This window comes from Misgurnus anguillicaudatus, chromosome 24 (genome assembly GCF_027580225.2).
Source record: "Misgurnus anguillicaudatus chromosome 24, ASM2758022v2, whole genome shotgun sequence".
Classification (NCBI taxonomy): Eukaryota; Metazoa; Chordata; class Actinopteri; order Cypriniformes; family Cobitidae; genus Misgurnus; species Misgurnus anguillicaudatus.
The window spans coordinates 9,347,278-9,419,366 of record NC_073360.2 but is presented as its reverse complement, the minus strand read 5'-3'; the positions used below and the strand labels follow the sequence as shown (position 1 = coordinate 9,419,366).

At 39.0% G+C, this 72,089-nt stretch overlaps 2 protein-coding genes and 1 pseudogene across 2 annotated transcripts; 1 reads left to right on the top strand and 2 right to left on the bottom strand.

Annotated features, from left to right (window-relative positions):
- The first annotated feature begins 8,239 nt into the window (after nucleotides 1-8,239).
- On the top strand, nucleotides 8,240-10,078 carry LOC141361477 (E3 SUMO-protein ligase ZBED1-like). The gene is made up of 2 exons (XM_073862874.1): nucleotides 8,240-9,135; nucleotides 9,313-10,078. The coding sequence occupies exons 1-2, from the start codon at nucleotides 8,750-8,752 to the stop codon at nucleotides 9,947-9,949; spliced, it is 1,023 nt and encodes a 340-aa protein (XP_073718975.1). The 5' UTR covers nucleotides 8,240-8,749; the 3' UTR covers nucleotides 9,950-10,078.
- A 21,459-nt stretch (nucleotides 10,079-31,537) lies between these two features.
- Nucleotides 31,538-32,349, bottom strand: LOC141361690 (uncharacterized; annotated as a pseudogene).
- A 10,441-nt stretch (nucleotides 32,350-42,790) lies between these two features.
- Nucleotides 42,791-47,399, bottom strand: LOC129437646 (P2Y purinoceptor 14-like). The gene is made up of 2 exons (XM_055195910.2): nucleotides 47,009-47,399; nucleotides 42,791-44,236 (listed from the first exon to the last, which is right to left on the bottom strand). The coding sequence occupies exons 1-2, from the start codon at nucleotides 47,236-47,238 to the stop codon at nucleotides 43,624-43,626; spliced, it is 843 nt and encodes a 280-aa protein (XP_055051885.2). The 5' UTR covers nucleotides 47,239-47,399; the 3' UTR covers nucleotides 42,791-43,623.
- Nucleotides 47,400-72,089: the final 24,690 nt, after the last annotated feature.

The following is a 72,089-nucleotide window of genomic DNA, read 5'->3' as shown; positions in this document are numbered from 1 at the left end:
AAAACATAATACACGATAGCATAAGCAGTCAAATTTGCTGCGGCTATGACTCGACATTATAAGCGAGCGTATTACTAATGTAACGTCTAGAAGAGGAAGCTAAGTTAAGCCCAAGAAGGCTGCCTCCCCGGGGTAAAAAAACCCTGGGCTGTTTAGCCGAGGAAATAAAAAAAAGTCCTAGGAGGGAAAAACCCTTGGGAGATATATATGTATATACACACATATAAACGGATAAGGAGATTAAGCGGAGATTAAGCGGGTTCTGCTGGTGATCGTTGGTCAGGCATCAGCTGAGCATCACTTTGAAGGACAACCAGTAGATCAGAGGTGTGCCGACTTTCACCTCTACCGGACTGGGTCTGTTTGTCCCATTGTTCTCGGGGTCGAGGACGAGACGGGGAGAGAAAAACAAAATCATATTAGCATTGTGGCCGTTCACATGTAATGCAAGTGTCACACACTGATGTGGTTTAATCAGCTTAGTTTCAGACAGACTAACTATTGCGGCATAATTATATTATCCACAGTTGAGGATTTTGCAAATTGGGGGCCCACTGCGACGGTATATATGGTAACTAAGGGTCACCTACCGATCTTTGAGAGAAAATGAAACCTGTCGCCCATTGTCGTTGTTAATGCAGGTTCAGTGGCAAATGAGTCTATATTGCATACTATTTACAAGACCACGAGAAAACGCCAACATTGCAACCTGACCATACGTGTCAACCCATTTGACTAAGGCTGGAGGCCCCACTGTCGTCGTTAATGCAGGTTCAGTGGCAAACGGGTCTTTATGGCATACTATTCACAAGACACACGAAAACAATAAAATCGCAACCCGACCATACGTGCCAACCCGTTTGACTAAGGCCGGAAGCCCCACTGTCGTCGTTAATGCAGGTTCAGTGGCAAACGGGTCTGTATGGCATACTATTCGCAAGACAAAGAAAGCACCAAAATCACAACCCAACCATACGTGCCAACCCGTTTGACTAAGGCTGGAGGGCACACTGTCGTTGTTAATGCAGGTTCAGTGGCAAATGGGTTTGTATGGCATACTATTCACAAGACACATGAAAACGCCAAAATCGCAACCCGACCATACGTGCCAACCCGTTTGACTAAGGCCGGAAGCCCCACTGTCGTCGTTAATGCAGGTTCAGTGGCAAACGGGTCTGTATGGCATCCTATTCACAAGACACACGAAAGTTCCAAAATCGCAACCCGACCATACGTGCCAACCCGTTTGACTAAGGCCGGAAGCCCCACTGTCGTCGTTAATGCAGGTTCAGTGGCTTGCAAAGGATCTTCCACTTTTAGACACTTTTGATAGTCTAGGGATAATCAAGAGACCAGAATTTTGCGACCGTAGTGTGCGTGATGGATTGTATTCTGATAGTAATTATCTAAGATATGAGGGTGCTAGGCCATTTAAAGCTTTGTAGGTGATTAGTGATATTTTAAATTGTATGCGATATTTAACTGGTAGCCAGTGTAAAGATGCCAGAATTGGGCTTATGTGGTCATACTTCTTAGATCGAGTAAGTACCCTTGCAGAAGCGTTTTGAACTAGCTGAAGCTTGTTTACTTGATTTGCATGGCATCCCCCGAGTAGCGAGTTACAATAGTCTATTCTAGAGGTCATAAAAGCATGGATAAGCTTCTCTGCGTCAGATGTAGACAGTATATGGCGTACTTTCGAGATATTTCTAAGGTGGAAGAATGCTGTGCGGCAGACGTTGGCGATATGACTATCGAAGGATAAGTTGCTGTCGAACATCACACCTAAGTTCCTAACTGTGGAAGATGGCACCACAGTGCAGCCATCTATGTGCAACTTGTAATCTGACATATTATGTTTGTAGCGATTCGGTTCAATAATAAGTATCTCTGTCTTATTGGAGTTGAGCTTAAGAAAGTTATGTGCCATCCAGTCACTAACATCGCTAATGCAGTCTGTTAGCTTAGAAAACGTGTGTGTTTCGCTGGGATGTGAGGACATGTAAAGCTGGATATCATCCGCATAGCAGTGAAAACTTATGTTATGTTTCCTGATGATGTCTCCTAGGGGTAACATATATAACAAGAACAGGATAGGACCTAAAACTGATCCCTGCGGTACACCGTATTTAACCAGGGAGTGATATGACTCTTCCTCGTTTACATAAACAAAGTGATAGCGATTGGTTAGATACGACCTAAACCAGGCTAGCGCCTGACCACTGATACCAACATAGTTTTCTAGTCTATTGAGTAAGATTTTGTGATCTATTGTGTCAAAGGCTGCACTAAGGTCTAGCAATATAAGAATTGAGATTTCACCACGATCGGATGTTAATAGGAGGTCATTTGTAACTCTAAGCAACGCTGTCTCTGTGCTATGGTGGGGCCTGAATCCTGATTGGAACTTTTCATATGTACTATTATTTGTGAAGAATGTGCGTAACTGGCTTGCCACTACCTTTTCTAATATTTTCGAAAGAAAAGGGAGATTTGAGATTGGTCTAAAGTTATTAAGCTCTCCCTGATCAAGCTGTGGTTTTTTTAATCAGCGGTTTAATAACTGCTAGTTTGAAAGCTGTTGGAACGTATCCTATTTCTAGCGATGAGTTAAAGATATTTAGAACCAGGGTTGACACTACAGGGAATACCTCTTTAACTCATTCACCGCCAGCCTTTTTGAGAAAAGTTGCCCACCTGCATTTTTGTGATTTTAACAAAATTTTCACAAAATTCCTTGCAAGAAAAATCATTTTCTATAAATATATAAACATACAAATTATATCAAATTAAAGAACACACCCTCTGCTTTCAAACAAGCAATAAACAAACACACAAACAAACAAAATGGGGAAAAAACTTTCATTATATATTTACTTTTTCTACTTAATTTAACCACTGAAATATGGATATTTCTCTTCAAAAATATAACATTTTGAGCAAAAAGCTTAAAAAATTGCGTCTTTGTAAAGAAATTTATGTTAGAGATCAGACTCAGAATGACTATCAAACATAAAGAGAGTTAAAATAAAACGTTATATTTTTTTAACTTCCGTTTTTGATAAATTCGTTTTGGCGCCATCTGGTGGATAAAAGCGGTATTACACTTTCACTTTGAAATTCGTCCAGAAAGGCATACTTATTAGTTAAATATGAACTCATAAATGACGAGATAACTCGTCGATGGCAGTGAATGAGTTAAGTAGTTTTGTGGGAACGGGGTCTAATATACAGGACGATGATTTGGATGATGTAACTAGTCTAGAGAGCTCATCTATTGTAGTAGGTTTAAATTAATCAAGATGTTCGTGTGGTAGTCTAGTGTTAAGTGAACTAATGGGTAGAGTGGTGGCTGCCTGGGTAGCTACGATGTTTTCCCTAATAGCCCTAATTTTGTTAGAAAAGAAGTTCATGAAGTCGTTACTATTGTGTTGAAGTTTACTATTGGTTTCTGTTTGTTCTTTGTTTCTAGTCAGTTTTGCAACTGTGCTAAAGAGGAAACGAGGGTTATTATGATTCTCATTTATAAGCTTGCTAAGATAGGTAGATCTGGCGGTTTTAATAGCCTGTCTGTAGTGTTTAACACTCTCTTTCCATGCTGCACGCCATACCTCTAACTTTGTGCTTCTATAATTTCTTTCCATTTTCCTTATTGCCTTTTTAAGGGCTGCGGTGTGATGGTCATACCATGGAGCTGGCGTTTTTTCTTTGATTCTCTTTTTTCGAATGGGAGCAACGGCATCCAATGTGTTAGAACAGACATTGTTTAGGTTTTCTATTACAATATCTAGATCGTCACAGTTTTCTGCTACATGTTTAATTTGGGACAGGTCTGGAAGAGTGCTAATGAAGCTATCTTTAGTGGTGGAAATTATTGTTCTGGCTAATCTGTAGCATGTTGTGGATTGAGTGATCCTATCCAGAAGTACAGTGTATAACACAAGGTAATGGTCAGAAACTGCAGCACTCTGAGGTGATATTTTGATGTCATTAATATTGAGTCCGAGTGACAGAATTAAGTCTAATGTGTGCTTACGAGTATGCGTTGGCTCTGTCACGTTTTGTCTAATATTGAGAGAATTTAGAACATCCATAAACGCACGTCCTAATGCATCTTTTGGGTTATCCACATAAAATCACCAACGATAAGAGCTTTATCTACAGTGACTACAAGCTCAGACAGGAAATCTGCTATTTCTTTAAGGAAATCTGCATGGTGGCCCGGAGGTCTATAGATTGTAGCTAAGGCAAAAGAGAGCTGTTTGTGGTTACGATCAGTTATTTCCATATTTAACAACATTAGTTCAAATGATTTAAATTTTAGTTCAGATTTTTGGTTTACTTTAAAAATTTTGTTGTATATTGTAGCTACACTACCCCCTCTCCCCTTTAATCGAGGTTTGTGTTTATAATAATAGTCTTGTGGGGTGGATTTGTTTAAACTAATGTAATCGTCTGCTTTAAGTCAGGTTTCTGTTAAACAGAGTGCATCTAAGTTTTGGTCTGTAATTATTTCATTGACAATAGGTTCTTTATTGGTAAGCGATCTAATGTTAAGAAGGCCGAATTTTAACATTCGAGGTTCATCTGTTAATGTATTGTTTTCTAATTTTATATTAATCAGATTTGTACCAGATGTGGCAAGCGGTGTATTTATTTGTTCGGGGAACAGATACAGTTGAAATAGTAACATAGAACATAGGGCTGGGCGATTTGACCTAAAATCAAAACCTCGGTTAATCTAACATTTGACATCGGTTACGATTAATAAACGATTATTTTTTTGCCTCATAGTTCACTGACAAGGTTGGAAAGTTTAGGGCACACCTTAAATCAGCCTGCAATGCAATTATTCACATTTTTCCCAAAATAACTGCATTACTGAAAAATATTAAATAGACTTAACTCTATGCAGGTGTTGCATGTCATTATGTACAATTGATGAAACTTTCAGAATGGGAAGTTATGAACCAAAAAATCATACAACCCCCATGACTAATTATAGACATCAGATACATACATAATAAGTTGTATCCAGATAGCATGTTGTAATGAGATGAGTAGGGCAAAATACATACTTGGACTGTATCCTTTACACGTTTCTTGTATTCAATCCATTTTTTCTTAACTGGGCACTGATGTCTAAGACATTTATTCTCATCTGTAATGCTTTTGGTGTTAATGTAGACTAGAAGTTCTCCCATTCTCTCTCTCCGTCATCTCTGAAGTGTCTAATTAAACTCACGCGGGCGCGTCTTTTCGCGGTTTTGAGTGAGTGAGATGTGATGACATTACCCGGGCTGCTTAGAGACCCATCGGTAGATTAAACTGAGCGCGTGTGCGGTAAAAACCCGATCACGCATTCCGTATTTTTGTCACAGGTGCCTGCACATTCGCGAGTACTTCTTAAAAAAAAAGTACTGTGCTTCTTTTGGGCACTAGATGATCCTGCTGCTCAGTTAAACAGTGTTTGAGTTCTCCTCCATGTTTCGCTGTGCCACTGACAGGACGGGGCGGAGTTACGCAACATCACACGCAGCAGTTTGTTTTTAAAGGGAAAGTATTAACAGGATTAAAAACCGAAATAACCGACATGATAAAATAATGTCGGTTAGAGGTTCTGAATTTCGGTTTCGGTTATTTTTCGATTAATCGCCCAGCCCTAATAGAACATAGTAATCAGTTGATTGATCCTCTACAATTTACTTATAGGAGAAACAGGAGTGTGATGGATGCCACCCTGACACTTTTACATTTTTCATAAGCTTTCAACACTATTCACCCACTTCTTTTAGCTGAACTTTGCTGTCCGAATTTGATGTTCCTAAGGGTTTGGTGGCCTGGATTTGAACATTCCCGGGAACTTTATTCCTCAGTGGGCTGCCCCCAAGGCTGTATTCTTTCACATCTATTATTTATTTTATATACAGATATAGAGGTGCAAAGGCCAATTTTCAGACAGACATATTATTAAATATGCTGATGACACAGTAGTGATAAATATGTTAAAACAGGATGACACAGAGCGGGCCCATCTTAAATTATTTTTTGGATTGGTGTGAGAGTTCACATCTACAAATGAATGTCCCCAAAACAAAAGATATGATGATAGAATTTTATACTTCAGTTGCTAATCCATCTAAAGTAGTTATGGCGGGGAAAGAAGTTGAGAAGGTTAGTTCATACCAAGTATTTGGGTACAGTTATTGACGATACGCTTTGTTGAGTGGAAAACACAAATCTTGTTGTATCAAAAGCACAAAAACAATTATTTTTATTGAGGAAGCTTGAGTCTTTTGATGTGGATAAATCTATATTGATATTGTTTTATAGATTTTTCTCTAGATTTTTATTGTTTTCAGGAAGTCTTTGACTAGGTGATTAGGTGATACATCCCACACTTTGTATTTAGGCAAGGCAGTTTATTTGTATAGCACATTTCATACACAGAGGTCATTCAAAGTGCTTTACATACAGTAGAAATGAGAAAACAATATATAAAAGAGAAAAAGAAAATGTAAAAATAATAAATACACGATATAATCACAATAAAAACAAAGATACATGAGAATTTAGAATAACAATTAAAGAAAATAAATGTGATTTTAATAAAAACAGTTAAAGTAAAAAGTAAAAGTGACCAGTTATAAGATACAGAAAGATTCGTCGACGTACTTTAGATACTTCAAATATTTTTCACAGCTGTTATGTGATTTCGATCAATTTCAGGTCAAAAAATACAATTTATTTCGGAATCGTTCCTGATGCATCCCTGATTAACCAACACACCCTCCTATTTTAGGTTAGTTTTTATTTACTAATGATTTTTATATACTTCCTGCCTGCCTGATTTGCTAAATTCGGGGATCCCCTATCTGAATGGAAGAATCTGAGAATCACAGGTTTTGTGGCTTTACACTGGTCGACCTACCTATGGGTCTATAGTGCCTTTTCCTCTCTACATGGAGAGGCGAAAAACCTCATCACACTTTCTGCCACTTAATGGCATCTAGTGTGTATATACATTTGTTTTACACGCCTGTATATTTACACCCACCTTTAACACTGGACTTAATGGTGTACACCTGCCTTTAACACTGGCCTTACGGTGTCTTTCCACTCACGTCTAAGTGGAGTAACCTGCCACTCCACTCAAACTCAACAGACTCTTTCACCAGACAGCCCTAACCACAATGTAAATTAAATTAAATCTTCCTACCTTATTTTTCTGGTTAATCAGGAATGTCACCAAAAAAATTTGCCCACGCGTTCTCAAAATATGATAACAACCTCAAAAAAAATGTTTGCCCATTTAGAAGTCGAACTGCTCCCCTCAGGCAGGTGATATAGGGTCCCCAAGTAAAGGACTCTTAAAGCTTCTAGGTCTTTTGTTTCAAATGCAGTCTTGAGTGTAAATACTTATCTAAAACATAAAAATAAAGGTGTAACCATGATTTTTACATAGTATATGAAGAACTGTGTACTGTACTGTAAATGTTTGGTTGTTTATGGTTGGTTGTTTTTTTATAAATTTGTATGTTTGTGAGGTCTGATGCTGCTTAAGTTTTTTTTTTGTAATTCATGAAAAGACGACATGATGTTTTAGACAATTTTTCCATAAAGACACTTGCTAAATTCATCCCACATTTTTAGTATATAATGGTTTTGATGACTTGTAGGGCCACTATAAAAATTTTAATATTTTATATATATATATATATATACATACATACATACACATACATATATATATATACACATACATATATATACACATACATACATATATATATATATACACATACACATACATACATACACATACATACATACACACATACATACACATACATACATACATACACATACATACACACACACACACACACACACACACACACACACATACATACATACTAAGGCTGTCAAAATAAACGTGTTAATAACGCGTTGACGCAAATTCATTTTAACGCCACTAATCTTATTAACGCGCGATTTATGTTTGACCCTTGATCTAGCCCGTAGTTGAAACAATTGAGAGACGCAGGCTTAATAGACATTAAATTGTGCAGCAGCATACAGAAATGGAAAATTCATTTATAAAACGATGGCTGATGGTTCTGTCGACAAGACAAAAGTTATCTGCACTTATTGTCGATGTGAATTAAGTTATCACCGCAGCTTGTCGAGTTTAAAATATCACTTGATGGCGAAGCATACAGCTGATGCAGACAGCACCCCTCCCCCTCGCCAAACGCAGACCACACTGACTAGTTTGCAGCGGAGACCGATGGACAACTCAACAAGGAACAAAGTCACTACAGCAATAGCTAAATGGGTGGCTACAGCTTGTAGGCCAGTTAATGTAGTGGAGGACGAGGGTCTACTTGAAATTATCCACATTGCATCTAACGATTATACATATGAACTACCTTCGAGAGCCACCATTACAAGTAAGATTCACAATATCTACGAAGAGGAGAAAACTAAAATTGAAGAGGCACTGAGACAGACAAACACGGTGGCGCTTACCGGAGATTACTGGACTTCCCTTAATAACCATAGTTACCTGGGAGTCACGGCACATTATTTTGACACACACTGGAATCTTCAGTCACATGCTTTAACCGTTATGAAGACAGAAGAACGACACTATGCTGACGTTTGCGCTGAGCACTTTATGCAGGTAGCCAGACAGTGAAACATTGAACTAAAAATTACCACACTGACCACAGATAGTGCACGCAATATGATTGCAGCTGCCAGGCAACTCCCGTTCGATCATATGCCTTGCACTGCACACAGCCTCCACCGAGCTATCACAGTATCGCTCCAGAACAGCCCATTTGACAGCGCTTTGGCAAAATGTAGGAAGGTAGTGTGGCATTTTAAGCATAGCCCAGCAAACGCAGCCGAGCTCGAACAGCAGCAGGTTGCACATCATCAAAAGAAAGAGTCACTCACACAAGAGGTGTCAACTAGATGGAACAGCACACTGGAAATGATTTCGCGTGTTCACAGAAATCAAGAGCCATTGAGAGATGCACTGGCGCTACATGCAAATAACATCAACATGCCAACAACAGCTGAAATGGATAAACTGAAGAGGTTGGAGAATGTGCTGGAACACTGCAGGTAATTTATTTACACTCTCATTTATTTTGTAAGGTTGTGTCAAAAGTGGGGAAGTGTGTGTATGTGTGTGTGCGTGCGTGTGTGTGCGCGCGCATGCCCGTGCGTGTGTGTGTCAGTGAGAAATTGAAAGTGAGTAAGAGACTCATTATAAACTTAAGTGCTTCTCTATTATTGCAGGTATGTGAGTGAACTTCTAGGGGGGGAGAAGTTTGTTTCTTGCTCAGTTGTGCTGCCAGCGTTGTGTCATCTATCACGTGTGATGGAGGTCTCAGAAGATGATCCAGGATACATGATTAAGTTTAAGGAAACTTTCACAACAGACATGGACAAAAGGAAGGACAAAACCAACATCACATGGCTGAGGGTTGCAACAGCACTGGACCCTAGGTTTAAGGACCTCAAATGTCTGAGCAGGGCTGACAGAGCTGAGGTTTGGAGTTCAATCTGTGCCTTGCTCCGGGAGAGGGGGGACGGGCTTGCACAGCGAGATAAACCAGTGCTAGCTGAGCCACTTAAAAAGAGATCATGTCTCATGTCTGCGCCGGACTCTTCATCTGATGATGAAGATGACTATATTGAAAAATGTGTGGAGCACTACAAGGCAGAGCCCCCTATTGGCATAGAGGACTGTCCCCTGCAGTGGTGGTCTAAACATGAAGGGGCACACAGTGAGATGGCCTACCTTGCACGAAGATACTTAGCAACACCTGCCACATCCATACCTTGTGAAAGATTGTTTTCACTGTCAGGGCATGTTGTTCAAAAAAGCAAGCTGCCCTGTCATCTGAAAATGTTAACAGGCTTGTCTGTTTGAGCAACTGGCTTAGTGCAAAGAAAGAGAAGTAAAGGGAACCTGTGTTTTTTCTATTTTTTTCTTGTGTTAAATAGACATGAACAAGTTCTTTGAAAAACATGTCTACCATATTTAAAACATGCTATGTTCTGTAAGCTCTGTTTAGGGTGATTCAAATAATAATAAATGTACATTTTGCGTGTTCAGAAGAATTAGGGCGCAGTCACACCAAAAACGCTTTAAACGCTTGCAAACGCAAGGCGCGACGCACTGCCTTTTTTAAAAAAGAGCAGTGCGGCGCGGCTTTTCATATTGCTAAGCAACCACCGAGTCAACTGTCTTGTCAATCAAATATTGAAGCGTGAGCGCTCTTTTGCTGTTAACTGTCATATTAGCAGAAACTTTAAAAAGAGGACGCTTGCTCTGACCTTGTTTGAGGGTGAGAGGTGCACAAACACGCAGGAGAGAGTGAGCGAGTGGAGTCCGGTTCTTCAAAGCAACTGTAAACTTCCCTCGCTACAACGTAAGGCCCGCCTCTCCCCTCATTCGATTGGACAATGGAAGACGCGAATGACGTCAGGCGCTTCTCCGCTCTCAGCGCTCCTTCAAAAACGCGTGCGCGGCAGGCGGCAAAAAACCGCAAGGCGCTCGGCGCGCATAAACAGCGCGCAAACGCGCCCTGCCCATAGAATATCATTCAAAAAAGGCGCCTGCAACTGCCATAAGCGCTTTTGGTGTGACTGGCCCCTTAAGCTGCCCTGTAATCTGAAAATGTAAACTGCAACTGTAAATTGCTCAGTGCAAAGAAAAAGAAGTGTTTAAATCTGTGGTTTTTTTATCTTTTCTGTATTTTGTTCCCTATGTGTTTGATAGACATGAACAAGTTCTTTAAAAAGCATCTCTACCATCTTTGATACATGTCTATGTTGTTTATGTTGAGTATGGTTTCACTAATAAACATACATTTCCATAAAACATCTATATTTGTCCATACCCATGTTTAGTAGAGTATTAAAAACTTGAAAATTGGTAAATTTAGAACAGATAAAAGTGTGCGATTAAAATGTGATTAATCGCGAGTTAACTCATGAAATCATGCGATTAATCTAGATTAAAAAATGTAATCTATTGACAGCCCTAATATATACATACATACATACATACGTACATACATACATACATACATATATATACATACATACATGTGTGTGTGTGTGTGTGTGTGTGTGTGTGTGTGTGTGTGTGTGTGTGTGTGAATATATATATATATATATATATATATATATATATATATATATATATATATATATACATACATATATATACATACATATACATATACACACATACATATACACACATACACATACATACATACACATACATATATATACATACATACATACATACACATACATACATACATATACATACATACATACATATACATTCATACATACATAAATATATATACACACACACATATACATACATACATACATATACATACATACATACATACAAAATTTGTCAAAATGGATTTATTGCGTTTTGGAACCAAACTCTTCATATATATATATACACATATACATATACACATACACATATACATACATACATATTCATATACATATACACATACATACATATAAACATACATACATATATATATACATATACATATATATATATCATATATATCATATTTCTAAAAGTACAAGCTCAAGTACTATCTGTGTCTGCCTTTGAATTATTTTCAGCATGGTTCTCCAGCAGACTGCAGAGGACCTTGACAACGCTGATGGCATATATATTCTTTTCCGTCTCGAAGGGAGCATGTTCAACCCTGGGGCGTTTGCAGGCCCACACAAAGACAATGGAGAAATTGATCCAGGAACTGCTGTTTGCTGACAACGCCGCCCTCCTTTTGCAAAAACTGCCCAGATCTTTAGCCTTGAAGTCAATCTGAAGAAGACTAAAGTCCTGTACCAGCCCGCACCACAAGTTGTTTATCAACCACCAAGCATCTCCATCGAACAAACAGAACTGAAGGTTGTCCAACATTACAGCTATTTGGGGTGCGTAATCTCGTCCGACGCCAAGATTGACAAAGAAGTTGACAACAGGCTGGCCAAGGAAAACAGCACATTTAGCAGACTATATGGGCGTGTCTGGAACAATAACAACCTCAAAAAAGACACGAAGGTCAGTGTATACAAAGCTGTTGTGCTGACCATCCTCCTGTATAGCGCTGAGGCCTGAGTTACGTACCGATATCACTTGAGACTTCTCGAATGTTTTCATTGGCGCTGCTTCCGCACAATTCTCAACATCCACTGGAGCAATTTTGTCGCCAACGCTGAAGTCCTTGAGTTAGCACAGCTTACTGGAATCAAGGCCATGATTCTTAAGGTACAACTTCGATGGCCCGGGCATGTATCCAGGATGGAGAACCATCGCCTACCTAAGATTGTGCTGTACAAGGGGAACTTGGTAACGCTTTAGATTACAGCCCGGAAAGTACTGCATAAGTACAGCGAATTTACAGCGTATGTTTCTCTAATTATAGTTTACTTGTGAAGTACGTACGTGTAATTTTAAGGGAACAATTTATAATATTTGGGGAATAAAGGGGTAACAACCAGGAAAAATACAAATAATATATGCACTAAAGTACTGCGTAAGTACAGCGAATTTACAGCATACATTTCTGTAATTATAGTGTACTTATAAAGTACATACGTGTAAATTTAAGGAAACAATTTATAATATTTTGGGAACAAAGGGCTAACAAGTGCCACTTTAATTTACAGCCCGCAGATGTTGTATTTACTCTTTAACTACGTGAAACAAGGGGGTAACAAGTGCCACTTTAATTTACAGCCAGCAGATGTTGTATTTACTCTGTAACTACGTGAAACAAGGGGGTAACAGGTGCCACTTTAATTTACAGCCTGCAGATACTATACTTACTCTGTTACTGTGAAACAAGGGGGTAAAAAAATTGACTTAGACTGTAACAACACAAAACAATGGTATATTTACACAGTAACAGAAAATAGTTCTAGTTTTGCTTGCTTTGTTTTCACCATAGTTGCGTTGCCTATTTTTAATTTTGCTTGATGACCCAACAAATTCCTGTACTCTTTTTCTTTCTTAAGGTTAGTAACCTTTATTGAAAATTCTTAATAAATTGTATCGTACTAATAAATATCATAAACACATTAACTGAATTTCAAGTTTTGTTGTTTAGTAATCTCCATCATCATGCATCATGAAATTATAAAATCTGTACCCCCCGTGGTTAAAAAAAACTTAGCCTATGCCTAAATATATTTTAATAGCCTACCTATATTATTCCAAAAATATATGTGGTGTATGACTATGACTGAATGAAGACCCACAGTTTGCAGAATCCATGTGAAAGCAGCCATGGTATGACGCCAGTGTGATCACCATGCACCAGCTATATGTGGAGAGGAGTCTGATCAAGCCAATTCAGTGAATGTGTGTGTTCTCACTAAATTACTCTCAAACATAAGATTGTTTTGCATGTAGCCTAAGCCATATCACGTAGGACTAAAATTTGAATCGTTAGCCCGAAATTTGTAATTTCCCACGTTTTTAGCATATAAGTCATACATACCATGAAATGTTAAAATAGTTAGCCCTTAGTTATAAAATACTTACTGCATATATTATTATTTTTCTTGGTTGTTACCCCTTTGTTCCCCAAATATTATAAATTGTTCCCTTATAATTACACGTACTTCCTTTATAAGTATACTATAATCACAGAAACATACGCTGTAGTTACGCAGTACTTTCCAGGCTGTAATCTAAAGCGTTAACGAACTTTCCTCTGGCTACTGTAACATCGGGGCACCACAAAAGCGATTCGAAGACTCTCTGAAGAAGTCCCTCACCGCTTGCCGCATCGATCACCAGCTGTGGGCAACACAAGCAGCTGTTTGCGACATCCTGGCGGTGCACAGGCTACCTCCTTCTTTGAAGATGCCTTTAGGGCTTGTATGGAGAACAAAAGGAGAAGGAAAAATCGTGCTCCCTCAGCACCTATCCTGGACCAGACCTTTACCTGCAGCCGTTGTGGTAGGATATGCCTGTCTCGCATAGGCATCACCAGCCATCAGCGTGCCTGCAGATGGCGTGGATGTCCTTCTTGAATCTTCATTCGCGAATCCAAGCCAAGAAGAAGAATTGGGTAAATAAGGTTAGCTTTAACACAACTAACAAATTATGAACACTTATTTCTCCAGTATCCTGTGCCTTGTTTTTCTTTTGAGTAGCCAGCATTTGTGTACCAGAAACTGTAATGTTTTATCTGTTTGAGCTGTCATCCAAATATTTTCTTAGAGTTTACATTACTAACATTACATTTCCAAAATCTCAGTTTTTAACATATAGATTGTGTTAGCAGATCAGACTTTGGGTGTAAGGTGTAACATTGCAAAATACACTTACACCACATATTTGTGATCCACCAACAGTTTTTTCTATCTTAAAGTAATTATCTGTTTGATACAATGTTATGTTTTCCTACACAGTAATGAAGATTATTCATTTACACTCCAATAGGATAGAATGGTTATGGCGACACTGTATGTGTGGATTTCTGTGTTATCGAAGTACAACCTTCTACACTCTCTTGAAGAAGATGGTCGCTTGAACATTTCATGGATGACATTTTCTGTGTGCATTATGCATTTCTACAAAGACTCAAAGGAGACTTGGAGATATTTACTGAAGGATGGAACCACCATCCACTTCATACAGAAGGAAACCAGACTCCAACCTATATCTGAGTTGCACAGATGCTGAGTACTAATGTACCTATACGTTCTGAAAACCTTCAGGTAGGTGTAAATGCACGTTTCATAAGGAGACATGATAAAATAAATATCATGACCATTACTTTTTGATTATATGAAAAAGTATATATCTTTTCTCAAGATTTCTTGTCGTTCTAAAACATTTATAGGACCCACAAGAGCCAGACATTGACTGGGAGAGTGCTGTTGACTTTGACACCTTTACTCTGAAACTGGTATTGTAGTGCCTGAATATGAGTGCTCCCTGACTGTTGAGAAAATGAATGAACTGCAAACTTTGGTTGATCCAAATGACCCAAGCATTACTGATGAACAGCTGATACATTGTCTGCCATGAACACATAAAACGCCTGCAGACACAAATCTAACCTCCAACAATCACCTTAGTGGACAGGACTCAAAAAAATGTTTTAAATATTGCACTTTTTATTTTCTAGCCCAATTTTGATATTTACTTAACATGTACATGAAAATGCATCGGTACTGCTTAACAATAAAAACATTTGAATGCAAACAACTTGTGTTAGCTATTGTGCTGGAACTTTCAAACATCAATTTGATGAACAACTTGAACAATGAGACAGCAGTTGGGCTGGATCATTCTTAATAGCGTCCAAATTCATAACCATGGGTAATTGCCTGTAAGATTACATTTTTGAAGTCCATGTACTTAGTTGTGCAACTGGGAATGTGACTGAGTGAGAACATGCATTAACCACAGGATAACAGATACTGCGTATGCCATAGCGCACACTGCAGTCATGGTCAAATTCCATGAAATTTTGAAATTTTCTTGGTCTGCATGACTTAATGGAATATGAGACTGTCCTGTCAGCCACTGGCAAAACTTGTCAACATTAATGAGCATGTTGTGGGTATGTCCTTCTGCCTTGTCAACATAAACTTCACCCTTGGTCTCCTCTTTAGATGTGTCTTCTCTGTCATTTTTGCTCTCTTCTGGAAAAAGTAAATCATTGTGAGGTGATTGCAGTTAAAAATTACGCAGTTATGCAGGTACTGCCCCAACTAAAACATATATGTTTAAGCACAGCTACTTTAAAATTGAAAAATAACGGTTCTAAGAGCAATAAATCCTTTTTAATCCAGTTTAAGAGATGAACAAAAATCAGAAGTCATCAAAATAGTTTCAACTGTAGTATGACAGCACTGGTAATTTTACAAATTATTCATCTTCATCCTCCACGTCCTGTACATATTCCTGCGGAAAGTTGACCACTTTGGATTCTCTCTGAAGCCTCATTGTACCTTTCTCACTGAAGAGAGGTGACAACCATTTCACTAGAAAATCAGCATCCACCTTAAATTTACAGAAAAAAAATAAAGTCATACATTTATATTTGCCAGATTATATCTGAAAATAATGCAGATTACTGTATGTATTGCTTGCCTTGCAAAAAGCTCCTGGAATAGGGCTGCAGCCATCGATTCTTTTTGTGATCGATTAATCTAGCCCTGAATCGATCGATTAATCCAGTAATCGGATAAAAATTTTGTATGTGTTTTTAAACAACCAAAACTAATAATGCATAACGAAAATGACTTGGCTGTAAAATGTTCAAGCATTTGGCTTTTATTTCTAAAAAAAGCCTATTTATTTCAATTTTTACCCATTTAGTGTTTATAAGTGCCAATGCCAACAATTAAGCACTTTAATTTTTTTATATGCACAACAGGTTTCATGCTGTAATCTAGCCCTGACATCAAAGTAAATGTCTGGTTTATGTACATTTCTACACCTGCAGCATTTACCATTAGGCTACTAACAAATAATATATAATTTCTGGGGTGAGCCTATTTGCTATGGTAACAACCCGTGTTTGTATGTGTGTGTGTGCACGCGTTCTGTGCGTGAGGAAGAGTGACACCCCAGTCAGACGTTCAGTTGCTTCATTGCATTTTGGTACGGCAGAAATAAATACATTCATTTTCAATAGAACGCTGCATTTGGTTTGCATCACTTGCATTGCGGTGCATTTTAGGTTAAGAATTCGTTCGAAAAATCACAACATCTAAGTGAATGCATGCAGCTGAAATTATTGTTGCGTGGCTACATAAAAGTTTAAGCATATGTGATGCATTGCGCAATCGGTCTGACTCGGATGAGAGAGAATAACTTCCTTATGCTAAACTCCAATAAGACAGAGATTATTATTGAACAAAATATGTCAGATTACAAGTTGCCCATATATGATTGCACTGTGGTGCCGTTTTTTGGTACACACACCTGTAAAGTGCATGCGTGTGTGTGAAGGGGTTCTTTTTTAAGCTATACTCTCCTGCAATTGAACGTGAATACGTTTACTACTTAAAAACATCAAAGCTAATCATATCTAGTCAAACCGCATAACGACATCGCTACAAATACAGTATGGGATTAAAATCAGCGGAAGCTACGTTACCTTGTTTCATCGACGCTTGGTGGATGTTTTTGGTTTAGATGCTGAATGTAATGATAATGTAATGATTCCAAACTTTAGACAGTCTCTCTCTGCCGTTTATGGACATATTCGCTCCGCCATCGCGCCAACTAAATTCAAAATGTACCACGCGCTATGATGTGCTTCCTGAACATTGAACAACGGTCTGTGTGAATCAGATCTGGGCGCGTGTAGTGCGCATCATAGGATTTTAACTCTTTTCCCGCCATTGACGATATATCTCGTCAATCTGCAATACCGCTATTATCCACCAGGTGGCGCTCTTCCGCAACTTATAAAAAACGGAAGTATTGCCCTAGGGCAAACAGCTGTAAGTCCGTGTATGTTTTAAAGATCGCTCTGCATATGATCTCTATCAAAAGTCCTTCACAAAAATTTAATTATCTCAGCTTTTTGCTCAAAATTTGCTGTTTTTGATGAAACCTACACATATTTGAGAGGTGATAAAAACAGAACACATGAAGATAGGATGAAACAGTTTTTTTTGTTTGAAAGCAGAGGGTCTGTTCTTTTATTTTATATATTATATGTTTATATATTTAAAAAGGAGCATTTTCTGGAAGACATTAAACTTTTGTGAAAATCATGAAAAATGCTGGCGGTGAAAGAGTTAACGAGGCTTCGAGGCAGAATTTTTGCCTCGAGGAATTTTTTTAATTGAGTAAATCGAGTAACTCGATGAATCGTTTCAGCCCTATCCTGGAACAAACAGCTGTCTACAAATGTCTGCTGCTTGTTGGACCAAGCCGAGAAGCCCATACAGTTTCATTCCAGAGCAGATTTGTTGTAGCATGGGAAGTCACCTTAAATAAAAAATAAAATCTGATGCTGCCCAAAAACTAAAAATGCATCAAAGCCAATGTTTTAACTAATCTTTGAAAATGCTGGCTGACATTGGTCGGCAACTTGTATTTCCTCCGGAGATTGCAACCACCACCCTAAGACCAGACATGGTGCTCTGGTCTCGTTCGCTCAAGAAGGTCTTCATTATTGAGCTCACAGTACCCTGGGAGGACTCAGTAGATGAGGCTTATGAGTGAAAACATCTGTGCTACGCCGATCTAGCTGCCCAAGCACGACATCATGGCTGGAACACCATCCGACAAGTCCGACCAGTGGAGGTGGGCTGCAGGGGTTTTGTGGCAACATGTACAACCAGGCTGCTTAGAGACCTAGGAATTAAGGGCCAGAGCCAGCGTTTGGCAATCAGAGCTGTTTCGGAGGCGGCAGAAGGCAGCAGTCCGTGGCTGTGGATAAAGAGGAAAGACCCCAGATGGGCCCCAATGTAAGAGAGGGCCAGGAGGTATGCGGTCAACAATGCTTGACTCAGGGAGGAGGACGCCCCTGCCATGCATAGTCCCATGGGATGTTAGCTATCAACAAGAAGGCAACTCCTATGACTAATTGGGAATGGGACGCAAGCGTAGGATTGGGGAGGGTGTATAGTGTGAAAGGCCGAAACACCCTAGGAACCAAAGGGACACTACTGATGATGCGCTTCCCAAAATCCCTTTTTTTTATCAGGCTCACTGATCATAAACTCTTGGAAGTGCTTGCACAAAGAATTGTAACACCTCATCCTGTGTTCTTGGAATCTGACATCTTTGCCCAAGACTGTAAAAAGGTGAAAAAATACAGTCCACAATCCCTTTTTTCATATTAAAAATCGAACCCAGTCTCACCAAAAAGCGTACAAATGACACGCAGTGTGATTATCATGCAATAGATACGCCAAATTCTGCTTTTGCATGCATCTGATACGCCAGTCCTTCCCATTCACTAATATGGCGAATCGTTTCGTGTCGTTTTATTTATTGGTGTCTCATTCGTTTTCTGTTTTTTACCATTGTCGCTTGGGTTTTGGGTATAGTTAAGTGTATTCAATTATATATTAACTTCAACTTAACATCTATTTGAGTACACTAAATTGTATACTAAAATGGAACAAGTTTTTTTAAAACTTAAAGTGCACTAAAACACACTACTGAAAATCAAGATTCATGAGCAATTGCCATTCTAATGAAAATACACTTAAAAAGGAATTGCAGCGCAAATTATAGTTGTGTTTAAGTACATTTTGTGCATACACTAAAAGTATACTTTTAAAAAGTACATATTAAATAGTCTTTAAATAAACCACAACAAGTAGAAGCATACTTGTTTTATACTTCATGTACTTCAATCATATTTCCAAAACACTAAAGTATACTACTTTTTTACCTGATATGCCTAATCAGTATACAAGACTGAACCACATAGATGTGAAATATAAAGGCTATCATGATAATTTTGCCAATAAACCATGGATTTGTTAAGTTTATAATACGTCTGAAACCTCTTCAAAGACCCCACCCTTTTTTAACCTTGAGCTATCTAAATCCATAATTATTTATTAAGAAACCCATCAGAAATGATTGACACATTATGAGACGGGATGGAGCGGGACACAGGAACAGAGGGGGAATACTGGGGAGATATATCTGGAATGTTAGGCTAAACCTCTACTATCTCTTTTAATGTAATCACTTTCTTATCAACTATATTTGAGTTTTAAAAATCCACATGATTACATACCATATGAGCCTCTGGAGACGACTGACAGACAAAGAACCTTGACATTGCTCCCTCCTGTGCCCGCAGCCTCTTGCTCCTCTCTTGTGAGTTTCTCCTAATGTGTGCTGCTTAATATCACACACTTCACCGTGACAAACAGAATAAACGCGACGGAATATGGTACAATTGGCCTTGTATTCATTGTCCCCCACGCATTCTAGCCAAGGGTATTCTCCATTGAATTCTATATTTTTGTGCTCGTTTCTTTTTTGCCGGCTGCTCGGATGCAATCATTTTTACATTTCCCGCTGTTGTCACTTGTCGTCATCGTTGCTATGATATGTGACATCACAATGACTGAAACGACCAATTAAAAGGGCATTCCCCGATGATGCTGCAAGATGTTAAAAACGCTACGCTCATCATAGACAAACAGGGGGAGAAATTACCAAACCGTCAGGGTTTTCTTATGCAAATGGCGCGGTCTTCGTTCATCATCTGACATATTAGAAACTATGTGTCTGTCATGTATTTGCACTGAATTGATTTTCAAAAAATACGGAACAAAATGCGTTCTGTATCAGTTCAATACGGAAGAAGAATTTTATGTGTCAAATACGGGACGATTCCGTATTATACGGAACGGTTGGCAACCCTATGTACAGGTAAATCCAGAGCTTTAGTGGCCCATGCATCAAAAAGCAACCTAACTTTGATCGATCCTGGTAAGCCGACTGTGTCCATTTAGTATAGTTTATGAAAGAGCTGATCAAAAATACAAGGATGGTTTTACTGACTTTTTTATTCTAGTTAATACAAGTGCTGCTGAGTCTATGAGCGAGGATTGTCCAGATATATGCATCAATGCACAGTGTGCTACTGGTAAGTTATAAAAGTCTTCCATTTTGTCAATGTTTTATTTTAAACCATTCTGTGTTTTTGATAAATTATAATAGATCATGACTTGTTTTTTATATGACTTTTGGCTTTCAAGACATACAGTTACGGCAGCTCCGTGATGCTCTTGTCTCAGAGAAAAGTATGTCTGCATCTCACAACTGGACTGTAAGACAAATAGTGTCTGAAAACCGTTGGATAGAAGCAAGACAAACACTCTTGGACTGCTTGCTTGCCTCAGACAGGGTATTTTACGTATCTTGTGATCACTGCAGAGTGAAGGGAGCAGTGATAAGGTGCAAGGACTATTTACCAAAACCACATTACTGCGACAACTGTGATGTGTCAACCCACCAATACCTTGCTTTGTCAGGGTTTGGGACGGAGGACAAGAGAACCCAAGTGCAGACGATGTCAGGGGGTGAACATAGAACATCTATTAACAAAGAACAAGAAAACAAAAGCCCACAAGGGGGCAAAACAACATAAAACATGATATTACAAACACTGACTAAACATGATGAACTAGACTAAGATGAAACATTAAACTGAATGAACACTGAAGACTCATGACATGACGCATATGACAAGACAAGAGGAGATTAAATAGGGGAACTAAACGAGGGCAACACAGGTGCGAGGGATAACTAATAATGAATAATTAACAAGGAGAACAAGGGGGCGGGGACTAGGAACGAGACACCAGAGACACATGACCCAATATACAAGGCCATGAGCCTCCACATGAAACAAGAGACTGTCAGAACCCTGTCATCACGATAAAACATAAATATAAAACAAGACCTTTACGGCAGAGTCCTGACATGCTTTGCATAACAGGGAGTGTTTTTTAGAACATTTCTTTAAACCTATCCCTCCATCAAGTGTTATAAAGGATATCAATGGCCAACACACATTATGTGAGCAAGGTAAGATAAACATATTATGAATACACAAGTTTAAAAGTCAAAGTCACATGTTGGTTATTTTCTTTTTTTCTTTTTCATGTTTATTTGCCATCCAACAACCTCAAATATTTGCGATTGTGTGGCTCAAAACATGTCTGTAAGTGCTGGTCGCTTGGTACATCTCATCAACATAAATGGTATGTACTCCGTAAAGCCGAAGTTTTTACTCAATGCAATTTTTTATATTCATGCTTGTCACTGTCACTTTGGACTGTATTGTAGGTCACTATGACCTCTCTTTGCCTGTTTGGAGCTGCATTACATGCCACAAAAATGGACACCTGAGCTGCAGGACATTATCCAAAATGGTTACTGGCCAGGCTCTGTTGCGTTTCAAACTGTATATCAGACCTGTTCACAACTTTCGAGCAGTTCAAAGTCACTACAGGCCTCTCAATGCATGCATTTATGAACATGTTAGAGCATAGGTCACGAACATTTGGACGGGGGTACATTTAAAATTACATAATTTTTTTATTACTCTTTCCTTATCCCCAATTAACTATATATTTTTACATTTTTCACTGCTAGATTGATACTATTTGTGGCAAAACATTCCAAAAAGCATTTTTGGAATGGACTTATTGAGTCATGAGAAAGAGAGGCTCAGTGGAAAAGATAATTTCTTGGGTCCTGCATGTGTCCCGGATGCAGTTGCAGTGTCTGCAGTTGGAAACCGGAAACTATACTGGTTTAACAAAGCCAGAGAGTAATACGTAACTAATATATCAAAGGAATATTTCTATAAATGTTTAGTGTATATTGGCCTTATAATCCAATTTTTTCTACTGTAATTAATATAGAGTAGAGGAGCAGCCTTTCTACGAAGGAATTTTCATTGCCAAGGATGAAGATGTGGCAACATTTGTTGATTTAATTCAGCAAAAGACCACCAGCCCTGTATGTTTCCATCAGTTTATTAGTATTTTTGTTGTTTAACTGTATATATGGTATACATCTTTACTGATAATGTTGTTTATTATTATTATTATTACTGTCTTGCAAGTACAAGGAAGAGGCACATGTGGACAGTCGACATGGGCTGCTGCCAGGGAGACCTCAAAAAAAGTCCAGTAATAAATTGGATGAGGAAGGGATGGAGGTGGCAGTTTGCAGACACAACATCTTGCTTAAAGCCCTCAACATGAAGAGAGGTGAAATATTCGCCTATCCAATGTTTTTGCAAAGAGAAGTGGCTTCAAAAACAAACTGCAGATTCTTCTGCACTGACATTATGTGTCGGTATTGGCCCTACTTACAAAAAGTTGCACAGGCAGTTCCAGGTCTGCAGCCGTTAACAGCAATGAAGCCTTTTCTTTCTGTTATGCACGCAAAGGGACACTCTACTAGCTGTAAGGTAACTCTTTTTTAAATGACATAAAAATGAAAGAAATCATGCACAATATCTGTGTGGATCTGTGTGGTCCCATGACCTTCATCACAGTAATGTACCTAAACTTATACTTAAAAGATATATACGTGTGTGTGTCGCAAGTTTCAAGAATGCCGAATAGGATATCTACAACAATAATATTGTTTTACGAGTTTTCTTTTTACAATCTTTATTTGGATTGCTATGGTAGGCTATGGTATTTGCATCGTAACACAAAAAATGTCAAAAATGTGCACTAATTGCAGAGAAGCAAGCTTACGGAAAACAAAAGAACAGATCAATTGAGATTATGGGGGTCAATAAAATATATTTTTTGTACCAGGTTTATTGAAGCCGGGTGTCCACTGCACACTAACTTGCTGTACGTTTCACTGAGTACATAAAAAAATCACCTGACTGAAACGTACATATCGTAACGTTCTGGCAAAACTTTATTATTGTTTGATATTATCTATTCGGCTTACAGTTAACTCATAGCCTACTCGAGTCTCGGTAGTGAGACACCAGCTAGACACATGTAGCTACAAAATATTTTGTCTGGTTGTTCAAGAACAGTTTGCCATATAGTTTTGTACGGTTACGTAATCAACGCAATATCATTATTTTGCGATTCCCTGCCACTTAATTTCATCAAAACACAAAAAACTAAAACATACAAATGCATTTTTTATTATAACAACCCTCGTTTCCTCTTTAGCACAGTTGCGAAACTGACTAGAAACAAAGAACAAACAGAAACCAGTAGTAAACTCCAACACAATAGTAACAACTTCATGAACTTCTTTACTAACAAAATTACGGTTATTAGGGAAAATATAGAAGCTATGCAAGCAGCCACCACTCTACCTAATAGTACATTCAACACTAGACAACCATACGAACCTCTTGAGTCATTTAAAGCTACTACAATAGAAGAGCTCTCTAAATTAGTAACATCATCCAAATCATCGTCCTGTATATTAGCAGAGGTGGGACAAAGTCATTGTTATGCAAGTCACAAGTACACTCTAAAAAAATAATCCGTAAAAAAACGAATAATGTCCTGGCAGAAAATTACCGGCACTTTTTCCGTTATGTTTACAGACATTTCTGTTTATTCAAAAACTGAACATTCTGTAGATTTATAGAACACTGTCCTTAAATTTACAGAACATTTTCCGTAACCTTTAGGGGCACTTCAATCTGCCTATGAAGCAACAATGGTGACAATCAACAACATAGCTTCATGCCGCAATGCATGCTGGGTACCAGGATTGTAGAAAACTATTTCTTAACATTTACTCTCACCATTGTTGAGATTTGTATCCAAAATGTTGGTGTCTCTGAAGCAAAAACCACAGCTGACACATTTGCAGCAATCTTATTCAATACAGTGTGTTTTTAGATCATCATAGAGTGTCACTCTTTTACATTTCAGTTCATTATTCTTATTTTATCATTTCATATTTAAATGTTAGGCAGCAAAACATAAAAACAATCAAGCTTAGATGACAACATAGACAATTCTCCTTCCTCAAGCAACAAACAAGTTGTAATTGCTACAAGCAAAAACACTGTTGTAATGCTAAAAGAGCACAGTCAGTTCTAGAAGGTCAAGGGACAAAAGCCTAACTAAAGGGAACACTAATCACCATAGTGGTGACTTCAAAGGAATCTAAAACAAACACAAACTGTAGATTTAATGTGATAAATGTTGTGGTATCCATTTGACTTACACGTCACATCAGAAAGAAGATTTGTCTACTAAATCACGTGTGTCGATGCTGGAATAGTTTAACACTTGTATCTTGTTCTGACAGCATTTGTTTAGAAGTTAAACATCATCCATGTTAGAAAATAACTGCAAGCAAGTTGTAATTTTAGGTTTCAAACAGAGATGGTGATAGAGAGGCAAAAGTGAAAGATTGCAGCAGGAGTTATTGTACCCATAATGCAACATGTTATTAAAAAAACAGATAAATGCCTGTAAAACATAAATACGGAAAATTCCTTCATATTTACACAGTACTTTGTCCGTTTTTTTACGGATTTTTTTTAGAGTGTAAGTCACAAGTCTTTGCTTTCGAGTCCCGAGTCAAGTCGAGTCAAAGACGAGGCAAGTCCCGAGTCGAGTCAGAAGTCAAAGCCAACAAGTCTCAAGTCGAGTCCAAAGTCCTACCATTTTAGTTTCGAGTCATTTCAAGTCCTCTTACGACAGAAATAAAATGCGTGCTGTGGACAGGTGGAGGGAGGCCCCTATACTGCATTGCATTTGCAAAAGATCAAATTGGCCAAAAGTCTGTCAGTCATTTGTGTGCGATGGAGACGCAGAATGATGCCACCATGGCTGAAAACTCGTTCCACTGGAGCACTAGAAGCAGGCACTGCCAAGACTCGGATGGCTACTTGAAAGAGTGAAGGAAGAGTCTTACTGTTCAGTGCCCAGAACAAAAGGGCATTCTGTCCTTCTGCCATGTCAATGTAGTGACTTAGCTGCAGTGGTGTAGTCTAGATTTTTGTTTTCCCTCTCACCCTTATGCTCACTCGTGCCAGCGCGACACCCCATAAGCACCACCACACTCACAGATGCATCTTCATGTAACTGAGAGCATTCTGAAAGTGTACTCATAAACACATAAACTGAATGTGTTATCAATGTCAGTTTATTATAAGAAAAAAAAGACTTTAAAAGCCAATGGGTTTACAGCTGGGGAAACTGGACTGATTTTTAGACTGGTTTAGTGGTAATCAACACCTAGGGCCAAAAGTTACTCAACTGTTAATTAAAATAAAATAAACTGTTTACAATCTTCAATCTGTGGCTAACACATGCATTGAAGGAGAAAAAAATCCACTCTTTCAATAGCTATTATCTGACAACTATCGATAACATTACCATGTGTAATTTAATGGTGTAAATGTTTTTAATTAATACACATTTAAGATGACCATGAATTAACTCTAATTTGAATAGTCTTTGAAAAGCGTATTTTTGCATATAATTCAAGCATTGTCTAAAAATGAAAATACTTTTACTTATTATTACTTTTAACTTTTATTATTACAAGATTATCCTGTAGCCTAATATTAGACACCCAAACCACAGAAGATTATATACATCTTGAATGTAGATATATAAATAAACAAAGAGAAGGGAAGTTTAACACTGTGAAGCACAAGCAAACACGCAGCTAAAAACCATCAGGATATAATCACGGGCTTATTTTGTTGCATTTGGATTCTTACCTCCAGATAAAGTATTAAACTGGACTGATGATTTAAATGTTGTTTACTCACATGTGCGTTGTTAACTCTCCGGATTTTGTGTTGTGCACTGCTCCACTCATTCCTCCACATGGACTGTACGTTTACAATGTCGCGTGAGCAGCTACACTGCAGGTTTGACTTCATTTGGCGCTAAGCAGACCTCTTGGTGATGTCAAAGTAGCGCAAGAGTGATTCAAAGCAGATTTCTCCACGTGATAACTGGAATCGCTCTCGCGGTACTTTGCTGTCACTCGCCGGTAGGTTCTTGTGGCGCCACACCAGTCTGCTCCCCAGTCACTTTCGGGCCGCTATAGTAATTTGATTTCATACGCCGATCGGATCGCGCAGTTCGGCCTAATATGTATATGCATTTCAACCCGCTAAAGTAGCAAGTAGGATTCTAATGGTCAGTGCTTCACATCTAAATGTTGAAATGTCACAAAACCATGCTGTTACGCATCCTCACGCTACTTTTAGTTGGTATACGGAAATCCTTGACAATTCCAAGTGGGTATAAGGCGTGTACCTGAGTATCACGTAGACAAAACCACTGCTGAGCTGTACTGCTGGTACGGTCCCAACATCCAAACCAACGTGCGACTACAGTGATTGGCTGTCGTGCAGGCAGCGCGCGTGCTCTCTGCATGCAGGTTGTGCACATTTTTTTCACAGATGCAGATACACTGAGAGCAGCGCGGCCGTTTGAATTTTTTTTCCCAGGTTTTCATGTGAAGTAGCAAGTCTTCTCGAGTCAAAAGGCGCAAGTCCAAGTGAAGTCACAAGTCATTGATGTTCAAGTCCAAGTCGAGTTGCAAGTCTTTGTACATTTTGTCGAGTCGAGTCTTAAGTCATCAAATTCATGACTCGAGTCCAACTCACATGACTCGAGTCCACACCTCTGTATATTAGACCCCGTTCCCACAAAATTACTTAAAGAGGTATTCCCTGTAATGTCAGACCCAGTACTAAATCTTTAACTCATCGCTAGAAATAGGATACGATCCAACAGCTTTCAAACTAGCAGTTATTAGACCACTCATTAAAAAAACCAAACCTTGACCAGGGAGATCTTAAGCTTTAGACCAATCTCAAATCTACCTTTTCTTTCTAAAATATTAGAGAAAGCAGTGGCAAGCCAGCTACGCACATTCTTAGTGAATAATAGTACATATGAAATGTTCCAATCAGGATTAAGGCCCCATTTTCACTGCTATGTGGATGATACTCAGCTTTACATCTCGTCACATCCTAGCGAAACACACCAGTTCTCTAAGCTAACAGACTGCATTAGCGATGTTAGTGACTGGATGGAACATAACTTTCTTATGCTAAACTCCAATAAGACAGAGATACTTATTATTGAACCAAATAAAGTGGTATCGCTCCAAACATAATATGTCAGATTGCAAGTTGCCCATAAATGGCTGCATGGTGGTGCCATCTTCCACGTTTAAGAACTGAGGCGTGATGTTCGACAGCAATCTATCTTTCGATAGTCATTTTTCCAACGTCTGCCGCACAGCATTCTTCCATCTTAGAAATATCTCAAAAATACGCCATATGCTGTCTGCATCAGATGCAGAAAAGCGTATCCACTCTTTTATAACCTCTAGAATAGACTATAGTAACACGTTACTCGGGGGATGTCACGCAAATCAGGTAAACAAGTTACAGGTGGTTTAAAGTGCCGCCGCAAGAGTGCTTACTCGATCTAAAAAGTATGGCCACATAAGTCCAATTCTGGCATCTTTACACTGGCTACCAGTTAAATATCGCATACAATTTAAAATAGTACTAATCACCTACAAAGCCTTAAATGGCCTAGCACTCTTGTATATTAAAGATTTACTATCAGAATACAATCCATCACGTACACTGCGATCACAAAATTCTGGCCACTTAATTATCCCTGGAGTATCAAAAATGTCTAAAGGTGGTAGATAATTTTCTTACTTAGCCCCTAAGCTCTGGAATGATTTACCAAATAATGTTTGAGTATCAGACACAGTCGAACAATTTAAATCTAAACTTAAGACATTCTTCTTTAATAAAGCATTCACATAAAATGTCCAGTAAATTTACTTATCCCGCAATCCCACAAAGCATTCACATAACTCATCTGGGTAATATACTTATGCCGCAATACTAAGCCTGTCTGGAACTGAGCTGATTTAAACCACAATACTGTATGACGCTTGCATTACATGTGAACGGCCCCTACGCTAATAGGATTCTGTATCTCTCTCCCTGTCTCGTCCTCGACCCCGAGGACAATGAGACAAACAGACCAAGTTCCTGCTGCTCTGAAAGTCATCACACCACTGAGCTACTGACCGTCCACCCCCTTGAGGGTCTGTGAGTTGTATCCATTCAGTGGCTTTTGTATTCTTACCTGTCTGTCCCCAAAGTGAAGATCCAGTTACCTTTGAATACTTACCTGAATGCCCAAAGTGAAGATCCAGCTACTCCTCTGTACACACACCTGTACGCCCAAGCTAAAAGCTACTTACTTTTGAATACTTACCTGTATGTCCAAAGTGAAGATCCAGTTACCCTTCTGTACACGCACCTGTACGCCTAAGCTAAAAGCTACTTACCTTTGAATATTTACCTGTATGCCCAAGGAAGACCCAGTTACCCTTCTGTATATGCACCTGTATGCCCAAGCTAAAAGCTACCTACTTTTGAATACGTCCGCTCCGACCTGTCACATATGGCAGGCTGCTTTTGGCATTTTTTCAAACTCCTTTTCATAGTAGGGGAGAGGTGAGGTATCAAGGGTTCCTTGGACTGGTACCATGTACAGTGTTTACTTCCCACGTGCAATTGTATTGAGGTAACAACTTAATAACCTTCTGCCTCAGGGGGAACAATACACAGTTTTCGTTGTCCAGATCCTCCGACAGTACAAGGAAGAGATGTAATATTTAAAGCCAGTCAAATCTATCATTAGACCAGGTAAGATAGTAGACTAGGTAGCTTTAATATATAACCAAAAGCCTTGTATAACATCCATGCCCCCTTTAAATCAGCAATTTTGGAATATGTTTCCTCAAGTTTTCTAGACAACTACAGAATATTATGTAAGTATTTCAGTAAAGAAAAACGTTTGCATAATGTACATTCCTTAGTAACATAACTTTCATTAGCAGTCTAACGGTCAATAATAATCCTGCCATGCCCTCCCACATCACAAGTATGTAGGAGAGGGCACTGCAGCTCAAATTTTCATTTTTAAGTATTACAATACAATTGTTAAAAGTGTTTTGTACCTTGAATAGATAAAAGAGCAGATTACCACTGAATGGTATGAAATAACACAATTGCATGTATTAATTTGTATGTCCTTATGTAAGCACAATTTTGTAAGGGTGTAAAAGTAAACATTTGTGTACATTATTAAGGTCTGTCAAAATGTAAACTTGTAGAATTTGAGAACATCAATATATAGGAACACACAAGCCGTAGAGAAGTTATTACATTATTTAATAATTGCAAGTTATTGTGCTTATTTTAATGTGAATTAAAATATTTGAATTATGTAATGAACACCTAAGAGCATGGGTGATTTTTTTGTTATGGCTTACCCATAAATGGTCAGCATCATCTGTGATATTGATGGTTCTTCGACCCAGTCTGAAGGAGAGTTAACTCATCTAAAGCTTTTGGTGTCTTCTTCATATACATGTTTACAAGATAAAATTGAACTGGAAAAGACTTGACATTATTAAGTCTTCTTTTTAAGTCAGTAAAAGCAGAATGTGGTCCTCTTTCCCCATTCACCTTTCTACCAGAATTCTTCCCAAACAGTGGGAAGGATCTGCAAACGAGGGAAGTAAGAGACAACATAGGATAAATGCATCTAAAACAATGTAAAGCATGTGTTTCCCAATCCTTCTTTCACTAGTTCACCTGCACATTCAGATCTTAATGATTAATGGTAAACAAACTTGGCTTGCTGTCCTCGAAGGGAGCTCTGTACCTTCGAGCCCCAAGTTCAACCCCCTGCAACAGAACTGCAAAGAGAAAGAGAGCAGTGAAGGAGGAGATGGTGAGGAGGATGGATGCCGAAAAAAAATTGCAGCTGGACATGGAGGCCTGAAGGCTGCTTTATATACGCCCATGATGATGATTGACAGGCCTGAATGTTTAGACTCCTCCCGAACCTACGTTTAGAACTACATTCTTCTTCGGTAGTTTTTACTGGCAGTTTGCAAACAGTGTGCATTACCGCCATCTTCTAGACTGAGGTGTGAACCCCTTGGGATATCAATTATATTACGCTACTATGAAGGTGAGTAAAGGGGGGGAAAGGGTGGAGAAAACAACATTTTCCAATCCTGGTCCTCGAGTTTTAAATGTATACTTATTTAAAACACCTGATTTAACTAATCAGCCTCCTTCCAGAATGGTTAGCATGTCTCCCTAACAAGCTCATTAGTTGAATCAGGTGTTTTAAATAAGGAAACATATAAAACTTTCTGGGAAGGGGGTACTCGAGGACCAGGGCTGTTTCTTAATGTCAAGGAAGCATATTCGGAAGCCAGAATTCCGAGGATGCTACGTCATCGACATTCGTTGAAGGACTGTTCCAATGTACAGAATCCTCGGATTTGCAACCAAGGACTGAGTCCTTTGTTCGAAAAATATCCCATATACAGGAAAGGATGCATATGTGTATCCTTCACGCTCTTTGCGCTCTCAAATCACCCACAATCCTATGTGCGCAGCGCCGAATGTACACCTTTCATTGACGCAACGACGTGCACTTGCTACGTATTCTCCAAATTCTAAAGAGGAGCTTCGCCTAGCATCTGAAGGAAGTGACTTGGAAAAACCAAGCCTGCCAAGGAAGCATCCTTGACATTGAGAAACAGCTCATGATTGGGAAGCACTGGTGTAAAGCACTACATACATTTTTTTTATTTTGAAATTATCCTAAAAATGAATACAGCTCCCAATATAACAACCTTGCCATGTTCTGCTCCAATGACATTTTTACATTTTGTCATTTAGCAGACGTTTTTGTCCAAAGCAACTTACAAGTGAGGTAAATAATAGAAGCAATTATGGCAACACAAGAACAGCAATACATAAGTGCACTGGAAATAGTCTCATCAAGTCCAACACAATATACATAGCCAAGGGTATGTTCGTTTTTTTTTTAGATAAAGAGGAAGGTAAATAGAGAAAGAGATAAAGAGAAAGAGAAAGGTAACTAAAGAAAAATAGTAAATCTGTAATTAACGTGAGGGAGAGAGCGTGCGCAGGTTGCGCCGAAATGTGGTCAATGGGGGGTCGTATGGAGTGACAGGGGGAGTTAGGTCGAGCTCGAGAGTAACGAGGACGTGATCGGATGTGGGTAGTGGGGTGACCTGGGTGTGGTAAGTGGAACAGCAGCGTGTGTAGATAAGATCTAAAAGATTACCAGACCTGTGTGTTGGTGAAGTAGGGACTCGCTTGAGGTCAAACGACGCAGTCAGGGTGTTGAAGTCAGCTGCCTGTGGTTTCTCATGGTGGATGTTGAAGTCACCAAGTACTACTAAAGGAGTACCATCCTCTGGGAATGAAGACAGAAGTACATCCAACTCCTCCAAGAAGTGTCCAAGTTGACCTGGGGGGCGATAGATAACTAAAAATGGATTTTAGTAGGGTGGGTGATAGTAACAACGTGCGACTCGAAAGAGCTGCTGTCACATGAGGGTGTTTGCTGTTGGAATTTCCAGTCCTTTGGAATGAGCAGACCAGTTCCTCCACCCCTTCCTGTTGTGCGAGGACTGTGGGAGAAAACGTAGTTGTTGGAGAGGGCAGCCGGAGTGGCAGTGTCGTTTAATCTCTCAGTAAGTGCTAAAACAGAAAGGCCAGAATGTGAAGCATTAGCAGTAATGAAATCTGCTTTGTTGACAGCAGATTGGCAGGTCCATAAGCCAATGGGAAAAGTCAGTGAGGCGACAGTGAAAGGAGGGACAGTGCGGAGGTTATTAACATTTCGCCCACGGCGACGTGATACAACAGATTTACGAGTTGTAATGACAGTAGAGATTTAAAAACACATAGTAAAAACATAATAATAGGAAAGGTACGAGAGAGGGAAAAAAGAGTGCTAAATAGATAAATATAAAAGTTAGTACAAAAAGTGCAATACTCAAGTGCCCTGTCGGTGTCCCTGCTCGGTGGAGTCACACAGGTAGAGCAGAGGTGGGTAGTAACGAATTACATTTACTTCGTTACATTTATGTAGCCCCTATCCTCCGCCCCTTTGCACAAGACCAGAGTTTACGATAAGGACCTGGGTTCTTTTAATACTAAATGATCTTTTAATCCTGTCTTCTACTTATTAATTAGTCCTCCAGTGAATCACTTCAAACTGAAAAAACACACACACTCACAAATAAACGTTTAAACACAGATATACTGTATTAAATGTCTTTTGTAATGAATAAATTTGTACTTGAAATGAAATATGAAATGAAATATTTATCAATATGTAAATCTGACAATGTAAAGGAAATGAAAATAAAACAAATAAAATGTATTAAACAACCTTCAATGTGTCTCCCTTTCTTTTAACTGCAACTTAACACTTTTTACAGTATCACGGCAGGATTCTCAATCTTAAATCATCGTCAGAGTGTATTTAAGTCACAAAAGTTAACCACATCACCAACAAACAGACAATTTAAAGTTTCAGTCACTCAAAGTTATACTTTACAAATAAACTTGTAACTCCTTTAACTTTCTGTAAGATCAAATAACTCTTTAAATCTTTTAACGTATCCAAAACCACATTAGAATTAAAGAACAGGAAAAGACTGGTCACAGTACACACATCCCACCCCGTTGCAGGCCTGATATGGAGCTTGAGTGCGTAGTGGCCGGGAAAACCAAACTGGCCCCTTCGCTCTGAAGAGCAAACAAAAAGACTTTTGGTTGTTTACCTCAATCTGGATGCTAGTGTGCGTTGAAACACATCCGCGTTCATCACACTGAAATGGGCTTCAGTGTACGTGCGTTGTAATGTCTCTGTGTGCAACAGGTGCGATGGCCGTTTAAGAACCAGATGTTCATAAAGTTACCAGATTATGCTCACCGACATCTTCATCCCGAGAAACGAAAGTCTGCGTAATTGTCTTGAAAATCCGCTCGGTTTAAGCAGATAACAACAACAGTTTTAGTCACAATAATAAGTTATGCCGACGTGCACAGCGTTCAACTCTGACCGAGCCAAACATGCAGAGACCGCAAACTTACTTAAAGGCGCTCTAAGCGAATTGACGCGTTTTAGACCATAAAACATTTTTTGTTACATACAGCAAACATCTCCTCACTATCTGCTTGCTGCCTGTCCGCTGATCAAACTGTAAAAAAACGCGATTCTCTGTAGACAGCTCAGGCTTGACAAACGGCAATATCAACATAGTGGCCAAACCTAGCACAACAAAACACAACAGTGTTCCAGCCAATAAACGACAAGAAGGATTTGGGGGTGGGGGTTGGGCGCGTTCATGAAAGCACGGACGGGAGAGGGAGGGGGAGGCGTTAGCTACGCTCCGTTTGTTTGAAAACAGTTCAAACATCAACAGGAAGTGACGTCGCACATTATTCGCTTAGAGAGCCTTTAAAACAGTATGAAGTAAAACGATCCACCTCCTCAATGTAGAAATACGAGCAGTACTTCTGTTTACAGGCAAGATTCCCGTTTTAAACACTCACTATATATCAAACAAATCACTATATATCACGTCTTTCCTCTCGGTCACTTTCTATCGTCTCTCCTCTCTTATCTCTCAAACTCTCTCTGAGCATCTTCCAAACAAACCCTCCCTTCCGACCATCTGATCCCAAACTGATGTTAGACACGTTTTTCTCATGTACAAATCAACCAAACTATAATATAGCAAAATAAACAAAAACAATATATTTTAAACAAAACCTAGTTTTAAAATACATAGAAAATAAAACATTTTATAATACATTAACCCTCAGTAAATAAAGAAAATAACAAATTTATACATCAGGGTTACATTTACTTGAGTACATTTTTTGGGTAACTAGTACTTTTAGAGTAAATTTAAGAATGGGTACTTTTTACTCTTACTCAAGTACATTTCTAGTGAAAAAACTGTACTTTTACTTCGCTACATTTGGCGACGTTACTGCGCTACTGTCAAATGGTAATACTTAATGAATATATTTTTTTTTAAGTTTATAGGGCCTGTTTGAAAGTTTCACGAGACAGGCTGCGTCACCCTTTAGCGCACGACCGCGCGGTCACCCTTTAGCGCGCGCGACCACGTGTAGATGATAGGAGAAGCATATGAGGGCGCGTGTGTGTTGTGCGATATATCGGAGGCAGATCATGCGTGGATTCAAGTTTGGTCTATGTTTTCACTCCAAGAGGTCAAAAAGAATAGTTTCATAATGTGATGCATGCTTTGTTCAATAAACGAGCTGACATCTCAGCGTACAGGAATTCAAGATCCAACCTGAAGTGGTAAGTCACATTAATGTCTATTTGAACACTGGTCATTTCACACACTGTCCGAGTTTTTTTTGCCATATGCACTCTTGTGCAAGCGATGACAAAACCTAGCGTAAGTTAAACCAAACAAACAGCACGTTCACATCTGCACATTTCCATATCATTTCCCCACAAAACTAAACAAACTGAACAGCATAACGTAACAACGTCTTGCATTTATACACAAATCCGGACACCTCACTAATGTGTAGAAAATACATTCGAATAAAAACGGGATTGTATTTTATTTACATCCTTCCTAAAGAATAAATAAAAATAAAAGAAGAAAGTTTGATTTTAAAGAAAAATTTATTATATATTATAATAAATGTAGAGTTGATTTGCACAAACAGATAAGTTCCATATGACATTCTAAAATGATCATTTTTATTAAGCTCCTGTTTATGTTCAGCAATTGCACTTTAATGGCAATGAAAATAACCTATTCATATAAAAACTTGATAACAAACAGACACACACGTTCTTTTTTGTTTACTGTTTGCATGTTTAAAAGGCAGATGCTGACAAGTTTGTGTTGTGAACATACAGTACAGAGTTAACCGTCAGAAAAACATCTGTGTGTGTGTGTGTTTGAGATTTTTTCTCAAATGACACGTTATGTGATGTTAAGTTGCCCATTGCAGGACTGAGATAGGCTGCTTTACTTGTATATAAGCAGAACAATGAGACTTTTAAGGAGAGGTTTGTGAAAACCCTCCAAGTAGTCTGAAATTCAGTGCTTTTGCGCTACTTCTCTATCAGATTGGAAGTAACGAGTAACTAACTACTTGAGTAGTTTTTCATCTAATACTTTTTTCCTCTTACTCAAGTAAATAATTAGATTTGATACTTTTACTTTTACTTGCGTACATTTTTGTATAAGTACTTGTACTTTTACTTGAGTACAGATTTTGGGTACTCTACCCACCTCTGAGGTAGAGTCGATGGTCTTTACACTCTTCGGCCTTCACACAATGAGGACTGCACGCTACCGCTGCTGCGATGGACTGACTGCTTAATAAGTGCAATGAGGTACTTTGCTGTGGAACTTCTTGTGTAGTATGCTGCTGATTTGCAGAAACGGAGTTATAAAACAGTACTTGGGAAAGTTTGTATAACAGCAACAAACATTTTTAGAACAGCGCCTGGCGGTGTTCAACCTTTAAACCCTTCACCTGTAAAAAGTTGTCAGCTTTTTTATGATTTTTAGTTAGTGGATAATAGCGGAAATATGGATTGCCCTAAAAATAGTAATTGGCAGGGAAGCGTTTCCTCTTAATTGACGATATAACTCAAAAGAAAGAGAAACCCCTATCATGTTTTTAACTAACATTCTTGCTAGGTTATTTTAATGTAATCAATGAAAATGTTTTTATAGTACGGTAAAAATCATAGCACATGTTCCATTGTATATACTATAGACCAGTCTGGCCCCCCAGACTCCAATATTAAGATATGTCTATGCATCAACATGACAATTTTACTATTATTGTAATATTGTCAAAATTAAAATATAACAAACAGCATTAATGTAAAGGTAAAAAAATCCTCACTTTGCAGCAGTGACACCGCCCTTCGCACAGCATCCTGCAATTCTTCATATTGTAACAGTTTACACAACAATTAAGTGTATAGTTTGGTGAACAGTATCTATTTAACTCATTCACCGCCATTGAGTCAATTATGAGTTAATATTTAACTAATAAATATGCCTTTCTGGACGAATTTCAAAGTAATAGTGTAATACCGCTTTTATCCACTGGATGGCGCCAAACCGAATTTATCAAAAACGGAAGTTAAAAAGATTTAATGGTTATTTTAACTGCCTTTATGTTTGATAGTCATTCTGAGTCTGATCTCTAACATAAATTCCTTTACAAAAATTTTTGCTCAAAATGTTTTATTTTTGAAGAGAAATATCCATATTTCAGTGGTTAAATTAAGTGGAAAAAGTAAATATATAATGAAACGTTTTTTTCCCCATTTTGTTTGTTTGTTTATTTGTTTATTGTTTGTTTGAAAGCAGAGGGTGTGTTCTTTAATTTGATATAATTTGTATGTTTATATATTTATAGAAGATAATTTTTCCTGCAAGGAATTTTGTGAAATCACAAAAATGCCGGTGGGCAACTTTTCTCAAAAAGGCTGGCGGTGAATGAGTTAAATTATGAGCTGACAATGACTACTTTAGAGAACTCAATGGGAAGTAAAAACAAAACAATATCTTAGACCATCTGCACTTACTGTAAGTTACAAGCACTAACTTTACGTAACGTATATCATTGTTAACTATTGGCTGTTGTCACAAATGGGTTGTGCAAATTTGTTTTTATTCACGATTTACTGCAAATTTCCTTGTTTTACCTCTTTCTTCTCCCTCTCTGACATTTAAAATTAATGCTAAGATAGCAAGGCAGCAAACTAGGTGCCTGAGGAAAAAAAATAGGTCACTGTGTGTTAAAAACAATCCAGATGCAGAGACATTAGTCAATGTCCTGCCCCCAAAGTCCCAAAAGTCATCTTGATCGAGCGAGCACTTATCTCAGCCCTTGCTAACGTGACTGCATTTGTGTGCACTGAGCGGAGGTGCGCTCTTGCGAGGACGCTTTTCCGCACGAGAATAGTGTTCTGCGCGCTTGTGAGGACGCTTTCCCGTGCACAAATAGTGTTCTGTGCGCTTGAATCTTTCGCTCGCACATGGTTTTTGCGAGTGCGACTTTTAGGTTTGATTAAACGCCATAGGCTTGATACAAGGAATTTGACAGCTGAAACCCAGGTCTTGCATATGTCAGTGCATAATGTTTCTTGAAGCACTGACTCCAGCTGCAGTCCACTCTTTGTGAATCTCCCCCCCATTTTTGAATGGGTTTTGTTTCACAATCCTCTCCAGGGTGCGGTTATCACTATTGCTTGTACAATTTTTTCTACCACATCTTTTCCTTCCCTTCGTCTCTCTATTAATCTGCTTGGACACAGAGCTCTGTGAATAGCCAGCCTCTTTTGCAAATGACCTTTTGTGTCTTGCCCTCCTTGTGCAAGGTGTCAATGGTCGTCTTTTGGAAAACTGTCAAGTCAGCAGTCTTCTCCATGATTGTGTAGTCTACTACAGAACTAGACTGAGAGACCACTTAAAGTCCTTTGCAGGTGTTTTGAGTTAATTAGCTGATTAGTGAATGGAAAGGAATTAGTGAAATAAATCAACTTTTTGATGATATTCTAATTGTATGACCAGCACCTGTATAGAAAAATGAATTATCAATGGCGTACAAGGCTACTCTTTTGAAAATCTTTACATAGACATTATATTTTATTAAATCAGTATTAAAATAGGCTATCTCTCTAAAAATCTCTCATTAAATTTATGGGATTTATGCAAATCATGCAAATTCTTTTCTTGAGTTGAAATTTTTCAACTTGTGCGTAAGATTTGTTTGAGGAAAATAAGCCAATTTGCATTGCCCCACGCAAATTTGCATCTTTATATTAATGTTGTATGTATTTTACTGGCGCAAATACTTAATCCACAGCACAAATTTAAAAAACTGTGGTGCTGCCTCTTTTTGGTGTCTGGCTTCTCTGCTCACCATGTTATGTGTGTGCGAATGAAATCTCACAACAGCATTGCAAGCAGACTTAAATGCTAGTGTGACGGAGTTAAAAAAGGAACATTAATTCTAATCATAGATATATACACTAGATGTCGCCTTGGCTACGGCAGTTCATTGGACCGAATGCGTTAAACAGAGCCGCCATCTTGAAACAGGGGAATCCTGCATCAGCGTAATTGTAGGCAATGGTGTAACGGAAATAAAATCACCATAAATCGTCATGAATGAGATTTTCTTCATTTTCTTTTGGTTCGTTTCAACAGTCAGACATATATTTAGCATTGGGTCATACAATTAAGTTTTAAAATTTTGAAAATCGGCTTTTTCTAACTTTAATGCATAGTGCTAGTAGCCCTAACATCCATGCGCAGCACAAAAGTCCAGCATCGTCCATGAATTCGAAGTACAGCCGGAGATAGCAGCTTTACCCAGATACTTCCTATGACAAGACCCCTGTTCTAAGATGGCGGCGGTTTTGACGCATGCTCAGAACCCCAAGGCGACATCTAGTGTATATATCTATAAATTCTAATGATATTCATGGTGTTGAATTACATGAAATTAGAGGATTAACTAAATAAAATGGTGTTTTGGTGCCCCCTAGTGGTTAAAACATTGCAGACATCTATTATTTTGTCCTTTTGGCCCCACCGTAGTTCAGCAGAAAATTGCTGACACTGCTGTGGTAAGTGTGTTTCTCTTCTCTCCAGTTTAGTTTGTTTAAAAATACGATAATAGTGTGTTTTAATATGAATTTCTCAAATGTAAATGTTTGTAATGATTATACAAACAAGTGTACAATGAGCTGAATGGGTTTATGTCTGACTGAAAATTTGTTGAGTAAACTACAGCTATACTAAAGTTGTACATGTGCTGCTACTGATGTAGCATTGTATGCTAAATGGAAAACACACAGATTAGTTTGTTCATTTTATGTTTTTGTTATTTTAGTGATTGCAGTGTCTGCACCCTGTTTTGTGATACATTTTAATGTGTTTCTCAGCTATGTGTATTTTATGTGTATTTTATTTTGTTATTTTGTTAACATTTAATTGTTATATGTAGTTCAGCAGAAAATGGCTGACACTGCTGTGGTGATTTATGTCTGCAGTGTCTGCACCCTGTTTTGTGATACATTTTGACGTGTTTCTCAGATTGTTGCCGCGGAGAATTAAAAGAAAAAGAGTCTTGTGTGATTGTGTCCATCCAAAGTTTGTGACGTTTGTTAAGCTCACATCTGAAAACAACCGTTACACTAGCAGCTAGCACATGGGTGATTCTCACGAAAACTTGGTTTTAAAAATGTCAAGCATGAAAATGTAAAAATTGCTTAAATGTACTTTTTTTCCCACCAGACATTGATAAACAAAGTCTGGAGTAAATGGGAACATTCATTTAAAAACTTTTACTTAACACATTTTGTAACATAATTTTAAAAAGTTGTCCTAAAAAATCTCATTACCGCAACAGTCAGAAAACATCAACACTGACATATTTTCAAAATGACATGACAAACCTGAAAGAACATAATTTGGAGATTCTGCACATGCATTTAAAATCAAAGTACTATGCTTCTATTAATTAAATTAACATTTAATAAGCATCTGTTGCGGTAATGATAATCAAAATGTCGTGTAAGCATTCTGACAAGACAATATTTCAAATTAACTGTAAAAAAATCATCTTACCTGGTAGCCATCTTGAAGTAACTGGTCCATGTGCTTGGTCACTCAAAATCAAACTTTATTAAAATTCTGTATGTGTGCTTAAACTGTTTTCAAAAAGTGTTGCGGAGGATGAGAACATCAGGCATGGACACATCATTTTCCTAAATTTTCTTCATTATTATTATACATGAATATTCAGTAAATATTTTTTCTGTCATCTAAAGTAGTCTAGCAAAACATCCATTTATTTTTTTTCATAATATTTTTGTGTTAATTTGATTAAATTACAACATAACGCATGTTCAAACACAGCCGGACACATTGCGGTAATGAGAATTTCAGCAGAAAATGAGATAAAATTTCCAATTATAAATTCTTATGTTGAAATCACACATTGTGCAAGGTAGAACACAGTATTGTGTTAATTCTGATGCTTTTTAATGTTACTATATTACACATTTTAAAGCTAAAATCATTAGTGCCGTGGTGTTTCAGTGGTTTCGTGAGAATCACCCACATAGTGACTGGATATCAACTTGCTGGAAGGCGTTTATATATCCCAGCGTTCAGATTATGCGGACACAGTAACTGAAGTGCAGGGAATATAAAACGGACATATTTGGATTGATAAAACGAACAACCGCAATTCACATCCGCAAATTGGACTGTGGGGGTTGAACGGAATGGTTCAATATTAAATTCAGAATTGTGCCATCCCTAGTATTACTAACTTAAAACGTACTTGTATGAATAACACATTAGTATGCACATGTATTTCATAGGTATTTGTTTAAACATCCAATAGTATAGATGTATATGCGAGTGTATGCATGCTTTTATGTATTCATAAGTGAAGTATGATTTTCTAGCCGCTTGGCCCCAGAGATATCCAGCCTTCCTAGGACGCATCCTTGTGTTTGAGAAACACTTAATATATCACTTAAGAAAACATTAAATTAAACCCACTGAATTTGTTCAAACTACTTTCATGGTGGATAAATGTACTTTTTGGTGCTTTAGCATTTTGAGTTTTACTATATTTTGTAATGTATGATTTAAATAAATCCTAATATACTTTAAGGTTAAAATGAAAGTGTACTTTGACAGGGCTTATAAAACAAACCAGCTGCAAACTTACTTATAAAAGTAAACTTACAAAAATAACCACAAAACTAAAACATCATCTACAGTAGATATTTAAATCGTTTTATGTGTTGTCTGGGAAGAATGGTTAATGGCATTTTCACATCTGTAATTCGGTTAATTTGGTCCGGTCCAAAAGCAAAAAATGATACACATTGTAACTTTTTTAGCAGATTTGGTTCCATTTCACACCACACTGATTGCTCTGATCCGCACCAATTGAAACGAACAAAAATTCTGTCATGTGATAAGATCAACATCACTCATTGGCCACATGTATTTGAACGTATTTCCTAAACGGCTTCACGATTGGTCAGAATCAACGTGCGGGAAATTCCAACGGAACCCCCGGAAGTAAACAAAAGAAGGATAAGGGCTCAGTCACACCAAAAGCGTTTATGGCAGTTGCAGGCGCCTTTTTTGAATGATATTCTATGGGCAGGGCGCGTTTGCGCGCTGTTTATGCGCGCCGAGCGCCTTGCGGTTTTCTGCCGCCTGCCGCGCACGCGTTTTTGAAGGAGCGCTGAGAGTGGAGGAGCGCCTGACGTCATTCGCGTCTTCCATTGTCCAATCGAATGAGGGGAGAGGCGGGCCTTATGTTGTGGCGAGGGAAGTTTACAGTTGCTTTGAAGAACCGGACTCCACTCGCTCACTCTCTCCTGCGTGTTTGTGCTCCTCTTATCCTCAAACAAGGTCAGAGCAAGCGCCCTCTTTTTAAAGTTTCTGCTAATATGACAGTTAACAGCAAAAGAGCGCTCACGCTTCAATATTTGATTGACAAGACAGCTGACTCGGTGGTTGCTTAGCAATATGAAAAGCCGCGCTGCACTGCTCTTTTTTAAAAAAGGCAGTGCGTCGCGCCTTGCGTTTGCAAGCGTTTAAAGCGCTTTTGGTGTGACTGAGCCCTAATACAGCAGACACCATGGACAGACGGCTGCGCGCTGTAATAAGGTCTCCGTGGTTGTTATACATAGTTTGTATACAGCACTCTAGACAAACTGTTCATTTTCAGAATGAATCGCGGATGCGGCTTGAAAACAACGGTTTAATGCACTACAAATGGCGAAGACAAAAAAATTTCGAGGCTCCGCCCGCACCTCCTCGCAACTCCAGGTATGTCCGTGATTTGTCATTGTGCTAATATTGCTAATAGAAACGGTCAACAAACACTTCCTCATCCGATAATGCACTGCGCAGTTGACTACGGCAGCTGGTTTAGTCCAAAATGCGCAGTACTTTTGCAGTTAGGTCGGTTCGATCTCGGATTGTGTTCTCACCACAAACGAACCACTCTAGAGTTCGCTTGAAAGCGTACCGAGACCACCTCTGCAAGCTGGTCTCGCTCCGCTTGTTTGGTCCGCTTTTGGTGCGCACCAGAGTTCGATTGCTGCATTCTCACCTGCCCAACGAACTGCACCAACTGAGCAATCTAACTCTGGTACGATTCAATCGAACTAAACAAGGCAGGTGTGAAAACCCCCTAAATGTCTTCTGCTGTTATTGGCAAGCAAACTTAACTCCAATGACTAGCAAAGCTTTATAGCACACAATATTTTTTATTTGTACAGGTATTAACAAAACATATTTTATATTACCAACACAGAACATTATGTTTTCATTTTATTATAAAGCCCCCAAAAGGGGAGCCATTTTTCTAGGATTATGAGATACAGTATGTGAAAATGACAAAAGTTGTCTAGCTATAACAGTACAGTATGTTTATTTCTTTATTTCTATAGCACTTTTTAAAATGTGGATTGTTGTAAAGCTGCTTTAATGAAAATATTTTAGCACAGAATCAGGTAAATGAGGAAAAGGCAACAATATCATCAAACAAACAAAGACGTGGCTAAAACTGAAATAATAAATGTTATAAGAATGTGTTTTTGTATGCATATGCTGTTTTCGTGAATACACATAAGAAACTGACTTTGAGCTCAAATGGTATTCTTGTAACCAGATTAAACCACTGTAGTCACATAACTATTTTTACAATGTCTTCACTTCCTCTTCTGGGCATATGGGGCTCAGAAAGATAAACAAAGGTCTTACGGGTGTGACATGAGGGTTTAATGAGTAATTAATGCAAAATTTTCATTCTGGAGTGAATTAACACTTTAAGTGTCTATGTTAAAAACAGTTATTTAATGATGCAATTTACCAGTAGTAGTAGTGATGGCTTGATAAATCATAAGTCAAGTGATGCATACTTCATCCATTTTGCTTTGATGTGTGGCGATGAGGTTCAGGTAAATAATATTTAGTTAATAAACACTTGATTCGTATAACACATACACTTTCCTTTTGGTCAGGACAGAACTTTATGTACAACTAAGCGAGAATGATAACATGACAAAGATTTAACTTTTTTTGTGATAAATAGCACTGAATTAAGGTGTCAAACTGACAGCCCTTGGCAATGATTTCTTCTTTCCAAAGCCAAGCTGGGCTCTGAAGGTCTTGCAGAAGATAAAGTATATAAGTGGATCAAAACAGACATTTAGCACTGAAAGCAGAACAGTCAGCTCCTTTAGGATGCTAAATGCCTGAACCATTGTACAGTCGCTGATGAAAACGTAAGGCAGCCTCACCAGATGATAGGGCACAAAACACACACAGAAAATCACCACTACAATAAGCATGTTACGCTTAGACTTGTTAAAGGTTTTGCTGTTTGATATGGCCTGTGCAGAGAATTGAGCTTTTCTGATCTTTTGCAAAGTTTTCCAGTACAGAAAAACCAGAGAAAACAGCACAAACATGAAGAGCACAATGGACGCACAATGGATGATTTTGTAGGCCAAGCTATGCTGAGAACTAAGTAGAGACTCACAACTAATATCTTCAGAGCTTTTATTGTGATCCCATGAAATCTGAAGGAATGGGATCAAGTAGATGGACCCGATGAGGACCAAGGAGGACCATGTTGCTATGGATATCAGGTGGGCAGTACGAACCGTCTGAAGGGCATTTGTTTCCAATGGCCTGACAATTTTGAGGTACCTGAAGTAAAGTAAGCAAATGTCTTAATACCTTTATAACTTTTGTTGAGCATAAAAATTTTAAAGATTATGATGTTATTAGACTAAAGCTTTAAAATAAAAAACATTATTCACTTAACATTATTCAAATTACTGTATGAGAAAGTAGCTCTGGTCAGTTGTTTGAGTCAAATCTTAAAAAAAAAAACATTGTTTGAAATGGTTTAAACAATTTGACTTCCTACTTCTTACACAACAACTCCTCCAATAAAAGTTGATTTAGATGGGTGTCAAGATTTTAACTTATTTTGTCCTGCCTATTTCGTAGAGCAAGGGCGAAAGTGCAGTACCATTTCTCAGAAAAATGTGAGGTAACACTTTACTTGAAGGGGTGTTCATAAGATTGACATGACACATTCATAATCATGACATGACACGTGCCATGAGCATGAAGGAGACCTTCATGCATGTCTATGACAAGTCTAATTAAGTGTCATTCGCTCAATTATGTTATTTTTAAATGCAAAGATGACATTGAGATGTCTTTGTTATGACAACTTGACATTAACCAATACATCATAACTTGTCATGACAACTTGACATTACCAAGACAACATAACTGACTACTTTTTACCAGTGATACAAATTGAATTTGTCAAGTGTTAATATTCTGTCATATCCCTGCTGAAAAGCATCAAACCAGCATGGAAATTATGCTGGTCTATGCTGGTTTAGCTGGTGGTTACTAGCATACTAGCACCAAAACACAACATATGCTGGTCTTGCTGGTGCTGATGCTGGTGGTGATGCTGGTTTAGCTTGTGTTCATTAGCAAACCAGCACCAAAACACAACATATGCTGGTCTTGCTGTTTTTTCAACAGGGATAGTTTTATAACAGCGTCATGAATATTTTTCTTGACCTCAACTACAGTGGTACAAATATAATTTGTCATTTAAATTTCATTTAGTGTTAAAGGACAAGTTCGGTATTTTACACTCAATGTCCTGTTTTCAGATTGTTTATGATGAAATAGAACGGTTTTGACTGAAATTTCAACATATGTGGCTGTCCCGAGAATTTTCGGGTGTTTGTTGTATCAGCCCCCACCTCTACAATGGGTCTATAGGTGCACTGAAACAATCCTTCCTAAAATGCATTACCCTTTCGTTTACAAAGACATGAAACTCACAGAGTGGTCAAGGGTGTTCACTTATATGCTCACACAAAAATCACAGCAAAAGACGCTTTCCAACAGGTTTTATCGTAGTTTTTGTCCAACTCCATTGACTTGTATTAGATGTGGTGTGAGGTACAGTATTACTCCGCGCCGGGAACCTTGTTTCTATTCTTGCAATTGGCAAAGGTGGATTATCGCCACCAACTGGGCTGGAGTGTCTATTATTCAAGCTCTCAGTGGAAGAATGTACGGGTTTGAAGCGTTTGGAAAAATAGGTCCACAAGTTAACAACGAATGCTAAAACACCTGTTGGAGGGCGTCTTTTGCAGTGATTTTTGATCTTTTTTTTTTCAAGATCTTTCTTTGTAAACGAAAGTTTAATGCATTTTAGAAATGATTGTTCCGGTGCACCTGTGGACGCATTGTGGAGGTGGGAGGTGATAGAACAAACACCCGAAAATTCTCGGTACAGCATCATATGTCCAAATTTCAGTCAAAACCGTTCCATTTCATTACAAACAATCTGAAAACAGGGCTTTAAGTGTAAAATAACGAACTTGTCCTTTAATACTCATAGTTTTATAACAACGTCATGAATATTATTATTATTATCCGGGATAGCAGCGGAGTTTTGCGTGTGTGTTTGTTTAACGCTGGATTTCGTTGAAAAGTCCCAACCGGGTAATGAGTTGCATGCGGTAAGACAGACTTCTGTCCTATGTTGGAAATAGGTGCGTGCATATTATATTTATGACACAAACATGTAGTTTACTTCCTGTTTCTGTTTGTTTAATGGTCTGACAAACTACTTTAAAAGCACTTTGTTATTTATTCTTCACAGAGTTTACCGGAAGTTATGTGATGACCACGAGAGCCGCGTGTTTATGTTGTAACTCCTGAAACCGTCTATAGGTTTTCCTGATTAACATCAGAAATACAGAAACAGTTTGTGTTATGTGAGCTTTAACAGACATAAACCTTTTTAAAGGCATATTAAATTACTATTTTTATAATGAATATTGTTTTCTAGGGTGGCACCAAGGACTTTTTTAACCTTGGACCCTACACTGGCTACCCACACAAGTTACTTATGATATTCTATCGTCTCAGCCTTAGTGAACCCCTCAGATCTCAACTATTTACTTTTGGTGTTCAGAGTTGTTTGATGTATATTTTCTCATTAACTGCTTATGCTGATTAATATAGCATTGTTGACTGTTTACATAATGTAAAAGGGTCAGATTCAAATCTGCCCATATTTTCACCACAGATTTACATTGGGGACAATGTTAGGTGCTGTTTTCAGCTCGATCATTAAATATAGTAGCCAAGCAAGCCATGCACACAGTTTCCAAACATATTAATAATTTCACTTTAAGACATCAAATAGTCTAGAACCTTAATTAGAAAAAAAGAAAAATATTAGACACGTACGAGTTAACAGTTTATACTTAAGTTTATAGAGTTCTAAGTTTTCAAGTGGGATAATTTGTAAACTAGGTTTACATGTCAAGTCACATAAATAACAAAAAGGTAAAATATGAAGTAAAACAGGAAATTAATTGATGTTAAAAAAAAGAAAAAGCAAATATTTAGTTAACATAAGATGGTTACCTGTTTGCAGCAATAAAGTCCATGAAGAGAATACTTGCATACATGTTTAAATAGAAGGCGGTTGCTCCAAAGCTGCAGTATATGATCCGCAGTGTCATTGAAAAGGTCACATTGTTAGCGATCCGCAAAGGTAAGGAAAGGCAAAGGAAGAAGTCAGCCGCAGCTAGGTTCTTCAGGTAGATGGTGACACTGGACTGGACACGCTGTTTGGTGCAGAAATAAACTTTCATCGTGATGCAGTTCAGCACCAGACTGATAAGAAACACCAATGAGTATGCAAATATGAAAGCAGGGTGAGTTGAGACCCAAACTTCTTTAAATTCACACAGAGCTTCAGTTATGTTAGTCTTGTTAGGATTAATGGTGTTGTTTAGAGAAGTGGTTGAAGGGACTGTTGATTCCATCTAGATAAGAAAATGAGAAACATTTAATTCAGATCTTTTTTAAACCTGGCTTAATTATGAATACGTTAAAACATATAAACTTAGGGGCGTGTATGACAAAAAGACTGCGGTCTAGTCAGGGGTGGTAAAAGTACTCAAAAGTTATACGAGTAAAAGTATTTATACCCAAATAAAAAATTACTCCAGTAAAAGTAGAAAGTCCTCCAATCAAACATCACTTGAGTAAAAGTACAAAAGTATCCAATTTAAAACGTACTTAAGTACCAAAAGCAAAAAGAAAATATTATAAATAACTATAGCAATAATTAGGCAGATCAATTTTTTTGGCAACATGCAGGGAAAACCAGTTGTGCTTACTAGCTTCCAAGCAAACATAGGGGCAGTTTCCCGGACAGGGATTATATACCTAGACTAAAAAAATTAAGAGCTGTCCAAACTGAAAACAACTTGCACCGACATATCTAAAAATACAACAGTACCATTTGTTTTGCCTCAAAATGCACACAAGTAATGTGTTTAGTAAAGCATGCTTGTTAAAACTAGTTATATTTCCTAATTAAACTAAGGCCTAGTCCTGGTTTAAGCTAATTCCTGTCAGGGAAACCACCCCATAACATTCCCCTAATGTTCAAATTTGGTTTCCATTTGGTTATTTTTGGGAACCAAATAAAAACTTTCTGGGAACGTTTCCCTGCAGGTTAATTTTAGGTTTAATTTGTTAAAGGTGTATTGGAGGATTTTCTCGAATTTTAGAAAAGAACCACCTTCTCCCCTTTTTAAAAAATGCAATTGCGCAACACTCCTGATTGACAACTAGGAGGACCAATAGTCTTGATGATCCACCCGGAAAAAGAAAATCCTCCGCAATACCTTTAAAGTGAATGAAATCTTTTTATCTCAGAGAATAAATTATTTTAGCAAATTCTTTTATCTTTTTCTTCACTTAGTAACGTTAACAATGTGTGGACAAAAAGATATTTTAATGATTTCCAATTGATTTGACACGTCTTATAAAGAGAATATGATATAAAGGAGAAGCTTTAAATATTTTATCTAAAAACGAATTGGCGACTAACTGCAGTGGTAAGATCTGTAGTGTTTATTTATCTGTCAATAAATATCCGTTTAAGTCCTCTATATCGTGATTAACTCATTATTAATATATTTTATAAAATACAATGTAATCTAAAAACAATATGTGATGCTGAGGTTTTTTATTATTAAAAATAAGCTCCAGTTCATGTTCTCATTGATCAATAAACACAGATTAACACATTATTTTTAGTCTGATTATTTGCATTGAGGCATACATTATCACAATATAAAGGTTAGTGGAACGAGAGCTGAACCTTCACATGTTTCTGTGGTCATCTTCCACTTCGCAATGCGCGCCGAACTGACTGCTGAGCGTATGCTGGCAAAGCTTGCGGGCATTCTTTTTTTTTTCAAAAGAAAACCCAGTTTTTCATTGGTTTGGAAAAGCCAGTGTAATAAATACTTGGAGCGGGCATGGGGAAATGTATCGGAGTAAAAAGTAAACTTTTTCTTTAATATTGTAGTGGAGTAAGAGTAAAAGTAGATGCAAATAAAACATACTCAAGAAAAGTACAGATCCCCCCAAAAAATACTTAAGTAAAGTAACAAAGTATTTTTACTTTGTTACTTACCACCACTGTGTCAAGTTAAAAGGAGTCCTTTAAAAGCTGTATTGGATCACAGGAATTGACCGAATCTACCAAAGAACTTAATCCAGAAGTTCTGATGCAAGATTCATTCCAACAAGGTTTTAAGAGTTAACCAATTAACAGGTTTACCATGGCATTTTTAAATTTTTCTTTTAAAATTATGAACATGTTTTACAGTGTACAAATCCTCACCAACTAAAAAACACCATCCTCCATTCAGACAAGACCCAACAACTGCTATAAGAAGCACATTAACCAGCAACACCTCTGCCCCACATACACCAGACATCAACATCTCTGCCCCACATCACACATTTATGCATCACAACAAAAATCTCTGGCCGTTTTTAGACACATCTGAGGCTGACAAATCTCAGGCTGAGACAGACACATTCCTGTTTAAACCAGGGCCTTTATTCACAAAAAATTTATCTTACCACAAAGGGTTCTCCTTACTCTAACAGTAAAAGTTCTTAGCTGGTGAAAGGAACTTTTTACTAAAGAATTGGTATGAAACTTAAGCTTAGAGAAAGGCAGGGTTGGCCTCGTTGCTAAGGGGTCATCAAGATTATCATCTATTACTAACTTTAGCATAGTGTCACAGGTCAGAGCGAACCACAGAAGTCTTCCCATGATGTACTCTCTTCTCGCACGTGCCTTTCATCCACTGTTTCCAGCTGACACTGTTTCTTGTCTTACAGATGGACTGTCCGTGGCACCTTTCCGTCTTCCTGAGGCAAAGAGAGAAACACGGTAAGTACCACGTGAGCGGAGGTAAATACCTTGTACTGCAACTGGACTTCCTTTGAGACACAGAGATTGGTAAATGGTCGATCCTCGATGTATACACCGAAAGGTAAGTATTTCTTCACCGCGGAGATGCAGGTGGGCGTCCCAGGTAAGTAGCTCGCTTGTACAGACTGGATACACAGGGGTGACTGGATCTTCACAGGTACATGTCCAAGGCAGACAACTGCAGCTCCACTCTAGACATACAGGAAGATATTCACAGGTAAGTGGTTCTTAGCTCTAGGCATACAAGGGCATACTATCAGGAAAGTGGTATACAGCTGTGGGCATACGGGTACGTATTCACGGATAGATGGCTCTTAGCTTCGGGGCATACAGGTACGTATCCACAAGTAAGTGACTTTTTGCTTTGGCATGTATAGGCGTACTCTCAGGTAAGTGGCTTACAGGTAGGCATTCATGGATAGGTGGCTCTTAGCTTTGGGGGATACAGGTGTATATCGGCGGGTAAGTGACTCTTTGCTTTAAGCATGCAAGGGCGTACTCAGATGAGGGGCTCTTTACTTTGGGGGCATACAGGTACGTATTTTCAGGTAGTGGTTTACAGCTGTGGGCATACAGGTATGTTTACAGGGCAAATAACTGGGTCTTCTGCCTCTCTAGGCATATAGGGGCGTATTCTCAGAGAAGGGGCTCCTAGCTGTGAGGCATACAGGCACGTATTCACAGGTAGGTGTCTCTTAGTCTGACTCTACAGGGAATATGCAAGGACACAGAAAGCATTCCACTTACGGACCCTTAAAGGGATGGGCGACAGGCCTTGGCCTCGTTGGGGCTGGAGAGACTGGAGAGGATGTACTACACCTATACTTGGGACCTCTTCAACGGGGCAGACTTCCCGGGCCACATCCACTTGATTGCCTTTAACCGTTGACAACTCTCCCACAATGATTCCCAGCCTTTGGCGCGACGCTGCAAAGCTAGCAGTAGAGAGACTCACAGCAATACTTTACAATGCATACACTTCAGTAAACTCGGGGAGAAAAAGATACACCACCTCTCAGCTTCGAACAAGGGCAGATGGGGGTCTAGTTTGACTCTGCTGCTCGTTGGACCTACCACGGCCAGGCCGCCGCCACCGCTGCGGGTGGTCCTGGTCAGTCGTTTACACCAGGCCGGTATGAAGACAATACCGGGGTTGAACGCTTCCCTCTTCTCTCTTCTAAACCACGGGACAAGAGATCTAGACAGGGGCGAACCTCCAGAAGTACTCCACAGTTAGTCAACACTCACCTAAATGAGGTCACACAGCAGTCACTTGTACAGCAGATAATACTTCCCCACGTTAACGTCCTTTCCCACACTATTCAGTGTACCTTACTTGTTGATATCGTTGCACCGCTTCCAGGTGGAGAGTGAGGATCAGGAGTTATGAGCAGGCATGCATAAAAGAGGTGGTCACTACTGGCACAGCGTACGTTTTTCCCCCCAGGATTTCCTTCTCTGCCTAAAAGGGACACAGCACAGCACTGCAATCTTTAGGTGTACACACGTCAACACAGACTCACCCAATGCACTTCACACACTCTAGTGACTTAGGGTCGGCACCTTACGTTTGGACCGAGGGTTCGTCCAGAGAAAAATCCAGAACACTGACACAGCGAATGGCCCACAGTCAACGTCTCAGCCACAGCAAGATAACGTCCTCCCGATACAATCGATTTACACTCACCTAAATGATTATTAGGAAAACCATACTAATACGGTGTTTGACCCCCTTTCGCCTTCAGAACTGCCTTAATTCTACGTGGCATTGATTCAACTAGGTGCTGAAAGTATTCCTTAGAAATGTTGGCCCATATTTATAGGATAGCATCTTGCAGTTGATGGAGATTTGTGGGATGCACATCCAGGGCATGAAGCTCCCGTTCCACCACATCCCAAAGATGCTCTATTGGGTTGAGATCTGGTGATTGTGGGGGCCATTTGAGTACAGTGAACTCATTGTCATGTTCAAGAAACCAATTTGAAATGATTTGAGCTTTGTGACATGGTGCACTGTCCTGTTGGAAGTAGCCATCAGAGAATGGGTACATGGTAGTCATAAAGGGATGGAGAATGGTCAGAAACAATGCTCAGGTAGGCCGTGGCATTTAAACAATGCCCAATTGGCACTGAGGGGCCTAAAGTGTGCCAAGAAAACATCCCCCACACCATTACACTACCACCAGGCTGCACAGTGGTAACAAGGCATGATGGATCCATGTTCTCATTCTGTTTACGGCAAATGCTGACTCTACCATCTGAATGTCTTAACAGAAATTGAGACTCATCAGACCAGGCAACATTTTGTCAGTCTTCAACTTTCCAATTTTGGTGAGCTCGTGCAAATTGCAGCCTCTTTGTAGTGGAGATGAGTGGTACCCGATAAGGTCTTCGTCTGTTGTAGCCCATCCGCCTCAAGGTTGTGCGTGTTGTGGCATCACAAATGCTTTGCTGCATACCTCGGTTGTAAAGAGTGGTTATCAGGAGATTTTATTGCACTGATATATGCTTTGGATTCGCATTCCCTCAGTCTAATAGCTAATAAATCTCTGGGTCTGATTCATAATAATACTTCTGCCTAATTTTATGCCAAATGAAATGAATGCTTTTGATTGTGATCAGTAAAATTCTGCTAATTTTTGCAGTGCTTCAATTTTGTTTTCTAATTGTGTACGCTGATAGGTTTTAGTTTTGGCAAGATTAGAAAAAATTAAATACAAAACCCCCGTATAGCACATTTAGGGTCAGATTAATTTACAGCTTGCCTCAGTGCAAACCATCATTCTGGCGTTAAATAACAACTGTCAGGGTTTACTAAAGACGCGCAGTGGATAATTAGTGCTGAAAAGTGTGGTTTAGTTATTTTTGCGTTTCCCTGGAGTTTCCTTTTCAGATGAGCCATGTTTGAGAGGAGATTATTTAAATGATTAGCACAATGTGATTTACTAATGTTAATTTTGCACTTGAAATGGCTGCAATGTTGCTAAAAACAAAATGGCATCACGGAGAGCAGAGAACGCGTGATACATAGCAGAGGATTGTTTTAACACGTAACAGTTTCTTTGGAATGCCAGAGGAACATATTTTTCAAAAATAATGTTTGGTTATTTTTATTTGCTAAAGTAAATATAAAAGTCTACAGTCACTAGGAGATGTCACACAATACCAGATGTTTCAAAACTTCTTGTAAGCCTTCATTTTTTGTCCTACAGTAATTTTCAGTGTCTTATGGCTTTGTTAGCTGGGATTTGAAACCCCGAATTTTCCACTGCGATGTCCGTGGGGCTGAACTCAAGATTAGCTCTGCTTATTTGTGACCCTGAACTTATTGCGCTGCTCTTAGTAGATTGTGTCAAAATCTTAGTAGAAATCTGGCCCTGGTTTCCCATAGTATTTGAATATTTGTCCAAGTAAGACATTGGAAATATTTCCAAATATTTTCTATCTGTCTGGTTTGGGCAATAAATGAAAACCAATGCTTATCTTTCATTATATATTTCTACCCTCATTGTCATCTCCAGTGTGTTCAATGATTAAATAGAGCTTTATGTTGACTAATATAAGTACCCCTCCCCCCTTAGTTTTATTAAGGGTGCAGGCTGAAGCCACCAACTTGTAATGTTTATTATTAAAGGGTGCCACTGCTTGTGTTTCCTGTGTGAGGGCACAGGATACAGAATTGCAATGTAGGTATTCTAGTACACGGTAAGCTTGACATCAGAATTTAGGCCATTTACCAGTCCTTCCAGAAAAACGCAGAGTTTTTTTGTGATTGTTGCGGGCAAAAATCCTCGATTTTGCAGCAGGTTTTTTTTTTAAATGCGATGGAATATGCAGGATATTTATGCAATTTATGCGATGAAATTGTGGGAATTTGTGAAAATTGCAGAACTTGCAAAAACTACGGAAACTTGCAAAAGCTGCAATGATGTTCAAGTCACATAATCACGTCACTTCATAACGTTCCCTTGGCAACAGAGGACACGGCTGCGCTTGTGTGGAGTAAATGCAACATTTTTCAACTTTCTGCTAATATATATGTGACTTTTTGCTACAAAAATATGGGGATTATAAAATCATGCAAGCTCCGCATATTTTGTGCGCGGAAATCTGTAATTAATGTGGCTAAAGTGCGTCGTATTTGGAAAAAATGCGGCCCCGCATAAATATGCGGACTTTGACTAATTATGCAATAAATCGTGCGATTGCACAATCACGTTTTTCTGGAGGGACTGATTTACATTCAGTGACAATATATTCAGAGCCATCATTTATAAAGTGCATACTTGGCAAGAAAATAAATATAGTTTCGTAGAGTGAAACAAGCATATTGACGAGTGTTCCAAGTAACAGTTTGTCTGAAAAAATAGCCATTTTCACACTATATATATGAAATAAAGACCTTTGTGTCTGTTGCAAGGCATGTAACAGTATAGACAGCATAATTACAGTAATAATAGCAACTATATACAACAAACAGAGCAGACCACAGTAATAAACATTTAAACCTGTAGGTCTGCCAAAAAAATCTACTTCAACGCAAGCCATAACCCCACTAAGCCAAATTTAGCTGCAGCATATGTCTTCTGTGGCAATGCGCTGACAAAATACTCTTCTTTTTAAGAGGAGTCGAACATTAACATTTCATCCTTGTGCTGTAGCTTAAAGGGATACTTCACCGATTTAGCATTCAGCTTTGTATCTGTAGAACCCCGGCAGTATTACTGAATGACCATGTTTCCCTCCATCATTTCCCCCTGAGAGGAGAGATATCTGCATTTTGGTTCTGCAAAAAAGTCCTCCGATGATGCAAAAATCGTCATATTACATCATCGGAGGACTTTTTTGCAGAACCAAAATGCAGATATCTCTCATCTCAGGGGGAAATGAGGGAGGGAAACATGGTCATTCAGTAATACTGCCGGGTTTCTACAGATACAAAGCTGAATGCTAAATCGGTGAAGTATCCCTTTAATCATCGCCGGATAGATGAGAAAAGGCTGTAGAGTCATTTTCTTCATGATACGATTCAAGCTCTTTACCTTCGCAGTTGTAATTGAACTAAAATCTGGGAAAACAGTAAAGTGACATTGTCCTTTGAGAATTTTACCGGGTGCGCCTGTCGAGCTTTCCATAGGATTGCTGATCTATCATGCAACCTCAAGAGAAGGAAAATCAGAGTACGCAGGCATCCAGAATTGTCTTCTCTACCACCATACACGCAATGAGCTCGATCAATCTCAATATCTCTGCCCTTCAGTGATGGGATCCATTTGGAGAGATTAGCTCTTAGGAACCAGCTACATCAGAACTCTCCACTCTTTCCAGCAACCTTACCAGTCAAACAATGTTTTGCATTTTTTTCTGTCCTTGATGTCTGTCATCTTATCAATGAGTTGTTCTAGTTGCTTTTTCAAGTTTGTGACAGATCGTCTATCGTTACATGCAGCCCCCTGAATGGAGTCTACCCGATATGTGTCTGTTTTTCAGTGCTAGCTAACTTTCCAAGTTTTTCTTTCAGCACTTTCTGATTCATTTGTCGATTGTATCTCCCTGCAGGGATTAAGATCGACTCTATCGCGTCTTTTACCGCTGAGGCCAAAATTGAATCCAGCTTACGCTGTTGCTCCTCCAGCGCTTGAAATGAAAAAATAGAAATTCTGTCATAATTTTTTTACTCTCATGTTGTTACAAACCTGTATACATTTCTTTGTTCTGATGAACCCGAAGTGCGATATTTTGAGAAATGTTTGTAACCAAACCATTTGTGATCCCCATTCACTTCCATAATATTCTTTTTCCTACTATGGAAGTCAGTGGGTCCTCTAATCGGTTTGGTTACAAACATTCCTCAAAATATCTTCTTTCGTGTTTATCAGAACAAGGAAATTTATAAAGGTTTGTAAAAACATGAAAGTGAGTAAATAATAACAGAATTAAAATTTTTGGGTGAACTGTCCCTTTAATATCATAAGCAATGGTGGCCTCGAGATCGTCCCTTGGAAATTCTTAGAATTTTTTCTTGATTGGCGATTGCTCAATCTCTCGCTTTTGAGTGTCCTTGACTGTTGAAGTGTTCATGGTGGATTTAAAAAAGGTTGGTTCGAAATTTACTGACAGGATTAAAGGAAATTTGACAAAGTGAGCAGGGCGAAAAACTATGTGTGCATTGCCATCGAAGGGTCACGTGACCTCTGATTTGAACTCTTTCCCAGCCTTTGACGAGTTATCTTATCAATTAAAAGAAAACATTTCCCTGCCAATGATGCATCCCGGATGAGTTTTTATGGTAATCGATAATCCCACTATTATCCACTAGATGGCGCTTACCAATTTATAAAAAATAAAGCATCAACTAATTCTACAATATTGCAAACGTGTATGTTCTCTAAAATCTCTAACAAAATTCCTTTGCAAAAATGCAATTATTTCAGCTTTTTCTTCAAAATTTGGTACTTTTGAAAAAACTTACCCATATTTGAAAGGTTATAAAAAGAGAACAAATGAAGATAAGATTAAACTTTTTTTGCGTTTTATTTGTTTGTTTAAAAGCAGAGGGTCTGTTTTGACTTTTTAAATATATTTCATGCTTTTATATTTATAGAAGAAAATATTCCTGGAAGGCATTTTGTGAAATTTTTGTAAAAATAAAAAAAAAATGCTGGCGGGCAACTTTTTTAAAAAAGGCTGGCGGGGAATGAGTTAATGTTTTTTAAAGACTCTAGACATTAAGCAACATGTTTCTTTTTGAATTATAGGACTATTGTCATGTACTGATCAGTTCAATTAATTCTAAAGTACTTTGGCATAATTGTATAAAATGTATCTTTTAATGTTCAGACAATAGGCTTTATGCCCAGCTGCACTACTTCCTGAACTTCAGCCAGCTCCTTGTTTCCTGTCTGCCATTATTGGACAAACTGATTAATCCAGGTGTGTCTGATTATTGTTGTTGTGACTACTGAGGTCAGGCACACCTGGATTTATCAGTTTGTCCAATAATGGCAGACAGGAAACAAGGAGCTGGCTGAAGTTCAGGAAGTAGTGCAGCCGGGCATAAAGCCTATTATTTGATAGAAATCTTAAAAACTGTTGGCACTATATGTAAAAAAAGGAAAATATTAATATGTTTTTACTGGCAGCATAAAGGTCACACCTAAACATTAACCAGACATTAGTAACCTGGTTTCAGACAGAAATATTAATTTCACAGTAATAATGCGTCAAAAGTTAATGTTATGGTACCATCACAGTATGTTGTATAATGCTTTACTTTTCTCTTGTCTTAAAGCAATAGAAACAGAGATAAAATGCCAAATTGATGAGACTTTAAATTTTACAATACAAATAACAAGAAATGTATAAAGACAACATAATTGCGATCTGTGGTTTTACAGATATGAGAGACCCTTCTTTAACAAATACAAGGACACAAAGTCTAATAAAGAAAACTTCACTCCTCTTTCGCAGGTTTAAAAAAAACTTGCATAGACATGTAAGATGATATGTCAATATTTCAGTAATTGTTTTAAAATATTATTAGAATATATGCATTAGAAGTACTTTAAATAATATGGCTATTTATATTTAACTTACTTGAAATTGTCTGGTAACTAAGCTGCCCTTGGCACTTTGATCTAGCTGCTTATCCTTTTTGTTCAACACTTCCTTGTGTATACTCATGCAAAGAGGAAATTGTATTTCATATGTGATTCTCAGGGGTAAGACGTATGAAAGTATTAGAAGGAAATTGAAGAGTTTGGTGGTGTTATTGGTGGGCTGAGGCTTGACAACTGTTAATGTTTAAAAAAAAAGTTGATTCTGAGCTTTACTAAGAAAAAATTTTTTCAGGTGGGGTATTCGTGCCACACATTAAACTATAAAACACAATCTGAGTGAGCAAATGTTACCTTAATAAATTAAATAAATAGCTCAGGGAAGGCTAGATCTCCCAACGAAAGACTAATAGTTTCTCTGTTTCTTTCCCCTGCAGGCTCCAGTGAATACTAAAGGACCCATGCTGCAGTTCTTCAGCAAGTTGACTCTTATTCTCCAGTGCTGCTACACCAGCTCTTCTATCACTAATTCATACCTTTGTTGCTAAATAAAGGCCCCTACGGGGTATTTTCACTGCAAGTTGTGTCTGAACCTTATTTTCCTGCCACAACTGGTGGAGAATGCGGGCATGTAGAAATTAAGTACAGATACTAACCAAACTTGTGTTTTCTTCAATTATCCTATAAAACCCGGCTCTCTTTCATTCTGTCTTCAGAGTAACATGGAGGATATCTTGCGGCATCTGTCGGAAGTCTCACACCGCCAACAGAGGTTTGCGGAGGAGTTGGCTGCGCGTCAGGAGAGGACTGACCATAAGTTTAAACGACTTTGTTTAGATAACTCCCAATGAGTTCCCCTCCCCAGTGACCGAGCCATGGACTACCAATTGCTCACAAAGTTGAAAGGGAGTGACGATGTAGAGGCCTACCTCCACACACTATCTTCCCTGAAGGGTGCCGATTGGCCGACGTCCACCGGAGGTCACCACTAGGCAGAGCAGCCACACCCGGCCCACATGATGAGCCCATGCCCACTGACCCCACCCACCAAAAGTACGGGCATGACTGGCAAGCTGTATTGGGCATAGGGCCAATCCCACCGGGCTCCTGAAAGAAGATTGAGGATTGATGGGCACCCAGTGAAAGCTTTATTAGATTCTGGCAGTTCAGTATGCCTGGCCTGTTCTGATGTAACATCAACAAGAGATGGAAGTAAAATTTTGATGGCAATTACCTGTGTGCATGGGGATACACACTATGTGCCAGCTCGCACAGTTACTATCACCGCAGACCCAGGAAGCTTGAAGGTGGAAGTGGGGATAGTACAGGATCTGCCAGTACCCCTCTTACTTGGGCGTGACTGGCCTGGATTTTTCCGTCTTCTGTCAACCACAATACAGCTGGCCAGGCGCCGCCAGCCACGCAAAGCAGGAAGGAAGCGGGGTGTCCTCCAGGATGATTGTCACAGACACGGAATTAGAAGGCGAGCCACAGGTCTCTAAGTTAAATGTGTACTGTGATCTGTTTCAGCAGGTGGGGGTTCGTTTGGCAAAGCACAAAGAGAAGATAAGCACCTTAAAAACGTCTGGGATCAGGTCAGATTGAATAATCCCCATCCAACACCGCAATTTATTGTGGTAAATGGTTTGCTATACTGCGTGACAATCAGAAGAGGTGAAGAAAAGCGTCTGTTGGTGGTGCCCCATACCAAAGCAGAAATGGTCCTTACCCTGGCCCATTCTCATCCAAATGCAGGGCATCTTGGCCCTGAAAACACTTTCCAAAGGATCAGGGATCGGTTCCACTGGCCAGGGGGTAAATGCAGAGGTAAAACTTTTCTGTAGAAGTTGTGATGTTTTTCAGCGTACTGCCCTACAAAAACCTCCTCCCAGCCCGCTGATCCCACTGCCTAATATAGAGGTACCTTGGTAGCTAAAGATGGGCATGATTGGGACATCATGATTCCTTATGGTAAATGGACTGCATTTATATAGCACTTTTAACAGATCTATGGCCATCCAAAGTGCTTTACAAGTTACCTCACATTCACCCATTCACACACCAACGACGGTGTCAGCCATGCAAGGCGTCATCCAGCTCTTCGGGAGCAGCTAGAGTTAGGTGTCTTGCTCAAGGATACCTCGACAGTTGGTCAGGTGGAGCCGGGGATTGAACCACCAACCTTCTGGTTTGTAGACAACCTACATCAGGGGTCTTCAACTAAAATTGGTGGAGGTCCAGTAAATGAACCCTCCGCACCAGCCGAGGTCCGGACATGTACTGCACGTAAAAACATAAATTGACAGCTTTCGCCAGAATTAAATTAAATTAGAATTAAATTAGTGTAAATATTTGTTTTACTAAACAAAATATAGTGTTATCAAGTATATTGAATAATGTTTCTTCATATGTATAAGCATAAATAATCCTTCATAAAATGGATTTCATGTTAATGCTGTTCTGTTACTGTGTGTCATTTCAGTTGCTTGGTACAAAATATCTCAATTTATCCAGTAACAATGTCTGACAAAAATATGAAGGGAACAGTGCAAAATGCAATCATCTCTAAATCTGCAAAACACACATTCATTTCCACATAACAACTTAAAAGGAAAACTAAAGTGCTCTTTTCTGCTAAACTGAGATTAACAATCAATGAAGACAAACCTCTCTGGCTTAATCAAATCATATCACATGTTACCTTAATTCTCATTTATTGTCTGTACTAAACTAAATGTAATGTTGAACACTCTCTTCTGTGCTTTAAGTTGCACTGGTAAAAGATCATCATCAATATCAGTCAGAAACACAAACAGACAAAACTAAACTGCCAGTTTTGGAAAACTGAAAAAGTGCAGTAAAACATTTCTCTCTTAATTTGTTCTGTTCCTTCAAGTCTATAGAAATGTTAATAAGCTCAAATGAAAAATAAATAAAAAAGGCTGAACTAAGTTGAACTTAAAGACGAAAGCATAAAGTCCTAGTTAAAAAAAACAATGTTTATTGATCATTCTTGACATGTATTTACTTTTGATAATGTTAAGTGTTGAGAATGCTGACTCGCAACTATACGTTGAGCCAAAAATGCAGCATCCACGCACTCCTTTACTATTTCCCAGCTGTAAAGGGCTTGTTATGCTTTCCTAAAACGCACTGTATTTTCAGTGAACACTCATTGATGACTCGTCATAACTCTTTGTTGGGCAGTGAATGAGAGAGGACCCGTGTGACTGGGCTTTTAGTTCATTTATTTTTTGCACCCTTACCTCGGACCTGAGGGTAAGTTTCTTCAAAGTGTCTTTGTTTAGTTTCGTAATGGTGTTTAATGTCCCCACTTTTGACAACCGCAACAGACTCGCGAGCAGATGAGGCTCTCTGCTTTCTTCCCTGCACCGCACTTGAAACCTGTGTCGATGTAGGACCCATATAGCGCTACTGGGCTGACCATATATGTGCCTGATATAAATTGTATTTTATAATAACGTTATATAGCGTTTGCTATTTATGTAGAGTATTGTGTTTAAAGTCTTTGCGGTCCGGATTGACGCATCTCGCGGTCCGGATTCGGACCGGAGTTCGCCAGTTGGGGACCCCTGACCTACATGAACCACCGAGCCACTCCCACCTCATCATGATTCCTTATGTACTGTTTAGAATTTGAGAAGTCCCCCAGGCCTCTAACGGATTCACTCTTTGGGCATCAACCACGAGGGCTGTTAGATATAGCCAAAGATATAGCCACATCGAACTCCAATTGAGCATGTGCAGGAGATGAAGGAAAGGATAGATGGAGTTATGCCTCTTTTAAAAGAACATTTAACAGAGTCCCAACGAGCCCAGCAGCGGATGTCCAACCGTCCAGCCCAAGCACATGAGTTTTTTCCTGGTGACAAGGTCTTTGTGTTAATCCAGAAAGCCGCTGGTAAATTCTCGGCTTCACGGCAGGGGCCATACACTGTGTTGGAGAAATCTTTATTGCTAAATAAAGGCCCTACAGAGTATTTTCACTGCAAGTTGTGTTTTTTGCAATTGTTTTCTCTTAATTGATGAGAAAACTTGTCAATGGCGGGGAAAGAGTTGATTGGGGTGGCCAGAGGAGGCCGTAGCAAATCATGGGGTCGCACCCCATACTGAAATAATTCAGTATAATGTGTGTTATACTTATTTACTTTTGTTTCTGGTTAAATTAAACTTTATGCTTTTAATAAGCAATTTTCTCTCTCCTAGTTGACATCGACTGGGTAATTGCCTCTTTGACATGTACGCCTGGCAGTTTGCTGCGTGCCAGTGGAAGGACTGTTCCTCTTCCAGCCAATGCCGGGCTGGTTCATCTGACTCGCTCTTTCTCAGTGACACGAAGGACAATTTTGTGTTTTTCCTGGTCGTTGTCAATAGACTCAGAGTGATTTGCATTCCCCGCATCTGAGTCTGTTCTTGTCATCATGACACAACAAATCAGCCAACACAGACCTCAGCAGATTGATATAGACACTTCTTTGTCCACCTGGGCTATTCGGCCTCAGGCAGAAGGAGGCTGACATTAAGGACTTTGTTATTAACTTCCTGAAGTCAGAAAGGAGCTCTGTCTTTGACGAGGCAGAGCTGAAGCTCATATTCAGCTCATATTCATTTGAAGGTCGCATTTGTAGATTGCATACAAAAAGACTGTCTTATTACAGAATATTAACCCTCTGGGGTCTAAGGGGTTTTTAGGGCCCTGGAGAAGTTTTGACATGCACTGACATTTGTGCTTTTTTCAGTTGCTTAAAAACATAATAATGGCAAAAGTCTTATAACACTGTGTTCAGCACAAACTGGGCTACTAGATTATATGATCAACATGTATGTACATGTTTGTATTTTTGAGAGAAAAATGTTTATGCGTGGTTTTTGAAAAAGCTAAATTTTTAAGTGACTGATAAAAGTAAAAAAAAACTCATACTAAACATGTTTTCCCAATACTTTTTAAAACAGGATCTAGTAGTCTAGAGTTTTTTCTTTAAAATGATGTGAAAATCATTCTGCTTACTCATTTACATAAGACAATAATATTGATTTACAATTTCAAAGTCACTTTTTGGTTAGGAAGGCAATATGCAAGGAGGCTGGAAGCTCTTGAATAATCTGTGATTGACAGCTGAAGAACAAAACACTTGCATAATGAGCTGCATAATGCCTTTAGGCAGTAAGACGACGCCTTGTTACGTGTTTGTTTGTGAAAGCAACACAAAAGAAATGCCTTCCCATGCGTGATCCTGCGTTTAATAAACTTACCGTGTAGAGATATACGCGAACAAACAGGGTTTTAGATGTGTTTAGATCCGTCTTAATACAAAAGTGCGTCAAATATGAGGCATTGTGTGTTTGTGTGTGCGTTTGGCCGTCAACCGGGCCTGACGGAAGCCCAAAGAAAACATAAGCGCCTGGAGATAACTTGTATTTACAGGCGAGAGAGCATACTTTATAATTTTACCACAAAGCGCGTCAAATATGAGGCATCTTGTGTTTTTGTGTGCGTTTGGACCTCGATCCCGTCACACTGACGAAGCACACACTCGCGTCTTTTTGGAGATAACTTTATGCGCGAGTAAACAAGTAGATGTGATGTTTGCAATGGCACCTTTTATAAGAATACCACAAAGCGGGTCAAATATGAGGCATCGTGTTTTTGTGTGCGTTTGGACATCGCGTCACTGACGAAGCACACGCACTCGCGTCTGTTTGGAGATAACTTTAGGCGCAAGTAAACAAGTAGATGTGATGTTTACAATCGCATATCTTATAATGATACCACAAAGCGCGTCAAATATGAGGTAAGTTATTTGTGTGTGCGTTTGGACGTAGATCGCGTCTGTTTGATGAAGCACACACACACTCGCGTCTGGAGATAACTTAAGTTACAGTCTGAGTAAACAAGTAGATGTCATGTCACCAACACTTGGATTAAAACTCAACACAGCACTGCCACTGACTGAATGGCTACAGAGACGGAGTCTCCATTGACTGGGGTTGACTAATGAATATGGATGATCTCTGCTCTTCTCTTCAATGGAGCGGGGCGTGGCTCATTATAGATAATGCAGGAACACGAGAAAGACGGTACATCTCCCTCTTCTAACACAGTTAACAACGAATTACAATATTTGTTTTCGATTTCACTTACATCTTCCAAAAGCAGACATTCCAAGCATTATGTAGATATGTATCTTTTGTTGATATGACAAGTATTCCTTAAGTTACAGTTAATTTTTCTGACGTGTTTCTAAAAGGACTTCACTGAGGGAGAGAGAACAAAACACGCATCATGTTTATTTTCTTAATTTTGCGAAAAGCACAACATTCTGTTTTTATTGGGAGTGGACATTAAAAAACTAGACACTTTAACGTTTTAAATGATGTATAAATCATGTCTGTATGACCAAAATCAGCAGAGTTATCTAACTCTCTTTGCGGAGTGATTGAAAAATAAAGACTTTGCGGCGCCCGCGCCACCGTCGACCCCAGAGTGTTAACAATTATAAAGTTTACTATTATACTTAGTTTATTGTAAATTGGTGTAATATGCTTATGACTTGCAAATGTAATGCTAAGTTAACTGAAATAAACCAGGCATGATAACGTATGCAGCCTGCACATGCGACTTCCGAAGGATGCAGTTTGAGAAACGACCACTGTTCTAATATCAGTATAAAGTTAGTGCAATGTGAATGCATAATATTCAGTCTTTTACTGCGTGTGCTTTTTTGTTTGGGTTTCCAATAATGTTCGTCTAAGATGCGTTTTGATTGTCTGTTGATCAGTGTCAGATATAAAGTGTCTCAGCAGATTAAACCCTCACTCAAGAGTTTACATGAATTTATCTTTGCATGCTCTTGCTCATTAGGCAATTATTTCATGACTTTTATTACACTCAATGGAATTTCATGGTGGGCATGAGCCTGCGTGAGAAAATGGATGTGTGGGGTGAGAAAGGGGTCAATTGCGTGAGTCTCACGGTGAATGCGTGAGAGTTGGCAGCTCTAGATATACTATTCTTCAATAAATATATTTATTTGACAGGGAAGCTGTGCGCAAACAGAAACAGGAATATATATATTATATTATTTTTCAAAATCACCCCAGAAAAAAGGGCACTTTCTCTCCAGGAATAAAAAGGGCAGGTGCTCAAGCCCCCTTTGATGTCTATGTGTACACGTGCCTGACAGTGACTGTATCATTTCTATTGTAAAGAATTGGACAAATATTAAATATTTAAATGTACTTAAACCAGGAGTGGGGAACCCTGGGTCCTGGAGGGCCACTGTCCTGCAGAGTTTAGTTCCAACCCTAATCAAACACACCTGAATTTAATTTCCAAGTGATTGTGAAGACTTGAATTAGATTTTTCAGGTGTGTTTAATTAGGGTTGGAACAAAACTCTGCAGGACAATGGCCCTCCAGGACCAGGGTTCCTCACCCCTGACTTAAACGTTGCTTGGCTAAAAGTATGCATCTAAAGCAGGGATGGGCAACTTCGGTCCTGGAGGGCCGGTGTCCTGCAGAGTTTAGCTCCAACTTGCCTCAGCACACCTGCCTAAAAGTTTCTAGTATGCCTAGTAAGACCTTAATTGGCTGCTTCAGGTGTGTTTAATTATGGTTGGAGCTAAACTCTGCAGGACACTGGCCCTCCAGGACAACCGCCCTGATCTAAAGTAAAAGTAACAGAAGCGGGTGTGTTAGCGCCCCCTGCAGGCATTTGTTATAATACATAATTTTTATTACAATGGCTGCATATTATTCTAATGTGTTTACTTGTTTTGATACATTACTTGAACCAATTATTATTGCATCAGCATCATTATTATGTAATTTTAAAGTTTATTGCTCACTTGGGTGTATTTTTATTACCAAAAAATATGAAATTACTTCATTATCAATTAGCAAAATAATTGTTAGGGACAGTCAGACTCCTAGATTAGTTAAAACATTTAAAAAATAATGTGATTTCAGTTTCCCATTCATTTATTTTATCATTGAGGATTTCTTAAAAAATGTAAAAATCTCGCCTCATTCTCGTGAACCCAATCTCGTGTCTCAGATTAAGTGTCTCATCACACCCCTATGAACTACCCAATGAACCGTGAGCTCGGGGGTCCAGCTAGAGTTGACTGGTTTGTTCGGCTTCCCCCCATCCCGGAGGGCCACATTGTGGAGGTTGTCACGCTGTAGGATCCGGCTCTTACCACCTTCATCCCCGAGGGCCCTGTCGTGTCAACCGACCTCCAAGAGAAATGTGGGCTGTCTCGGCTACACAGCCTGCTGCAGCGCACCCTGTTTTGTGTTCATCTAAGTCTGCATTTGGGTTTGTTCTTGAAAATTCATGACAGATTTGTTTTTGGCCCTACTATGTATATTCACTGAATTACCCACGTCCCATGCACACTCTTTGTGCTGCTGTGTTTACTTGTGTTTTTTTACTGCAGATACATCTCTGCAATTTTCCCCTACAGTTCAGTAGTTCAGTTTCAGGTTGTCTAATATTATGTTGCTTGGTCATGAACAACGGCATGGATTTAAACATTTACTACAAAAATGAAAATACCAATCAAAATTCAGATTATGTACGTTTGAAGGTCATTCTATTTCATGTTTTCAAACACAACACTGATGGTGGAGCCTTTTAAAGGCAACCACTTACTGACATCAGAGTTTACCAGTATTGTGGTACTAATGCATAGGATATGGTATAAGCTCTGCATGTAATGAAGAGGGCTCAGACAAGAGGTCACATTTACATTAACGTTAAGTCATTTAACAGACGTTTTTATTCAAAGCGACTTGCAAATGAGGTAAAGAATAGAAGCACTTAGAACAACACAAGAACAGCAATACATAAGTGCAATAAAACTATGAAGCCTAACACAGTGTTGGCAGAAGATTCATAAAGATAAAGATGGCTACAGAATCAGCGGATTCAGCAGATCATTCCACAGATATGGATCAAATCGAAAGACGGTACGTGATAGCAATTTTTTCCCTTTTTAGGATGGCAACACCAGGGACGGATTATGGCGATGATGTGCCCTGGGCACGGATGTCTCAAAGGCCCCCTTTACCGATTTTTTGGGCAACTGTGTTGCACCTGTATGCACAGGGCTCAAGTGTTGGTTCGCCTCTGCCTGTATGCCCCATCACTATTACGCAGGGAGAGAATGCACACAATATTCTGTACTTTCACACCACAAATTGGTTTATTTATATCTCACCAGTATCTGTCAACATACAACATACTGTACAACATACCCAATCAAAAAGATTCTGACCTCTCCAAATCATATCACAGGAGAAAATTCCATAAATATTTTACATTTCTACATTTAGCAGACATTTCATTACATTTCATGTGTAACTGTCGTTCACCACAGACATTGGGCTGAACACACCAAAACTATTAAACGCAAAATGCCTTAAGGACGCCGAATGCCAGCTGTTTTCAGCCGAGCGCTTTTAGCTGTGATACTTCAGCTGTGAGCCGGTTGGTTGCTGTGGTAATGTCCCGCCCCTCCTCCACTGTAATTGGACAGCCGTGTGAGAACTGACATAAATAAATAAAAAATAAAACCCTGAGCGCCGGTTTTGCGCAAACAGAAACAGGAATATATATTATTTTTCAAAAATAAAAAACCACCCCAGAAAAAAGGGCACTTTCTCTCCAGGAATAAAAAGGGCAGGTGCTCAAGCCATTTCGATGTCTCTGGGCCCTATCTTGCACCCAGCGCAATTGACTTTGTCAGTGACGCATGTATCATTTCGTATTTTGCACCGGCGCACAGCGGGTTTTTCCCTCCACAGACGCACGTCGGCAAACTAGGGAATGAACTTGCGCTGCCTGGGCAGTTCAGCACAAAAAAGGAGGCGTGTTCCGGCGCAAACCATCACTTATGCTATTTTGCAGTTTCAAAAAACACTTGCGCTACTAACCAAAAAAAAAAAACTAGTCTAAAGTCAGTGGCGCGTTGCGTGTAGTTCATTATGCTATTTTAAGGGGGCATGCTTGACCATAATGTATAGCGTGCACAACGCGCATTGCTTATCTAATCTACACAGAACAGTTATTTTTGCAAATTATAAATTGTTACAATAAAAAATATTAACACATGAGATAAGGGAAATCATTGTGGTGAGCATTGTGGTGATAGTTTTTATGTATTGTGTGGCTGCATTAAAAAATTCTCATGCAAATAAAGATTAAAATATTTTCATAAGTTTGTTGTGTGGCTGTATTACATTTATTTTATGTAAATAATAATTAAAATGTTTTCATAAGAAACCTTTATGTATATGAACTTGATTTGTAAGTGTACTTTGGGGTTGGACCTTGCTTGCGTTTCCGATTTCAAAGCCCCCAAACCCTTTCAGCGGTGAGGGTGGACGCAGCGATGTCCTCTGCTGGCGTCAGGTCATGTTTAGAGGCAGATCCACCTCCCGTTACACGGCATGCCCGATTTATGCTGGCAAGCTTGGGATTCCCCCGTCTCCTGATATCATTGTAGCGGATGCCAGCTGATGAGACAATTGTGGCTATATTTCCTCTCACGCCTGTTTAACCGACGCTGATTTGTGCGGGTTTCTCCCAAGTCCCATCCCCATACAAAACAACTTCTCTGTCTTTGACTGCTCTTACAAGAATGCCGGTCTCCTCGGCTGTGAACCACTCCTGGCGTGCGCCTGGTAAATCCGTCATTATAATAGCAACCCGCTATTGAACTTGCGCCCTTGCGTTTAAAGGGAATGTTGGATAGCGTTCTGATTGGTTTATTTGACGTTACGCCCAAACCACACCTATGAATAATGAACCTACTTCAGACCAACCCCTTATTGATTTGCACCTTGCGCAAGAGTCATTTCTCCCGCCGGGAAAATAGCAACAGCGCCCAAGATCCGCCCACAAAGTCACTTGCGCTTTGCGCTTCGCACTTGCGTTTCAGATCGTTAAAATATGGCCCTCTGTGTGCACGTGCCTGACAGTGACTGTATCATTTCTATTGTAAAGAATTGGAGAAATATTAAAGAATTAAATGGATTTAAACGTTGCTTGGCTAAAAGTATGCATCTAAAGTAAAAGTAACTTAAATGGGTGTGTTAGTGCCCCCTGCAGGCATTTGTTATAACACATAATTTTTATTACAATGGCTGCATATTCTTGTAATGTTTTTACTTGTTTTGATACATTATTTGAACCAATTATTATTGCATCATCATTATCATGTAATTTTAAAGATTATTGCTCACTTGGGTGTATTTTTATTACCAAAAAAATATGAAATTACTTCATTATCAATTAGCTAAATAATTGTTTACTCCTAGATTAGTTAAAACATTTTTTTAAAATAATGTGATCGCAACCACAGGCGCAAGTAAATCAAAATCTCACGTATTTTGTTTGCAATCGGCGCATACGTGCATGTAATGCAAACAACACGAACAATAGCAAACATTTTCCACCTCAGTTGTTATTGTACTGCACTTATGACATTTACACATTTTAAATGGACAAATACAAAAAAACCATCAAGAATTATGTCGCATTTTTTAAATTAAAATAGCGAATAAACAATCAAATATTAATTAACAGACACGTCCTGCTGTAATCGTTGCTGCTGTTGTTCCTGTTGATCAATTACTGACTCAGTATCCGTTTCTGGATCATATGTGTAAGACTGTATCTAATTGTAAGCCAAAGTTATTTAAAGAAACCTTTTATTTAAGTTTGATTTTCGTTAATGTCAGAGCTGTTAGATTAGTATCCAAATGCTGTGTGTACTCGTAACTCTTCAGCTTGGGCCACGTGCACCTTCAAGTGTTCGAGTTTTTCCGTCTTCATCAAATAAATTTAAATGGATATAATGGTTTTAATAGGAATTGTATTAAAGGAAAGTATAATAGTGTCTGATGGTCTCTACTGGTAATGTGTTGGGGTGGAATGTTATCTGGTGGATGGGAACCAACAAAGTTTAACCAAAAAGTCTGGGCATATTCGATGTGCCTTACGATTTGGGTACATTTTGTAGAAATATAGGCTGTGGTTTATTTATAGGCATTGATAGAAATGTTACATCCTGGATATTGTTGGGTTTGTCATTATTCATATTTGAATTGCAGGGTAGCTTCATTGTTGTTATGGAAAAAGAAAAACCAAGTCCCAGAAAAACATTCTGTAATGAAATTGCTTATTAAAAAAGCAGAATGTCTGTCAGTCTAAACTTACTGCTAAATGAATTCCCAGATGGTCTACTGCACGGGTCTTCAACCAGGGGTCTGCAGGGGGTCCGCCAAATTATTTTTAATCACAAACTATTAAAAAAAAGTAAAACGTATGTACAAAACATTAAAACCATGTTCCCATGTCCGTGTAGGCTTATTAAAGGTCCCGCGTGCAGTGCAATTTTAGCCTGCAGACAGAAAAGCATCATAAAACAGGTAAATCATATATGCACGTTTGTCTTTCTCTCAGAATGTTTTTTTAAAACCAGTGCGAATTTGTGTGTTCTCATCTATTTTTCTGAACTTTGACGGCTGTTTCAAGCTGTTCAGATTTGTTGCTAAAGCCCTAATTCGACAGGCAAATGATGACACCACACCAAGTCTGCATTATAAACTGTGACAAAACTATCGCTCACATTTAAAATCCGTAATGGTGCAAGATTCATAGTCAAATTGAAATCTTATAGAGATGCGTATGTACACAGTGTGAAACGTCATGCAATACATATGCCAAATTCCAATTTTGCATGCAAATGGTACGCCCATCCGTCCCATTTTTGTCCAATTTTGAACCATGGTCACTTGGAGTTGGGGTTAGAATTGTTGTTTGGGTTAGGATTAGGGCTGCACAATTAATCGAAAAAGAATCACGATCTCGATTCATACATAAATGCACTCTTCATTTTAAATGACGGCAATTCACTTGCATATACAGTATTACCCTGTATTCAGGTGCTGCGTTCACGTGTCCAGTATTTACATTACAATCCAAGATGCTATAATATCAGTCAAACTTGTTAACACACACACTCATCCAGGGTAAAACCAAACCCTATTCATTCACCAATCAGAGCCGATCGTTTCTCTCCTGTCTCATCTCATTTGCGGCGTTCCGCTGTCACTCGCGTGACGTATAGCAGGGCAGCAGACCTAAACACAGTCGTTTACTTGGCGGATTTTGAGCGGCAGTTTTCACAAAAAAGAAAGGATAAACGAGTGTCATTGTGGAAAATCCTGGCGACTCCGGAGGTCGCATCTGCAGGCTGCATACGTCATCAAGCCTGGTTCAATTGAGTTAACAGAGCATTACATTCGCGAGTCATAAATATACTACAACAATTTATATTTAACTAAAAATAGTAGTCAACTTTATAATGTTAATTGTTAATATTCTGAAATTATGATGCACAGCTTAGAAATGAGACCTCCAGAGGCTGCAGCCTTTAGATTGAGAAACGGACTTTGTGTCACCGCCACAAGTTCCCCATTAGGGGTTTTAGCACGAGGGGAAGATTGTAACATGTCTGCGTTTGTTATGATTTGTGAAGGACGAACCCAAATGCAGACAGATAACTCAAATAGGACTTTTTTTGTGTACAAAACAGAAAATAAAACCCACGAGGGGGCAAAACAACATAACAAGATACTAAATCAACACTAAACTGGACAAGACTAGACTATGACATTAAACACTAAACTTGACAATACACTAAATATAACACACTTGACTAGACTGGACTTGAGACAGAGTACTTACAGGATATAGGAACAATGCACAAGCACAGGACAACAAACACAAGGATCTTAAATAGAGGACAACTAATGAGGGCAACAGGTGACAGGAATTAAACAATAATGAGGAGGATGACAAGGGAGCGGGGTAAAAGAGACAAGACACTGGGAACACGTGGTCTAGTAAATCAATACTAAGACCACGTGAACCCACACAAAACATGGGTCTGTCATGATTCTGCCACAAGACTAGATTAAACAAAGGACAAGATGGCAGAACCATGACAGAATCCCCCCCTAAAGGAGCGGCTACCAGACGCTCCCCAGGGGAACACTAGACACGGGACAAGACAGACTGACAGATAGACAGACACCAAGAAAACATGACAAATAATATCAAAGGCAGACAAGAATACAATACAAGAGGGTTGGGGTGACATAATAAAAACAACAAACAAGGGAGGGGGGTCGGATGCAAAACATTGTTCAGGTGAGGAAGTCCAGGTAGGGTGGAGCTGGGTGGTCAAGGGGACTTGGGTTCAGGGGTAGTAGAGGGCTTGGGACGAGGAGTCCGGGCAGGCTTGGTGGGGATCTTGGAGGGAGCAGGCTTGGATGGGGATGCAAGCTGGGAAAGGGGAACAAAAGGAGGCAAGGCAGGGTTCCAGGGCATGGTAGGGGTAGACAAGGGAGCCGACGGGGGTGAGCCAGGACTCACTGGGTAGGGGAGAGAGTTCAGGGAAGACATGGAGACAGTAGCAGGGGACCAGGCAGACAAACAGGACGATGGAGCACGGGAGGAAGCAACTAAGGGGGCCGGTGAGACAGGGGGCGCTGTGGCTGGCAGCGGTGGGGCTGCAGCGGTGGCTGCGCAGACGGCAGGGGCTGC

Bases quoted from the DNA above. Each gene is read 5' to 3' on its own strand.
- LOC141361477 (XM_073862874.1), top strand. From the start codon at position 8,750: ATGATTGCAGCTGCCAGGCAACTCCCGTTCGATCATATGCCTTGCACT. The intron at 9,136-9,312 runs GTAATTTATTTA...CTATTATTGCAG, and splicing joins AATGTGCTGGAACACTGCAG to GTATGTGAGTGAACTTCTAG.
- LOC129437646 (XM_055195910.2), bottom strand. From the start codon at position 47,238: ATGAAAGTTTATTTCTGCACCAAACAGCGTGTCCAGTCCAGTGTCACC. The intron at 44,237-47,008 runs GTAACCATCTTA...ACTTTACTTCAG, and splicing joins GACTTTATTGCTGCAAACAG to GTACCTCAAAATTGTCAGGC.